Genomic DNA, 72,089 nt, shown 5'->3' with positions numbered 1-72,089 from the left:
ATCAACAGACATTTCATTGAATTATATGTGAAGCCTTGACAAGATAGGTCTTGTAGAAAGTGAGTTAGCTGAAATCTTACAATCTCATGATGTTATGATTGGTCTAAGTGTAGTGAAACCTGAAATTGTGAGCTTAATCAGCCTGAACATTTGTACGAAGTAATGAAATTTAGTAATAAATAATTCCAAGAGGACTTGTTAAACTGGAACATTACTATCAAATTATACATACATGTTGACAGCTGTACCAATAAATTTGAGAGCTGTGAATAATCACACATAAAATAATGAAGGTCCTTAAAAGGCCCTGCTGCTCTTATTTGAGGAAACAAAAATTGCCATTTGACTTAGTTTTCTTTCTCCATTAAAAAAGGAGAAAGGAGATGGAATGCTTTTGAGAAATGCTTTTTTTTTTCCAAGAAAATTTTGAAAATAAATGCAGTGTGTCTAAATTAGGTGTAATAAAAATATTCCTGAATAAGTTTATCAAATTATCTGTGCTGTCAAAATTAAGGCTACAGATCTAGCTGACTGCAGAAATTTCTTTGAGGTTTTGCCATCTTAACAAATTGATAATAGTGCTTTGGATTTTAGTTATGAACAGTAATGTAAGAAGATTACTTATTCCCAAAATCTTGATTCTGAATGCAAAATTGAATAAACTCATTATAGTTGCTCCACTGAATTTAACAAATTATGAGCCAATAGATAAATATTATGCTTGAGGAGAGATTATGTTATTTTTGCAATTACCAATAGTTTTTTCCAAAATATAAAGGAAGCAGACAAGCTCTGTTAAATTGCCTTGGATTTAAAAATACCTAGTATGCAACTTCCCATAGAGAACTGCCCGTATAGATGATCACAATTTAGCTAAACCAGAAGTGAATCAAATATATTATGGTAGCTATAGTGTAATAAATGAAATGAGTAAAAAGACTCATCCTAATGTGATTAATTTTAGATGTAATTGTGCAAACTGTAGCCATCACTGAAGATAAACAATATAATCTCCTCAAAAGATCTTTGTAAAAACTCTTTCAAAGTGTGTATGGCACTTTAGCAAATTTTCATTTTCTTATAGTGAATTCAATAAAAAGAAGAGAAAAAAAAACGAGAATGAGTTACCTTTCTTTGATTTTTGTATTTTCTCATATCAAATTATGAAAGATCTAGCATCCATTTGTCAATTGTATCCATCAGCAAAATAAAAGACATCTGACTTGAATTTTCTGAGGAAAAAAAATACTGAAAATATATGTCTTGTTTTTCACTGAAATTCTACACTAAAAACATTGGACTTCAAGCAGTTTTTTCCCCTAATTTTTGTATGTAAATAAAAATGTATCTACGAAAGATACAGATATTGTGATCGTTTGTTTTCTTTGCCTTCTTAACCATCATTTGACTTTATCCTTACATTCGCCCTAGGTGTCCACTCTAGCTGCCCCTTGGTAACCCAGACCTAGGTGGACATCACTAATTGTCCCCAACATTCAATTTTCTCACATGCCTGGCACATGACAGAGAGATTCCCTGGGCTCTGGACCTCCTTTGACAAAAAAAAAAACAACAACAACAAACAAACAAACAAACAACAACAAAAAAACTTTGATAGTGAAAGGCCTGCTTTTTACACTTGTTCTCCACCTGACCAATAGACTGAGAAGGTTGCATCTTCTGGATGGCACAGCTGCAAGACAGTGCAGCCTCCGTCATCTGTATTCTTTGGTGAAAGGAAGTCCTCCACCCATCTGTTTTGTGCATATGACATGAACAAGATACATTTCATGTAAAACCAATTAGACTTTTGGAATTATTTTAGGAATCTTCTCCTCTAAGCAAAACCTAGTCCAATCTAATTAATAAATGCCCCGACACAGGTTATTTTCCACTCCTACACATTTTATCAAAACTATCTTTATCTTAGTTGGTTGTTTCATTAGATTACAAAGGTGTTTAAGAAATACATTTAAGAAATAAGTCAATTTATGTGAAAATATTACTAGATATACTCCACCTTAGAAGTAGGAAAGAAAGCAATGGGAAGGCAGATGTCAGAGTGTTTCAAGGTAATGCTATTCTTACGCAAGGAAATGAATGTTGGTAGAATATCTTCTATCTCAGCCATAGCTCAGCTATACCTCAGCCATAGCTCCATGCTGATTGGCAGGGGAGAATGAATTCAGAGTGAGAGCCTTTCCCCACTTTTTTCCTGTGGTACCAATGGAATACTAGTGCTTTCTGAAAACATAATCCTTTTCCTGCTAGCTTCTATCTGTGTAAACTCACAATCAGTTTCTTCTTAAGTTTTAACTTTAAGATATTCTAAAATTTTTAAAGTATAATTTATTCAAGAAGCAATGTGAAAAAATAACCATAGATCTAGTTCAGGGAGGCAAAACATACAATAACAGAGATATAATATTAACTCCTCAATTATGTAAGAAGCAAAAATATGATATACTTCCTCCAATTCAGTTTTATTTTTCATGACAGATATTTTACATATCCTCGAGAATTAATAAATAACATTTTGTTATATTTGCTTCATGCTATTTTTTTTAAGTAAAGCATTATAGCCTTCTCTATCATTTTTTTCCCCAAAGGTAATCACTTTCACAAATTTTGTATGTGGTGATCCCTTTTATGGGATCATGGTAATTAAAAATACTTTTCTTCTTCTGTTGACTGTCTATATCCTTTGCTCATTTTACTATCTGGCTGTGTTTTAATCACATACAAGAGTTGTACAATCGTATTTTAATCCAATTCCTTGTGACATGTGTGTCAATGTTTTTCGTTGTGTGTGCCTTGTCCCTAAACTTCGTTTTAGTTTTGATCTGGATCTGGCCAAATTAACTCATCCATTCTTTTATGACTCTTAATTGTATAAAATCTTAAGACTACAAATATTTTTATTTTTGTTTTTATATGCAAGTTTCTCTCTCTTTCTTTCTTTCTTTCTTTCTTTCTTTCTTTCTTTCTTTCTTTCTTTCTTTCTTTCTTTCTTTCTTTCTTGATACTGGAGATTGAACTCTGGGTTCAATCCAGACCACTGAACCACATCCCCAGCCCTATTTTGTATTTTATTTAGAGATGGGTCTCACTGAGTAGTGCTTAATACCTGGCTTTGAACTTGAGATCTTCCTATCTCAGCCTCCTGAGCTGCTCCTGCATGTAGCTCTACATGTACCACTACACCTGGCTTTATATATGTTTCAATCTCCTTGAAATATAAATATGTATAACATATATATGTATATGTATGCATATATGTATAGATACTCACATACACCTATTTGAGTCTGATATTATTATTATTATTGTCATTTAATATGAAAAGCTTTTTTCTTTTTGGTGCTGGAGATAGAACCCAGGGCCATGCGCATAGTAGGCAAGTTCTCTACTACTCAGCTACATCTCCAGCCCAGAAGCCATTTCATGAACAGTTTGGTGATAATATATTTTCAAAGTCTCTTCTATCATTTAACAAATTCACTTATATTGTGTATTTTTGTTTATGAGATTCTAATTAATTCCCATGAATCAATTTGTCATTTTATAGTCTAAAATATTATATTAATGACCATGGTCTAAAATTTAAAAACATTCATTTCTAGTGGAGCAAAATCTGTTTGTTTCTTATTCTTTGCTCAGAAATGTTTTTCAGGTCTTAGAGCTTTGTGCTCCTATATGGAATTAAGAGTCAGTTTGTCAAGGTATATGAAAAATCCTATTTTGCTTTTGATTGGAATGGCTTTGAATTTATGGGTGCCCATGGCATTTTGACTTGTCCACATAATGCTAATATATTTGAATAAAGAATCAGTACTACTCTGGCCTTTAAAGCTAAGCAAGTAAAAGCAGGAATGCATCACTTCCAAATCTAATGGGACTCTCAAGAAACGTGAACCTGTGTTGAAGGTACTTTAGCAAGAAGAGCAGGTGGTGTTTAAAAATGGAAAAGAATTTGGAGAGGATTCAATTTTAAAAAACAGAAATAGAGAATGAGCAAAAAAATGTAACCATGGCAGAGAATGAAATGACATTTTATCAGGTATGTGGATGGGGGAAGCGGGTGGTTGGAAAGAAATCACACAGAGTGCTAGTTGTATTGTTTGACTCTTCAATGTCCTGAAATTGGAAACTTTTTGAGTGTGTTTCAAAGTGGTAACCCATTCCCGCAAATAACAAATAAATTAGTTTCAAAAACTGTTGCCAAGTTCAAGCTCTAGAATCTGCCAGTTTAAATGGTCTGTGCCAATGCATTCTTGTACACCCCACTTCCCTCTGCCAACTTCATTGCTGATTGGAAACTGATGGATGGCATTGTTCTGTTCCACTGCAGCACTTTATAAATAACATAATGCAGTATCTACAGCACAATGGCAATCCCTATTTTTTTTCAGGACTTGAACGTGCTGGAAACAAATGATTTCCCTAATAGCAATCCTTTGAATAGATATGGGGTGCTGGATCTATCTCTCATAAAAGAGTCAACATGGGATTAAAACAAGATATATATATAATTTAGGTTGAGTTTGAACATTTTAAATGTAAAGCAAATTTACTGTTTAAATGTACTTGCACTACCATAAGTGGGAAAAAATCCTAAATAAAATAAATTGATGCCAGGAGAAATGTCAAGCACACTGTACATATTTGTTAGATACACATTACTGTTTGGAATTAAACAATATTAGTATTTTATGTCCCCAGCGTTTCTCTCTATTATTATTTCTGAAGAGTATTTATAGCTTTATCACAGACTTGTTTAAAAAAGACGCCATGTCAAAATTGACAACATTTTGGTGAGGAAAAGCTTAGTGACTGTTTTAGTCAGCTTTTGCACTGCTGTAACCAAATACCTGATAAGAACAATTTAAAGGAGAGGAAGTTTATTTTTGCTCACAGTTTTAGAGTTCAGTTCTTGGTCAGCCGACTCTATAGGTGTGGGTCCATTATGGTGGAAGGGCATGGCAAAAGAAAGCAGCTCAGGACATGACAGTCAGAAAGCACTCACCAGGGACAAAATATAAACCCCAAAGCCATGGCCCCAGTGACCTACTTCTTCCAGCCACACCCCACTTGCATACAGCTACCAGCCAGTTAATGCATGCCAGTGGACTAATCCACTGATTAGGTTACAGCTCTCATAATCTAATCATTTCATCTCTCCATCTTGCATTGTTTCACATATGAGCTCTTGGTGGACACCTCATATCTAAACCATAACAGTGACCAGAAATTTTACAAAACTACAAAAGTTACCAAAATGTCAGGATTATCTTCTTACAAGGATACAATCATGACTAAACTTGATGATATTATATGTTAAGTTCACTATTTACATCAACTGATTAAGGATTCTTTAATAAGAGTGCCCAGTGGCCAGGTAGATCAAAAAAGACTCACAAGTCCATTCCATCCACTTTACAATAATAGAGTACAGGAATTATAGATTTTGGTTATTAATAGAGCTGCCAGGGGTCACTCTATCATATCACCAAATTCTGCCATTTTACTGATGAGAACACTAAGTACAAATTCTTTAATACAAAGGTCTTATGCTGTTGATGTTATGATACTATCTCCCTCTCCTGTCATGTGATAATACCACCTTCCTCTACACACGGAAACCCCAAAATTCCAGCCTATAGAATGTCTCAAGATGTTGACTCTGTCACTTTCTTCCTTATAGGCATTTGTGTCCCTTCATTTTAGAAAGCCATTTTTGCCAACATTTAATCCACGCTGATAACCTTGTGTGTTTTCATAGATTTAAAAAATGACATTTATTGCATGCTTACTATATGCCAAACACTGATCTAAGCACATGATACGATTTAACTCATTAAATCATCCCATGGACCTGATATAATACATGTTGTTATCATTCCCATTTGATAGATGGAAAAACTGCTATGCTGAAATATTGAATCATTTTTTTTTCCCAAGAAGCCTATAACAGTTTGAAGTACAGACAATGTAACTCCAGAACAGGATATCGAAAGTTCCATGTTACACTGTCACCAAAGGATTCAGCTATACCTTCCCTGGCTCTTGCAACTCTTTTCCCACCCAGAGAGTCCTGTCTGAGCATCTAGTAGATAGTCGTTGTGATCACCATGTTGCACAGTGAACATTAATAGATTTCATAATTGACTTCCCCCCGTGAGCTTCTTAAAGCAATAAACTGCTTTATATATGGTTAAGAATTTGGACCTGGGATTGGACACATCTAGGATTTCAAGTCAAGGTCTGTCATATAGTAACAATGTGACCTTGGCACATTATGTAGGCTGTGGAGCTCAGCTTTTCTCTTCTGTAAACTGGGGATAGTTGATTCATCATTATATAATACTAGAAGGATTAAGTGTCTGAATTGCTCAATGTAAATTAGCTGTTATAAATATTATTATCTTTATCCTCTAAGGTTAGTACTGTCCTAGTGATATGCATGTTTGTTGCATAAATAAGGCTGGGAGGGGAACAGATGAAGCAGATTGTACTCTGAATTGACCAACTAGTGGCATGTTTTTATCACGAATTCCGAAGTTTAACCTTGAATATAGAGAAGGATCCCTCTTTTAACTGTGTTAACTTGTAGCTTAGGGTACTCTAGATAATTCTCTGTCATTTTAGTTAACACATCAAATCAGGTTGCCTAGGATTTTATTTAGAGCACAGAGAATGGATGCTTTTTATGCGCTGGTATTTTCTGAACTGAAGGAAGGATGGACATACAGAGAATTGAGTCCTTTAAATAGCTCTTGAAGCAGAAGGAAGGAGTTATTGTAGAGTGGCGATTTGAGCCATTGAGTGGCTATGTGACCTTCAAGGTTTTATTCTAGATTTGCCCTTGAAAAAAGGAAAACAAAACTACAAAACTTTTGGTTCCCTTCATCCCTTGCCCCAAGTGTGTATGCGCATATGTCTGTGTGTGCAGAGTGACCCACGATTGTCTTTGTCAATAAGGATTGGAAGAACTAGCTGAGCAGTACAGTGGGAGATAGGTGTTATAGTGTCTGAAGTTGCTGCCTTTAAACATGTAACCTTACAGTTATAGAACTCAAACCTAGGTAAACAAACCAAAAATAAAATAAACATGAAGCAAGCAATCACAAAAGGAATGACCTCCTCTCAAAAGAATGAAGTACTTCTGGAGGAAATCCATTATAGATCCAGTGTCAAGGCAAGAGACTCAGCAATATACCAGCGTCTGTGTCCCTGTGCATGCAGAAGCTGTGATGAGTGCAACAGTGCAATCAGATACCCAGATAAATGAGGAACCCCCAGTGGAGATTTCTGAGAATATTAGTGGAGGTCCCATCAGTCAAGAGAAGATTTTGTTACGCACAATACAATGTTGACAAGTGGCAGGGAGACTATTGTAAAATTGCTACCATTGGTCATTCGCCACATATCAGCCAGAAAAATCTTTTAAAACAATAAGACAGTCTGTGATGCCTTTGTTTAAACACCTTCAATGAATTTCCATTGCACTGACTACAATAGAAAGTTATTACCTTGACCTACGAGGTCCCCTGGACACAGGCTCTGCTTCCCTTTGCATCGCCATCCATTTTCTTCTCTCAACTGTGCTGCCAGATGCCGGGGTCTCTGAAGCTCCCTCTAAGCAGCCAGAATCTTAACACCTCAGGGTTGTCACGAATGCTGCTCTTGGATAGGGCTTGTCCTCCAGATTTATGCATGAATGTTTCCTTCTCATCTTCAAAGTCTCCTCTTCAATGTTGTCTCAGAGAGACCCCTACACATCTCATTCTTTTTAATTTTTTAAAATTTACATAATCATACATATTTGTGAGGTTCAGTGTGATGACTTACTCTATATAATGAACAAATTAGGAAGATTAACAATACCATGATCTCATACATTCATGATTTCTTTGTGGTAAGAGTGTTCAAAATCTGTCCTCTGCCTACTTTGGAGTATACAATGCATCTTTGTTAACCTCAGTCACCTAGTGTGCAAGTAGAACACTAGCTTTAGCACTTACTTGGATCTACTTGGAACTTTGTACCACTGACCAATCTCTCCCCACCTTCCAGGCAACCTTCTGTCCCCCAATCTCTGGTAACTACTTTTCTTCTCTCTGTTCCCATGTGAGCAACCATTTGAGGTTCTATGTATGAGTTAGGCTGTCTTATTCTTTATCATGATCCCTATTGATATCTTCATAAAGCTCTTTGTGACTTGAATTATGGGTTTTGTTTATACTTGCTTGTGTGTGGTTTTAGACTAAGATCTAAGAGGGATCCTAATCTGCCTTTTTTATATTGTGATGTAGTCAGCACTTATTGTCCAGAACACAGTGGGTGGGTAGGTTAAAGGAAGAATGAGTGAATGAATGAATTAATAATTCTGCTCTCTCTAATAGAGATCTGTTAGAAGAATCAGTTACCAGTTATATGGATTGGAGCTCCATGCTAATAGTTTCATATATGTATGAAGGTCATCAATTGATGACTCAATTAATGGTGAATATGAAGTCATTTTAGAGGAAAAACTTCAAGTGACAATGTGTCCGAATCGTGGTAAAGGTGAGAACTAATTAAATATTTATTGTGCATTTATTATGTGCAAGCAACTCTATGGAGGGTACAAAAATCAAGGAAGGTGTGATCTCTTTTGAACACAAATCTAATTTAGGGCATATGAGGGGTTCATAAGCAGGTAAGTGTAGTGTGAATGTGGCAGGCAGATTAGATTAGCACGGTATCTGAAGTTCCATTTTGCTACAGTGTGCTGTAAGTACAGTGGGGGAACATAGACACAACTTGACTTTTTAAAAATAGCATTTTGAACTCCATCATTTTATACTTTTTCTAATTTACTTTCTAACTTAATGAGTGAATGGCAAATATGCGAGCCCCAGGTTAGATTTCTAACGGATACAGACCTAAGCAATGGGTTGTGTATATTCTTAGGTCTGTATGCCATTAGAAATCTAACATGGGACTGGCATATCTATCTGTTTACCATCTGCTCATTAAATCAGAAAATATTTTTGACCTCCTAAAAAGCATCAGGCACTATGCACACTGTCTTAGGCACTGGGAATATTGCTGTGAACAGAGAGATGACTTCTCTCTTCTTACAATGCTGTTACATCCATGAGAAAGACAGATGCTTAATAAGAAAGACAATGTCCCAGTTTGATAAGTATTGTGATAGAAAGAGAGTGGTGAGATAACAGTCCCTCGGAGTGGTGGGGTCACTGTAGTCGACTGATAAGAGGCTCCCTGAGAAAAGTGAGGTCTGTCCTGAGAGCTGAGGGATGTGCACACGGTGTCCATAGCAGAGCACATGAAGGCGTCCTGTTCAGAGAGTGGCACAGTGGAGGCTGGAGGTACAACATGCAAGGGTGTGCATGCAAAAACTGAGGCAGGCTGTGAGGCTGAGCCTAATCAGGATGCAAGTGAGAGGGGGATCAAGCAGCTATGTCATGTGGATCTGTGGGTTATGCAAAGGAGTTAAGGTTTTATTCCAAGAAAAAACAAAACAAAGAGAAGTTGTTGAAGAGTTGTAAGCATAAGATGACAGGAACTGGTTTATATTTTTAAAAAGTTATTTTAAAAGTATAGGAAAGGGGGTCATTCTATAGTTTAAATGTGTTTCCCCAAATTTATGTGTTGAAACTCAGTCCCCTTCATGGTGGCATTAAGGGGTGGGGCCTTCTGCTGTGTGATTAAATGGTGAGGACCTTGCCCTGGTGGATGTGGGTGGGTTAGTGCCTTGTAAGATGGCTAGAGGGAACCAGTAGGCTCTCTATTGCTCTTCCACCCCATGAGAACACCTAGATGACACTGTGTTTGGGGAAAGGGCCTTCACCTGACACTGAACTTGCCAATGCCTTGATCGACCTACCTTTCAGAACTTAGAACTAAAAGAAATAAATTTTTGTCCTTTATAAATTACTGAATCTCAGGTATTCTGTTATGGCAAATAGACCAAGATAGGGTATGAAGAGAGCATGAATAAAATCCTCACAGCACAACTATTAGGCACTACTTTTCATTTATAGGGTACCATTAAGCCGAAGCATACGAAGTACCAGCCATGTGCCAAGCACTGTGCCAAGCAGAACACTGGGGCTGTTGGACTTTGTTACCAGCCTTACTGGGTTTCCGACAGGGACAGAACTGCCATATTTTTCAAAATTGATTCCTTCATTCATTTTCAATTTCCTTTTCATGATTAGTTAAATCGAAAGCAAATGTTTGGGGTCCTTTTAACCTGCTCACCTCACACCCTCTTTCTCTTTCTGAACAGATCTGTAATTTCCCAAAGTAGTACGTGGCTGTGGCATACAGTACTTATCCCGAAGAAGCAGGTTCTGCTGGGGGTTCATGCGTGAGTCCATTTTTCTTATCTTTCTCAAATGGCCGAAGTTAACTGATTTGAAAGGGCCTCATTTTAAATTACATTCATTCAGTGAAAACAGAAATTAACACTTAGAGACATCTATATGCTAATGATTGTAGCTCAGGGAATTCACTTCTAACCTTTTCAAAAGGCGCTGGTAAAGAGCCATTTCACTTGAAAGCAACTTAGTAAAACTGGTAGATTAATTAAATACCATAAAATTTCTTTAAAATCTTTATTTCATTTATCATTTATGCCAGTATTTTTTCTTTTTAATGTGAACTACCTTGGTTCAGATGGCTCTTTCTAGGACACATTATTTAGCAGGTTATCTGACATGAATAATACAGAATCCAAAGTGGTAATGTAAGGCCAGGAGTTTGGAAGATAGTGGAAGAACAAAAGACAAACAAAGGAAATCTGTTCATTAAGGCCATTGCTGGTTCATGAAGCAGCTCTATGCAGATGTTTTTAGAGAATGCCCTTTCTTACATCAGGGAAGCTTTGGGCAAGGGTAAAAGTCCAGGGGTGGTAAATGGAGTTGGGGTACAAAAACCCAGGCATCCCTTCAGCCCCAAGCCCTTGTTCCATGAACGAATTGTACAGCTGCACATGCCATCTTTTAGTGGCTCCGTATCTTATCTTACTTATCTGTATTTACTTATCTCCACTTATTTTTATTCACAATTTCATGGGTCTTTACATTTTACTACCAGGGAAAAGCAAGTTTTCTCAGTGTGCTCAGGCCTTGAAGAATACAACTCTGCTAAGCATTTTGGAGTAGGATGCATTCTGGTGAGCCGAGCCGTATGAAGGGGAGATCATGCACTCGAGCAGGCAAGCCCCTTTAGGGGATAGATTCATGAAGTCAGAAAAATCTCATATTATTTTCAAACCCAGTATAGTGCTCCTGTCTTCTGAATAATCAAGGAAGAACAACACATTTGGGGGCATGGAGTTTTGTAATCAGACCTGCTTGTGACTCCTGGTTCTGTCTGATACTTGCTAGTTGTGTGATTTCAAGTGTGGTCTTAATCTCTTAGGTCCCTCTGTTTACTCTTCTGTAAAATGGGTGCAAGAATGCTTGCTGGGAGAAAATGCATTAGAAAATGTATTAGAGTGTTTGGTAAAATTCGAGGTACAGAGTAAATGCTCAGTAGAGGACAGTGCTTAAAGTGGGGAGGGACAAATTAAAGAAACAAATACCAGAAACAATTGCTGTTATATGAAGCTTGATTCTAGAATCCGACTCACAAATGAAGTTGAAATAAGAACAACAATTACCTATGTAATGCCTTTGCTAAATATTCTTTATTCAGGCTTTCCTCATACTTTACTTTTCCTTAACCTATGCCCTCTCCTTGACCTATGCTCTCTATCATCAAAGGGAATCACATAAATAAATGAGCCCATGGTATAGTTAGTCTAATCATTTCTCCTCTGTTTTTTACAAGCTCTAAAACTGGATGCTTTGACATATGTCTGTACCCATGAAATCTTTACCACAATCAGATTAATGAATTTATCCATCACCCCTAAATGTTTTCTCCTCCTCTTTCTCCTGCCCACTTCCTCTCGGCACCTCAACTCCCATTATACCTTCTTACCCCTAGACAAACCCCTGATCTGCTTTCTGTCACTCTAGAGGAGTTTCCATTCCTCAGCATTTTATATAAGTAGAACTGTCCAGTATCTATTCTTTCATTTGCTGGTACTTTGATCTGCTTTCTTTTATACTGCTTTCTTTCATGTAGCATAATTATTTGGAGGTTTCTTTTTAAGGTAAACATTTTGACCCCATGAGGTATCCTATCTACTGGATGCATCCATTTTGTTAGGTGGTATCCATGACTTATTTCTTTTTCTTGCTGTGAAAGTTATTGTATAAACACAGCAGTATTTATCATTCCATTTACCTGTTGTTGGCTGTTTTGATTGTTTCAAGTTGTTGCAAATAAATTTTCTCTAAGCATTCAAACACAAGCCTTAGTACAGACAGGTGCTTTCATTTCTTTGGGGGAAATACATAAGAGTGGAGGGCTGGATCATATGGTACAGGTTTAATTTGTTGAATGATTGCTAAATTGCTACTCAAGGAGCTTGTGCCTCACCTTTCTCTTCTTCATCATGTGAGAGTTCCACTTGCTCCATATGCCCCAGGACACTGGGCGTGGTTGATTATTTTAATTTTGGTTATTTTTAAGAGTGACATAGTGGTATCTCCCTATGATTTTATTTTTAATTTCTCTAATGATTCCTGTGTGCTTCTTCCTCCTCTTCATATCCTCTTTAGTGAAGTACTTATTCAAATACTTAGCCTCCTCCCTTTGAGTTCATTGTTTTATCATCACTGATTTTTTAGGGTTTTTTTATGTTTTTATTAAAAATCTTTTATTGAGAACATGATTTTTCAATAGTTTCACCTTTCTGTGGCTGTTTTCTGAGGAGAAGTTCTTAATTTTGGTGAACTATAATTTACCAATTTTTTTTTTGTGGATCTCTTTCTAACTGAAGATTACAAAATTTTCTCCTGTGTTTCCTTTGAGAAGTTTTATAGATTTTGGTTTTACATTTAGATTTATGAGTCACTTTGAATAAACTTTTTCATGTGGTGAAAGGCATAAATGAATATTTATATTTTTGCAGTAGGTATATTCAATTGCTTTAGTGCCATTTGTTGAAAATCCAGTTCTTTCTCTACTACTGAGTTTTCTTAACATCATTTTAAAAAATCAATGCTCATTTATGGGTGGACCTATTTTCAGATTCTTCTCCACTCTACTCCTTTATTCTATTTGTGAACTTTAAGGCTGTGATATATTTTGAAAACTTTTAACTCTTGAGGCATCTTGTTGATTGTCTTTCCATCTATCTCCTCCTCTTTCCATGTTGCTCAACAGGGAAACTCAGTTTAATTTTCCTCTTTCAGTGAAAGTTAGACAAAATGAATTTATCTAGTGATAACAATTACTCTAAAAATCTCTTCCTGCCTTTAAAAAATTTTTTTAAGTTATCAATGGGCTTTATTTATTTACATGTGTTGCTGAGAATCAAACCTAGTGCCTCACACATGCCAGGCAAGCCCTCTGCCACTGAGCCACAACCCCAGGCCCTCTTCCTGCCCTTTGCCAGTTCTGTTCCCAGTTTCCATTTTATTTGATTTATGCTTCTTTTGAGAGGAGGGGGAGGTGCCCCTGAAACATTGTGATACACTATTTTTTATTGCAGATAAACATATACAAGTCAGCATAAATCATCAAATTACTCATGTGGGGTGAGAAGCAATGGTGGAAAGATTATGGAAAGAACAGAAATGAACACTAAAACCCCTCTAAAGATTTCTTGCTAATAAGTATGTCAATTTCTAAATTATACTCATTTGTTCTCTGTCCTTTGCTTTTTTTTATACACAGAGGGAAAATGTTCACTTTCACTTTAGACATGGCATCAGGGGATCTCAAAAGCAGAGCAGGCCAGAAATCCCAGGGAAAGAGGCAGTTGAGCCTGCTTGAGAACAGGGCTTTCTCAGGTAGGATATCACTTGTAAATCCAGCTGTCAAACTATGAGGGACGTAGCTTCAGAAGAGGAAAGAGCCAGCCTGAGGGAGGAGTGGGAGAGTGGATATGTAGCAAACTACAAGGCAGGGAGGGCAGTTATCTGCCCTTTAATAGGTCCAAGCTGATTGGCGGGCTCCTTGTTGATGCTAATGAGGCTATTTTTATACTGATAGCTATATTATTTCCAGCAATTGTCATGGTTACATGGACAAAAGGAGAAGGCAATGGTAAACTTTCTGAATAAAGGAGATGGCATGAAATTGGAATCATTTAATCATTTATTCTAACAACAAAAACAGGTCCTTTCTAAGATGAGTTAATGAACTCTGGTTTACCCCTGAGGCTATACTCCTCCACTGACATCAGTCTCCTCGTCTGTTAAAATGAGGGGGTTGGACTAAATGATCTCTAAGGTCTCTTTTAGCACTGAAAATTCTATGATTCTATGATTACTCAATTTTTTTTCTTAGTTACCAAAGGTTTTGCAATTGCCAAACGTAGAAAGGAAGCAAAGGAAACTTAACTTGGAAAGTTAGAAATTTTACTGACATTGTACGTAAGCTTGATTTTGAAAGAGAAATGAAATGTAGATGTAGATATTAGAATTAAAGAAATTGATTTCTAATATAGTTTGAACTACTTATAGTAACCTGCCCATGTAGTGGCACATTGAGGCAGTTGGTGGGGGCATGAAAGTATTTTTAAAGAATGCCTCTGGCTCTGGTTAGAGGTGAAATTTTATGTCCATGATAGGCTAGTTCTTTGCTCAAAGAGAATAACCTGACATCTGTGCTAACTCCAGTCCTTGTCCAAAGTGGTTTTCAAGTACAATTTGGCAGGAACCAATCAGGCTAATATGGTGGATGTGGGTCTCATTTGCCATTTGTCAAAGCTATGCCTGACCATATCAGGATCCTCATCTCTAGACTTGAGCAGACCCCATTGAGACACTGAAAGCATGAATCAGAATTTTGACGGGAATCCACGAGCAGATTTTTAAGGCTGTTACATATCTAGGTTATAAATGGGCAGGATTTTCGATTATGTATCTTTATATCATAAACCCTATGGAGAATTATTATATTACTGGTATCAACTGCTTGAAAATATTAGCTCATTAGTCCCCTATTTTCATTCATAAAATCAACTAAATTTCTTCCAGTCAATACTTACCATTTTAGGAAATAGGATAAAACCCCTGAGATTATAGATAGATACGTTTAGCCTTAGTATAAAGAAGCTTCTGTAACCCTATATTCAAGAGACTTAAAACTTAGTCGGACAGATAAGACCTAGTTAGCAATACATGAACAGTGTTGGTAGGGGCCCAGGGAATAAAAAATGTACATATATTAGATGTATACTGCGTACCAGATGCTCAGTATGCACTACACTGTGAGGAAGGGTCCACCATTTCTTTTCCATAGATTAAAACCCTGTGTCTCAGAGGGTTAAAAATAAAAAAAGCAAAAGCCATGATTGCACACTTTATAATCTTTTGTTCTGGAGTGTGAATCCCAGTTGGTCTGATACTACAGCCTGTCCAATTTCCTCAACATCAGGAATGGAAAAGAGACTTCATCCCAAGTGCCAATGCTGAGTCACTGATGGAGCTATGCTTTAGTCAGCTTTTTTTTTTTTTTGCTGCTGTGACTAAAAGACTTGACAAGAATAATTTTAGGTGGAAAAGTTCATTTGGGGGCTCACAGTTTCAGAGATCTCAGTCCATAGATGGCTGACTGCATTTCTCAGGGCTCAATGTGGGGTGAACATTATGGCAGAAGAATGCGGTGGAGGAAAGCATCTCAAGACATCTCACCAGGAATCAGAGAGAGAGCTCTGTTCAATAAGGACAAAATATATACCCCAAAGACCCAGCCCCAGTGTCCCACCTCCTCCAGCCACACTGTATCTGCCTTTAGTTATCACTCAATTATTCCCTATCAGGGTATTAATTCAATGATTGGGTTAAGGCTTTCATAACCCAAACATTTTACCTCTAAACCTTCTCGTATTGTCTCACATATGAGCTTTTGGAGGGCACCTCGCGTCATAGCAAGCTAATAAGAGAGTTGATTGAGAAAATTTCTCAGTGCTCATCTGGTATCAGAGGGAAGCACCTTGGACTACTTATGATGTGACATGGATTCTATAATTTCTTATCCTCCCCTAGCATCTGCTGACTATGTGAGTGACACATGACTCAGTTATTGGAGAAATGAAAAAGGAAGGAAAACTCAGTCGAGTCTGCAGTGTCTAGGGAAAATTTCTTCAGAAAAAACTGCCAGATGAGTCATCCTCAACTGGGTGGGTTAGAATTTGGGCAAGTGGACAGAAAGCAAAGCAGTCATCCAAAAAGAGTTCTAGAAGTAGAGGCAACAAAAGAGCAGACTTTTAAGGCAAAGATGGTGCAAGTTTTATGAGGCTGAGACACTTGCCTTCACGCCTGTGTTAACCATGGGGCGATGGAATACGAGTGGATCATTTAAAACGGTTCAAAGCCCTTTCGCATTTACAACGCTTGAACAATCTTCCTGTGTTTCATTAGTTGCCAATAAGTTATCTCTTTGTTTCTGCGTTTGGTTTTTATGGATTCTATTGTTGTAATGATGAGAGCACAGGGAAACCATGTAATGACAGGGAGAAGCACTCGCTGGGGGAAAGAAAAAACACTTTGAAGCTGTGGGGCTCCCAGGCTGCATCTGGGCACAATGCCAGCTTTGCTGCAGCTGAAGAACTTGCCACAGAAACAGCTGGCAATGACTACAGTTCACCTGTAATAAAGACAACAGATTCAGACCACTCAGCACACTAATCAATGATTTAATAATTGTGTCAATGAAACAGATTATTCAATTGGCTTCAGGGCACTCAAGCACCCCCCCCCCTGCAGTTATATACTGCCTTTGAGAATGGCCTGCCTTCGAGAATGGCCTGCCTTCTTCAACAGACTCACACATCTCCCTTCAGTACTTTCATTTTAAGACTCTCTTGGTTACAACTTTTATACCAAAATATATTGGAACATGATATGCCCCTAAGACCAGTGTTTATTGACATTTATGGAAGTGCTAGGAAATTCCAGTGAGCGAATAGAGCCTTTCCCCACTCGGTCTGTCTAGGTTTGTAGAATCTGTCCTTGATGGCCTCATTGTCCCACTGGGGGTCGTGAAACATCTTTTGTCCAAAGGAGCTGCTGCTTCCTGGGAGTCATCACAGTCTGGTATGACTGAAGGGGTTTTGCCAGATAGCCTCTCTACTAGGGTCTACTGCATTTTGCATTTTCACAACCATTTCCTTTGTTTTTTTACAAAATCACAACCGGTTTTAAACCCAGCCACGGTTTTATTTAATCATAAGTAGAGGTTTTTTTTTTTTTTTTTAATTGAGGATCTAGGGCAACTTTCCTCTCTACCTACTAGTGGTCAAATGAACAGATGCAATAGAGAATAGAGACATTCGTTCTTGGCTCTGCACAGTAGGCTGCCAAATATCCTCCTGCTCTCTCGGCCATCCCCATGCTTATTTCCCTCAGTACATGGCAGTGGGAGGCGTGTGTGAGTTTGTCAAGAGGGTGAAATGACTGTGAAGAATCCTAGCACTTCTCATGGTCATTTTGCTGCCACATCTTCCTCAGGAGTTTTACATAGTGCTTCTTTGTCCACCTTACCTTCTTAATCTCACAACCAATGATTCAACTGAATATCTTTTAATGGTCACATATTAGTTAAACCAACTAGATTTTAGGAATCCAAGCATGAATGACATTGAGTCAGCTAGAGTCAGGTCTTCCCACGTGGTGAGCTGGTCATGGAATTTGATTTTTCTAAGAGAAAAAAAAATAGAAATATTCATGATTGCATAATCTGCTCTTACAACTCATTGGTAGGCATACAGGATTTCAAACAGGGACTCACGGGGGTTAAAAAAAACAGAGCCTTCTTCTCACTGTCAGGGGAAGCTTACTTTATTTATTTTTTTTAATAGAGGATTTGTTCTGCATTCCTTTCCAGAAACTAGGCTCCAGGTACTTCTTAAGAATCCCAAGCTCCTGCCTGGTATCAGACTGCCTGATGCGGAGCGTTGGTGATTTTTCTCTTTAGAGTTTAGGCATTCTTTTTTTTGTCATTTGTTTTTCATCTGTGGACTCTGGTGCTCACTTGGAGACAATCAGAAAAGTTCCTTTCAGCATTCTCATATGTAGCATGGACCTAGGCCAATTTTCCTTATATGGAATTATTATTTGCTTATGTTGCATTATTTCTAAAACTCCCTCTACTCTCACTTTCCTTATTCCTGATTTATTGGGTCCCCATAAATTAAAGGCTTGATCTGAGAGGAGATTGTGGTTGTGCTATGGGTTTATGCATTTTAATGGGTTTGATTAGGGGCTAAAAAAAAAAAAAGATTCAATGCACAAAGGAATGAGTCAATAACGGTAGGATTTCAGGCAGTGTGACAGGTATTGAGGGATATACTTTTGACCAGAGGCCCTGCCTGACTCCATTCAGATTTCATGGAATAAATGGGTGTCTATTCCATAAGCAAATGGACAAAATATTTTTTCCTTTTTTTCCCTTCATAATTTTGAGACAAACCATGTGGTAGAAAGCAGATAATGGCTGGTAGTATCCATTATGTATAGCGGCCAATTTTATTAAGGATCTAGGAATTTCCTCCATTGGTGGCATACTTAGAAAGTACTATTGGCATCCTGTCCCTCTGTGTTACCAGTGAATGACATGTCAATGTCTTGATGCCTGATCTTAATGATTCACAATCTGCCATTTCTAGAGCCCTGAGATGGCTTTCATCTATGTTGACACATGGAAAATAGCAAAGAGCATTAGTGAATTCCAAATATGAATATGAGAACAGATAGCATATAAACACACACACACACACACACACACACACACACACACACACATACATATAAAGGTTACTTCATCAAGCCAAATTAATGAAACCTAGCACAGATGGTGAAAGCAACATTTCATTCATCCATCTAAGAAGCCATGGTGACTTTCTTTTCTCATCACCATCTAAGAAAATCTTTAATTATTTAAGTGTTGTCTATTAATATTTATATAATGTTTTCTATTGTATAATTTGTGAAACATTCTTTCAAGGACAGAATGAGGTGATAAATATGTAAATATTTTGAAGATGATAAATTGGAAATTGGTAGATCTATTTCATCATAATTATGACTATGACTATTTCCATGTTATTATTTACTTTTAAGTTTTCAATTACAACTTTCTAGGAAGTAGGGCAGATATTAGTTGAATTTCCGTTGTGAGAACCAAAATGGCACAATCATGGATAAGACACAGAACAATGCAGAGCAGCAGAAATAGTGATTCAGAAGCCAAGGAACTTGAATTTTATTCTCAGTTCTCCTGGTAACAAACCCTATGCTCTAGAAAAACCATTTAATCATACTTAGTGTTTGAATCTTCATCTATAAAATGAGGAGGCAAATTATTCAATGTTGCATCCAGATTAAATTTTCAGATACTTGTGGAATTTAAAAAAAAAATATGAAGTCACTCAACAGAAAAAGTTTCTACTACAAAATCTTTCCTTCAACATAAAAATCAGCTTTGGTGTAGGCCACATAGCATGTAACGTTGTAATAATTTGGGAAACAAGTACTTTCTAAAAATTGTTTTAATGCCAACAGATTGTTATCAGTTGTATTGGTGCCAGGATATTATAATGAGTGGTAAGAACTTGAAAAACAATAAGCATAAACAAAAACAAAAGCTTGAGGGAAAATACTTCACTTTCACTTAATTTTTTTAAACTCATTTGTTTGACCACGAAGAAGTAGTAAAATTTTTTTCTTTATAAAAATGTTTTTTTTCTTCCTTTTCTCCCTTTTCTTTCTTCTTTTCTTCCTTCATGAACCATGCAGAAAAATAAAGAAAATCAAATCAATGTAGTCACTAATTGAGAGTGGGTGTGGTATAAACCATTTCTATCAGTTGTTGGCAACTTCCTGAGAACGCTTCTCCTTTGTTCTCTTCATATGTGGAAGAGGAAAGAGAAGAGACACAAAGACAATGCAGTGGAAAATGCATTTCCAGCAGTCCCCTTCTAGGAAGCCATAACATTTCCATATAATGTGCCCACATAATGGACCCAAACTCTGTCATCTTCTTTATCTTCCTCTGACATGGTGATAATCAGCAAATAGCTTAAAACTCTAGGATTTCTCCATTATAAATCTGCTGTGATAAAACTAACTGGATTAAATTACTGTTAGTAAAAAACAGATTGATACAACTCTTGGAGGTCTTATCATATGGTGATATTTGAACAGTAATCTGAAGACAATGAGGAAGCAAACCTCTATTTTCAGATCAGCATGGAGGCTAAAGAAAGAGTATGTGCAGAACCCTTGAAGCTTTTCTTGAGACAGTGAGGTGTTTGGTTAGGAATAGCAAGAGGGCCAGCATGCCTAGTATAAATACAGGAGAGGAAAAGTGGTAAAGGATGATATGATGATGAAGAGGTACAGGAGATTTCCTAGGCTGCTGTGGCCATTGTAATAAAAATGGGGAGTCATTAGAGGGTTTGGACAGAAGAATGATTTTGAGCCATGTGATGTCACAAGAGGATATTTGTGAGGATAAATAGGGAGTGTGGTTAAGAGACAATAGAACAAACCAGGGGATGGAGGATGATACTTTGGAACAAACTGCTAGTGATAAAGATGGTGAGAAACGGTCTGGATCTATTTTTTTTTTTTTTTGGTACTGAGGATTGAACTCAGGGGCACTTGATCACTGAGCCACATCCCCAGCCCTATCTTGCATTTTATTTAGAGGCAAGTTTTCACTGAGTTGCTTAGCGCCTTGCTTTTGTGAGGCTGGCTTTGAACTCTCAATCCTCCTGTCTCAGCCTCTCTAGACGCTGGGATTACAGGCATGCATTGGATCTATTTTGGTGGAAGATTTGATACACTTTGTTAATGGAGTGGACAAGGGGAATGAGAGATAAAGAGAAATATAGGGTGATACAGAGGATATAGCCAGAAACTAAAACTATGGAATTGCCATGAACTGGGATGGGGATTTATTTGCAGAGATAAGTTTTTAATGCTGATATGAGAAGGAAATGTTTTATAAATTTCTAAATGTTTTAAAATTCCTGATTGAGTAATTATTTTCATTCATCAATGCTTAAATTTAAGAAATAAAATTGAGAAATAGATAAAAATCCAGGGTGAAGCCATCCCCTTGGTTTCATTTATTATTCAGGTAGTACATACTATAATCTCTTACACTTTAAAAGCACTCCGATAGGTGCCCAGAGTGGTAGGAAAATGCTCAATTGTGAATTATGCTATCGGTACACATATGATAGTGTTACCTGGTAATTTAGAACAGCTAAGGTGCCATGATGTTGGGGTATAGGAAAGAGATTAGGAGGGGGTGATGTGTGATATGGCTATAAAAAATGGAATGACATTTTATATCCCAAGATTAATAGTGGTATTACCAAAGCCAGAAAGTCCATGGGGGAGGGAAGGAATTTTCTTTTTTGTTAATGACTTTGTGAAATTGTTTAAATAATCTGAAAGAATGATCTAGACTAGCCTTTCTCAAACCATTATGTTCAGTGATGCAATGACTTCACTGAATGGCGATAGCTATTTACCATCCTTGGGAGTACTGAGAAAATAATTCCATGGTGAGAAAGGCTGATCCAGTCTGTAAGGGTCCTAATGCAAGGTTATATTTGTATGTATCCTAAATTCAAGGTTATATTTAATTAGAATAGTCGAGCTCAGCTTCTTGTCAAACCTTCGTATCTAACTCTGTAAGCAAATAAGATGGCTGGTAGATGGGTGGTAGGCCTGATGCCTGTTAAGTTCGACATCAGGTGAGAGACTGTAGGTAAGTGAAAATAGCAAAAGAAATAAAAGGAATTGCTTTTACTCTTGAGGGTTTCATAATCTAATTGGGAAGACAAACACAAGGACAAAAACATGAGAGCAGCTTCACAGCATGATCTAAATACTGCCCAGTGATATTCTAGTCTTTGAATGTGGACAAAGGGTAGGGAGATGATTTGCATTCAAGAATAATCAGGGTTGGCTGGGTTGAATCAGAGAGGACATCCTTGAAGGCCTGGATCTTAAAACAATATTGGCAATTCATTGACAAGTCAATTTTTAAAAATTGACATTCAAAGCAGGGAGTTTACGAGCTAAACAATTGAGACTCTGTGGGAATGCTGATACTCAAATGTCATTCCTGATTTCCAGAATACCTGTTCATGAACAAAAATCTTTGCTTCACTCAAATTTGTATTTCTTAGGTATGCTGGATTTTCCTTTCCTAAAGGCTGACATCTGTCTAATACTTAGGCTGTGAAAATGCCTTTTTGGATAGGTTCTTTTCATTGACAGTTCTAAAAGATCCTTTTGGAAATCACTGCCTGCTGCTGTTACAAAATGGAACTCTAATATGGTGAAACTTCAAAGGAAACACCAGATTCCACACCGGCAATCCCCTATCCCCAAGGTGTGGGGAAACTGACTGGCAAAACTTTGTCTCTGGGGATGTAGACTTTGGAAGGGTTTGAGTTATCACTCTTTTGACTTAGCAGGGGTCAAACCTTGGAGCTCTGTGTGCAAAAACCTAGAGATTCCCTATACACATTTTAGACAATGGGCATTGTACTGGATTGTTCCAGTGCCCACTTTGTGTGGTATGTTTCAGAAATCAACAATTTGCAACGGTAAACATCTGAGGTGAAATGTCAAAGGGTGAGCGCTGTCTCATGAGGAGAGGGAATGGCTGTGTGCCTTCTGAGGGCACGTTGAGGGAGGCTGGGAGAAAGTGACAGTGCCCTGTGATACCTGAGCCCGGCACACTGAAATATCACATAAGTGATGCATAGCATTTAATGAGTCGGGACTGAAAACTTTAATTAGCTTGTAGGGCTTTTTATTATTTTATTTTTTGTTCATTATATTTTCTGCTCAGTCTCTGTGGATGTTCTGCATTTTCATCATCAAATGACTGCCTGGCTATTTTTGTCAAACAAGAAGCCTGAAACCATCAAGTCTGAGTGTGGAGACAGTCTGCCCGCTCTGTCAACAGGATGAAAGTGAGTCTCGGGCTTTTTTAATTACAAGGATAACATGTTCGCTCATCTAATAATGAAGATGGTTAGCAATTTTAAATTTTAATAATCAATTACTGAAAGTAATTCTCCATTAAACCACAAGAGAGCCATTAAATCTCAAAAGATGGAACATGCTGTATGTAACAGTAGCAAATTTTCTATTTTTAAATATCATTAGGGAATATCTGATTGTTTCATTTCTCTGCATTTCTTCTACCTTTTTCCTCATGCAGACCATCTCATTTTCTGCAGGAAGACAGCACATGATCTTATAAATAATAAAAGAAAACCCTTGCAAGACTTGATCCAGGGGTGTGAAATATGTGCTAAGAATGTAATTTATTTCAGTCTGGCATATTTTGACTGAATAAAAAGGAAGGTGACTAATTAATATTATACTATGCTGTGGGCAAGGCGGCACAGTGGGCTAATCCACGCTCCTTTCACCTCTGGAGACCTGTATCCAAGCCTTAGAGGAGCCACAACTGCGGAGCAGGGTGTGGGGGAGGGGAGACAGAGGAGTTGGGTGTCTTTTCCTGGCTGTGAAGACCCCTGTCCACATTCTAGAGCAACCCTGAATGTCAGCCTCTGCTCTGGGCAAATGATGGCTTGTCAGTTACAGCAATTTGACAGACTTGTATGTCTGAGGGGGAAGCTCTGACAGACCTCCCTGCAGCCCCTCATTGGCTCACTTTTATCCCACCAAATACTTGGAAATACATGGAATAAGAGGGTTGGTGTGTGTGTGTGTGTGTGTGTGTGTGTGTGTGTGTGTGTATGCATGCACATAAACAGGAGCATGTTGGAGTGACTAGAAAGAAGTGAATGATTTTGAGTCAAATCAGTTTATCTCCTTGGAAGAAGCTGATTCCACTTCTTAGGTATCCATGTCTCAAAGAGTAGAAAGGCACTGTGATTTCTTTCTAAGGTGTTTGATTGGCTTTCACATAAAGGAAAGGGTATCATCTAGAGAGTGGTACTGCACTCAGTGTCCAGTAGCTTGCTATGTGGTCTGTAGGATACAGGGAACTTGACTGCTTCCAGCACTCTAAGTAACATGGCCAGAGATGAGGTTCTTATTGTCTTATCTTTGATTGTTTTTGTGATGGGGAACATGCCTGAGTTTCTGCGTTGTGTTGACATTTCCAATGAGCAGGTCCCTGCTTCCCTCAGCAGGGATGAAAGCAGACTCTATGCCAAGCCAGGCAGAGTTAGGTGAGGTGAAATTGGAGGTAAGAGTACGTAAGGGAAATTCCATGGTATGGATAATTAAGATGCAGGAAATTTCAAGTATCTTGATGTCGTAGGGTTCCTATTTCTCTCTTATTCTGCTACTTGGAATTTAATCATCGTTTGAATCTTTACCAGGGAGAAGCTGGCTTGGTGGAGATAAGGAATGTGTACTGAACCTTGTATATATTGATCTTTGTGGGCACATCTGAGGAATGACTCAATGAAGGAGATTAAAAAGAAATTATTTGTTAAAGTTCAGGTTTTGATGTGGGTTTCAATTATCTGGTTATGAAGACTAGTCCATGATCTACCTATCTACAAATGCTATGTGTAAGTGGGTCTGTGTGTGAAAGTGATGCGTTTCAGCTCAGATAGACCCATCACCTCTGGATTATATTGGTACATTTAAAGAGTCAGAAATCTTCTGTCAATAACATCTGTGGCTGCTGTTGGGAAGGAAATCCTGATTCGTGGGTTTGGTTCTAATTGATATCCTAGTGCATTCTTGTATGTTCTTTCCCATCCCGTTTTCAATAGAAAGAAACCTCAAAAGGGCACATAATAGGAAGTATTGCTTGCTCTATTTCAAATCTATGCTTAGAGACAAATTTTAGCTCCTGTTGCTGTAGTTTAGCAAAGCTGCTGTTCTGGGGACATGTGTGTTACTTCCGTAATTGGTATAAAAGTAAAGTGACCCAGGGCATGGGGAACCTAGGTACACGTTGACTGCTAGTTTTGTTAGGCTGTTTTGAATTGGTCCCTGGAGAGCATTCAGGTCACTGGGCAACATGAACTGGGCTCTTGGCTATCTGGTTTGGAGGTCAGATTGTATATTTCCTCCTCCAGGAATCTTTACTACTTTGCAGTGGTTTTCCTAATATCTGATACTGCAGAGGCATCTGGAGGGAAAGGACAATGCCACATCCTCTTTATTTCCCTAGTAGTGTGGGGCTTATTTCCTACAGGTGAAAAAGGTGGTCCATGGCTTCACCAAAGAGGATTCCATTCCACAGAGAAGATGGAAAGCCAGCAGAGGCCACTCCAGGGAATCCTCTACTGCTTGGCGAGAAGCAGGTAACAAGTAGGGCAAAACCTTAGGGAGGCCTCATCCACACCCAGGGAGGAATGGAGAGACAATCAGATAACCTTTCTAGAAAGTTCATAGTTAGGACCATAGAAAGTTAGGAGAAACAAGAAAGCTCTAGCTATAAATTCCCAGCTTGCTGGTAAGAATTTGAATGGGTCATGAAGATCAGGTATGTAGATTACAGCCCTAACTACACCAAAAGCATATAGGTTTTGAAGTTGAACTGTGTTTTGCTGGAATTTCAGCTCTACTGCTTATTGCCACTGAACCTTTTGCAGCCTGTGTACTCTTTAAGATTCACGTTCTTTCATCTGTTAAATGAAGATGAAAATAGGGCAGAGTTTGTCACTCTCTACACTGCTGACATGTTGGATTGGATTTCTTTGTTGTGGGGGCTGTCAAGTACATTGAAGGATGCTTAGCAGCATCCCTGAACTACGCCTCTTATATGCCAATAGCACCACCATTCCCCAAAGTTCTGACAACCAGAATGGTTTCAGACATTTTGGTGAATGTCCCTGGAAGCAAAATGGTGCTAGAAGAAAACCGCTACAAAAATGTTTTAGTAGGAATACTGAGGTCTACATAAAGAATTCAGCATTGTATCTGGCATGCAATTATCAATAGATAATTAGATATTATTTTTGTCCATTGGTAAAAATCTGAGTGGTATTTTTATTATATATTAAATAAGGTAGATATGAGAAGATTGCAATAACTCTCTCAGGTATGTGTGAATATTCTTAGTTCAGAGTTTCAACTGGCTCTGCTATTTTTGCTTTGAACAGGGGGAAGCAGGTTAAAAAAAGACATTGTTTTTTTGTGTTATCATTCTTAGTTCATGCACAGTATGCAGATACACTCACAGTTCACCTGGTAGAGGTTTGCATGATAGCAGCTGCATGATTAATTGATTAAACACTGCAGTGTTGATAGCATATTCTGGAAGAACAATTACAAGCTCCCCGATGTAATAGATGTCTTGATGTTGCTTAGCTGTCCACGATATTCTTATTTAGAAAGACATTCGTGACATTTATATGTGGGCTTCCATTAAAAAATCCTCTAAACTTGCTTCTTCACCATAGAATTACTTACTTGTTTTGTTGGCATAATCTAAATAAGAAGGATGGTGTTCATTTCTGTTTATTATGTACATTAATGTCTTTATCTTGTTTGGTATTACTTGATAGCACATACAACCATATAATCATTCAAAATGCAATTCTGGCTTCTCCTTGAATTCAGCGATTAAAAACAAACCACACAACATGATCTGATGAGTTTGGCTTCACATCAAACTCCCACTAGTTCTTCGGTAAAGGCAAACTGCAGGCTACTAATAACAATAGGCATGACTAACCAAGGTAATTTTTTCCTGCATTAATCTTAAAGTCTTTAAGAGTCAACAAGGTTTTATTTCTATGGCTCCAGATTGAACTGTTGAATTTTGCAGAAAGCATTAAAAGTTACACAAGGGAGATTAAATTGAAACAAAAGACACATCTGTCATTAAGGTAATATTAAAGAGAATGGAGGAAAATGTATAGTTTAAGCTCTAAAAATGTAAAAAAAAATGTGTGTGTACAAATCTCTCTCTGTCTCTGTCTCTCTCTCTGTGTGTGTGTGTGTGTGTGTGTGTGTGTGTGTGTGTTTTAAAGATTTTGGCTAAGAAAAGATACCTTTCAACTTGCACTGGAAATATTTGGGTTTGATTATCTCATTGAATATGTTTATGTTTAGAGTGAAATTAGGAGAGCAACTTATGAAACATCTATCTGATAGGTATGTTAGGCAAGCACTTTGGGCAAATGGTATTAAAAATATCATTGGGGCATAATGTATTAGATTTTTTTCCCCCAAAATGTAAAGTGATTTGAAGAACCAAATAAAAACAAAGTTGTTTAAATCTAAATCTAAATCTGTATCATATGATCTTCAAGCCACTGGCAGTTGCTATTCACCAACTTTTCCACTCTTACTTCCTCTATAAGTTTGTTAGTTTCAAATATAAATTTTCATGCCTTCTTCCTTATTATGGTTTGGATGTGAAGGGTCCCCCAAAAGCTCATGTGTGAGAATGTAAGAAGGTTTGGCGGAGAAATGATTGGGTCATAGCCTTCACCTGATTAGTGAATCAATCCATAATGGGGTTAACTAAGTAATAACTGGAGGCAGATGGGATGTGGCTGGAGGAAGTGGTTCATTCGGGGCGTGGTTACAGGATATATGTTTTGCATCTGGAGCGTAGAGTCTCTCTCTCTGCCTTCTGATCTTCATATGAGCTGCTTCTCTATACTACATTCTTCCACCATGTTGTTCAGCTTCAACTTGAGTCCAAAGAAATGGAGCCAGCCTTCTTTGGACTAAGACCTCTGAAACCATGAGCCCCTAAATAAATATTTTCTCCTTTACAATTGTGGTTATCAGTTCCTTTAGTGACAGCAGCAAAAAAGCTGACCAAAACTTTCCCTTTTCTCTTCAGACATTCATGTTTATCACTTTTTTGATGTTCTAGATGAAAACCCATCCTTCCAATCCTCTTTCTTTGTCATGCCTATGCATGTTGCTCAGTCTTTATTTCATGTTCTCTGCTTTCATAGGTGAATACTTTATTAGATTATTTGTACTGGTTTATAAATCGCTTATGAATTTCATGCTGAAAGCATGTGTTTTGTATTATTTGAATGTTAATAATTATATATAAAATTTAACAGCAGTTTTTTTTTTTTTATAAGCCATGCAAGTAGATTGTTGTACCATGGAAAGAATAGACTGTATTCGACTTTTATTTTTCTCAAAGTACCTACCAAGGTGTTTTGACTGTATAGAAGTATGTATTGGATGAATTAATGCATATTATATTTAACTATTTTAAAGTTAAGTTTTATGAAGGATTTTTCACTTAAATGGTTAAAATTATATGATGAATTTGCATAACAACCAATAACACCACCAAAAATATCACTTCTGTAGAATGGTGGCCTTCTACAATCTAGTTTAATTTTCATTTAGTAGGTACACAATGTGAATGGATAAATTATGAATTTGGCATAATCTCAGTGATCAAGCCAGAAGAATATTTGATATTTACCCCTTCCCTGCATTTGTGGTACCCCTCCCTCATTGGTTAGATATTGTCAATAAAACACACTAATCTAATACAAATATTGTGGTAAATGGTTACCCTTGATTTTCAAAGAGGGTCAATATATAGCATGTTGGAGTTAAGCTCATGTTTTGGAGGTTTGCAAATCAGCATAAGAGTCTGACTTTATTATTCCTTAACTGGGAGAATTCAGATTAGTAACAAACCCCAGTTTTGTTTATTTTTTAATTGAGATTAATAATTGTATCTGTGTCAAAGCACTTAACTCATTTGACATATTTTCTATGGCATATAAAAATTGCTAGTAAATGTTATCTATAATTGCTAGCATTCTTGAGCCTTTAAAGGAATTCTAGTTAATTTAATGTATAACTTTACCAAATTTATATTATCCAAATTTATATTAATTCATATATACCAATGATTGAACCCAGGGGCATTTAACCACTGAGCCACATTCCCAGGCCATTTTTGTATATTATTTAGAGACAGTGTCTCACTAAATTGATCAGAACCTTGCTGTTGCTGAGGCTGGCTTTGAACTCACAATTCTCCTACCTCAGCCTTCCACGCCAACAAGATTTCAGGCATGGGCCACCATTCCCAACTTAATCCATTTAATTTATTGTACACTGTAAAGAAATGTATGTATATCCATTTATTCTACCTTGTCAAATCCCCCCCCACCCCCACCATGGCCCTGACACCAGTTTCTTTTAATCACATTTTTTTTTCTAAATAGAGAAGAAAATTCTTTTGAGTTTGCAGTTTGGATAATTTTGATGTCATAGATATTTTTGTTTTCATTTCCAGGAAAGCTCTAATGATCCTCACTTTGAACATAGCTCTCAACATCCTTAAAAATTACTTATGATTTTAGTCATACACCTCCTAAAATAACTTTTGTTCTTTCAGAAAGTGAAATGGTGAAAAATAATACTGAGGGGAAACTGTTTATTTTATTCTTATGTAACACAATGCCATTTTCATAGCTATTTCTTCTTAAATCATAAACATAAAATTCACATGTAGGCCAAATTGGAGATTTCTTTAATTAGTTCTTGTTTTTATTTTAACTTATAATCCTTTTATTTTCAGAAGACTGGAGAAAAATAAATTTATGGAAATGAGTTACATAAAATTAATATTTTAAAACATATTCTATTAGCTCAAATCAAGCTAGTATAAGAGCCTTTCCTTGGTCATAAGCAGTCTTGAAGTATGGCTGTGCTAGGGCAAACTCCAAGTACCTACTCTAAATTAATTAATCTCCCAAAGGAAAATGCATTATGCTTATAATTGAAGTTATCATTTCTAATACCACCATTAATGCTGATTGAATCTTAAATTTGTGTTGGGATCATTTATTTGAAGACACTATATCTCTTAAAAATTCATGTCAAGTACAGCCTATAAAGGTTAATCTATAGTCTTGAAGCTATTTCTTAGGCTTTGGCAACTTGGAGAAGGTCAGATTACGAATCTATGCAAAAATAAAAGCCTATATTTTATGGACTGAGAAAGATACCTATTTTATAGAAAGATAGGGATTGACAATTTAGCTTAAGGGTTTTATTTTTTAAATATAAAAGAGTTGATAGCTCTGTTAATGGTATCACTCTTTTAAAAAAACACCTCATTTTGCTAAATCAGAATTTTCATTTTAAAGCATTTCTTCTACTCTACCTATAGTGAATTCTTGGAGTAAGTAAACTCCTCTGATCAATCCATTTCTTTGTGGTCTCCTCCTGGTCTCTTTCACATCTTTTCTTGCATAGAAATTTGGCATCACCATCTACATATTTGCTCTGTTTAGAAACCTCTGGGAAGGGTTCCTCTTGATGCCGCCTTTTTCCTCCATTAGCTATATCCAGTCAATCTTCAGTTTCTGTTTTCTCATAAATAGCTGCTGAAGGAATAGAAATCATACAGATCTCTCTATTCTCCCTCTAGTGGAAACAACAGCTGCATAACCATTAAGAGTAAACCATGTGAAATTGGCACTTATGTCAGACAGAAAATCCGTACTGATGATCTATTTAATCCTATCTAAAATATTTTACTCTATTTTTAAAAATTCATTTGTTTAATATCCAATCAGAGAAATCATCCCCAAATAATATTTTTCTAAACCAGAGATCAGTTCCAAATTCCTTTTTGTAACCTACAAGGTCCTGAATGATCTGGTCTGCAGTGATTTCTTCAGTACCTGTTTTTGAAACTTTCTACTCTTATAATATTGCTTGTCTTTTCTCTGGCCTTTGTACATATTGTTTCTTCTACAAGGACTTTTTTCCATTGCTTATTTTTCTTTATTTATTTTTAAACTTTTCTTGTAGTGCTAGGGATTGAACTCAGAGAGGTGTGCATGCTAGGCAAGTATACATACCTTCATTGCTTTTTTTGACTGGCTAAATCAATTTCATCTTTTAAAAAATATTTTATTTAATTTATTTTTATGGGTGCTAAAGATCGAACACAGTGCCTCATACAAGTGAGGCAAGCAGTCTTACCACTGAGCTACAGCCCCAGCCCCCCAGTTCATCTTGTATTTCAAGATAATCAACACTTTCTCTAACCTCCCACCACCACCCACCCCAGGTCAGAGATAGGAATTCTCTTAGGCACTTCTGTAGCATGTTTAGTTTAATATCATGCTTGCTCTTTTCTCTCTATTCAGTATGCACCATGAGAGCAAGGACCATGTCTTTTTGGCTGAAACTTGGGCTTCCAGTGCCAAGGCATGGAACATGCTCACAACATTCTTGAGTGAGTTACTTCATCTCTTAACTTAGTCTAAGTTTCCACATATCAAATATGAGGATAATCTCCATAGAGGGGTAGTAAAAGGCTACTCTTTTTTTAAGTTTTAGTTAATTAATTAGTTAATTAATCTACTATCACTTGGTACCAGGGATTGAACCCAGGGACACTTAACCACTGAGTCACATCCCCAGCCCTTTTTATTTTTTGAGACAAATTTGTTTCATTAAGTTATTTAGGGCCTCATTAAATTGTAGAGGCTGATTTGAATGTGAGATTCTCCTGACTCAGCCTCCTGAGTCTCTAAGATTACAATCATGTGCCACCACACCCAGCAGGCTATTTTTATTTTAGACAATTATTGTATTCCCTTCATCATACACTCCCCCAGTATTTGTTTCCTTTCACTTGAGAGTTTTATTATGTCACTGATAGAGAAAAGGTTTGATGAATGATATCCATAGGACAGAAGAGAAGGAGAAATGAAATGGTGTCACTTATGCAACCTTGGAGGGTTGCATAAGCTCATATTTCATTTCTGGGACTAGAATTTGGTGACTACAGAGAGGCAATAGTGGTCGAACGCTTCAGCATAGACTGTCCCTGGGTAATAAAGGAAAACAGAGTTGGGAAGGAGAGCCTTCTGCCCTTTGCACAGCACCCAGAATTTTGTGACTCTCAGAGGATTGGGACCTTGAGTTTGCTAGGCTCAGGTTATAGGAATTTATTGTGAGGCTATACCTGGGAGTTTGGAAGGCAGCATTTATCTCATGGGAATATAAAAGAAGTATTCATAACAAGCTAGTCTTTGCACAGACCAGAACTAGATTCAGGGATATTGATGGAACTTTGGTTTTTAGATCTTCATTTCCATCTTCTCCTGTTAATGGCACTCTAAGACATTCTTTGGGGTTTTATTTATTTATTTTGGTCTTCTCCATTCTCCCTCCTCTTGAAGGCAACAAGCTTTCCTATTTTTTACTTTGTGTTTTCTTTTTTCTATGTCAAAGCTATTATGCATTAAAAGCATCTATTAGAGCTGAAGCTATCTTTATTATACCTTGGAAGACAAAATTAAGTAAGAAGCCAACTCATAATTATCATTTGACTTTGATATTAATTTCTAATCCTATGCCTCTGAAAGGCTTACCATACTTTCTCTTGTTCATTCAGTTCATTCATTTACAAATATTTGTTATGAACCTCCTATATTTCAGGTGCTTTTCTTTGTATCAATAATACTGCCTAGATACCATACACACAAAAATCTCTGTCCTCCAGATGCATGCATTCTAGCAACATTCAAACCGCTGTTGTTAGTATTTGAAATAGAAAAGAGCCTGGGACTGGGATGGAATTCAAGTAGTTACCAATGTGATATCACTTTGAGATCCAAATTTGTTTCTTCCTATATGTAATCTGATATTGTGATATCATTTTGAAAGTGATCAGCAAGGTAATGGATGAGAATATGAAAGTCTATTTTGAGGTTTTCTTGAGACTGTCTCAGCATTCATTCTGCCCATTGATTGTTCATAGCCTTTTTGCATAACTGCGAGTATACTATATATTTATTCCTTAGGCCTTTTTCTGCATCAGGCTACTTGCTCCTGTGTCCCACACTCAGACAAGACCACTCTGTTTTCTTAGGTAATGGATGGTTTATCTGAAAATTGAATTGATGGACTGAAGAGTATTTATGAGTTAATATATATCGTGTCTAGGTAATATATTTGCATTTCAACAGTGGACATCCTAACCAACCCGTACCCCCTAAAAAGCACCCATGTTGATAATGTCAAACATGTTTTTCAGGCTAATGGAGAAAAATTTTGGTCAACAGGTAGATTCATAATTGCTTCTGAATTTCCACCATCTATGTAGCCATTTGGGAAATACTCTCTTAAAACTCCAACCAAAAGAGAAATGAGCCAGAATTATTATGTGTTTTAGGCCAACTGTTGCATATGCCCTGCACCCTCTTTAAAAAGAAAATGTTGTTAATCTAAAAATATTGTGAGATTATTTCCAAATTAGGCTCATTAACAACTTAAAATGCAGTGTAGTATGAGTGTCTCTTGTGTTTAACATTATAAAGAAGGAGTCTTGGGTAAGACCTCTAAGCAGGACAGGAACCGTCATAAGTAAATAGCTGTTTAAGTACGGAGACACAATCCAATTACATTGCTGCATTATTTATCTTCAGGCTGTAATGCTCTTCCCTTTAGCAATGCTTGATTTTAAATATCAGTACATTTATTGCCTTGGACCCCAAGACTCACCACTCTGGGAGTTATTGGTTGCTAAAAGGGCAGAGACTACTTTAGAAACAATAGTAGTCTTAAATCTTCATGTTTCCCAGCTGACATTCTCCTGTCATAGTCCTCTTTAAAAGGGTTTGGGGTTCTCCTTTCATTACATATGCATAACTTCCATTAGTGTTAATCACATGCTCCATTTTAGAGCTGTTTTGGCCCCTCCGGTTAAATGGGCGTTTAAGCAGTTTTTAATGCATTATATGTACTTATTTTTTAAATGAGTATTATATGCCCAATTGACTGGAATGAATACAAAGTCCATCAGGTGAATACAGATTTATAATTGTTTTTAAAGCATGTATTATTTACTCAACCAACCGTGACAGCCCTTTGGAGTCATTCCAGCTGGGAGGGAAACACATGTATATGTCAATACCAAATAAACCTTCATGAAATCTTTTAGTGAGGTTCTCTCAGCTCAGCTTAAAGCTTATCTGACTAATAATTTCCTTTTAACCTCTCTCTTTTCACAAACAAATTCTCAAAATCTTGTTCACTATTTTCAGTGTGTATTCTCATCATTTGTAAACCAGATGAAAGTGACCCAATCCCTCATTCAATTCAAATAAATGCAACAAATTCAGCAAGATATATTGTATATACAGATAATTAGGCTCTGTTATGGAAGTAGAAAGTATATGTACACTTCTTTCAAGTCAGATATAATTGAGCTAAAGAATGATTTTTATTAAAAATTATCCATAGTATCTAACAATTAATAAATCTGGGCAGATTCAAAAGAAATTAAGCATACTCCTCTCCTCTTTCCAAACAATTAGATTCCACTCTGCTCCTATAGAATTAAGCATTTTAGGTGTCTTCTCTGGGTTTATAGAGTTATCTTACAATTGTTTCCCAGGCCTTTAACTTATTTTCTAATTTGAAGTATTTTCACTATTTACAATAAAAATGCATTGACCATATATTAGGACACTGGAATTAATTTTCGTTAGCTTTTAAAGCTCAAGGGAAATATATCATGCAGTTTTAAACAATGCATTCAGACCCTATGCCAAATGAAAGATGCCTGTTCTAGACCACAGCATAAACCATATCTTGTGGTAGAGTTGGAATCCATATTAGCTTTGAGATGAAAATATATTACTCTTTGTCAGAAAACTGTAGCATATAGAACTTTTTTGGGGGGCGGGCAGGGTACCAGGGATTGAACTTGGGGACACTCAACCACTAAGCTACATCCACAGCCCTATTTTGATTTTGTTTAGAGACAGGGTTTCACTGAGTAGTGCTTAGAGCCTTGCTTTTGCTGAGGCTGGCTTTGAACTCGTGACCCTCCTGCTTCAGCCTCCCAAGGCTCTGGGATTACAGGCGTGCACTACCATGCCCGGCAGAAAACTGTAGCATATAGAACTTTAATTTATGATTGAATGAAATTTGAGTGTCAAAATTTCAAAAATACTTTATAAAGGCCCTGATTATATTTAGTAATTAAAAAAATGAATACACTAGGAAGACAATATTCATTTTTATACAGTACCTATGTGACAATTGCTTCTGTGCTGGTGACCCTGGTAGCAGAAACTGGTGAAGTTTGCAACTACAAACCTGTTAGACTCAGCTGAGGTCGAAAGTTCTTGCTAGCATAGTCTTTCCATGTGACAGGACTTGGAGCCCAGGTGTGATGCTGCCTGCTGCTGTTTTCCAGTGGTTTCCAAGGGGGGAGGGTGGCATTATGATTCACAGATGTTCTTATGAGTCTACATGAAGAGAAAATCAGTTATATCAATATGGTTGAGAAACTAGATAGTGATGGGTGGGATGCAATCTCTTTATTTGAAAGAAAAGCATAAATCCACTTTCATAAAATGCATTCTTGAGAATTTATGATGAAGTAAGCTTACTTTATATCATAAAAAAACTCCACATTGAAAATCTTTTATCTGTTGTCATGTGAGTGTCTGTGCCGATGCTGGAATCCAGGGCCTTGATGCTAAAGCACATGCTCTACTGTTTATTGAAATTCTTAATAATAGATAAATTGTCAGCTTTTGACTGTATTTATGTCTGTGACTTAATGCTATCCCATGTGTGATAGCAAAAGCTGTTTAACTTAGTCCTGCTACATATTTTATACCATTCTTTATCTTTGGGATTTTCCTGTTATTCAGGTTTATTATTCAAGTCTGTCCCTCCTTCATTAACACCTACATTTCTCTTTCTGTCTCATTCTGTCCTTCCATAAATACTGATTACACATTTGCCACATGTTCCTCTCTGAATTAAACTTTGAATGAAATACAGTTCAAATCTTTCAAACCTTCATCATTTATAAGGACTGTTACATATAACATATAATAATCCAACAATCTAATAAGGGAATAAACATTGTTAACCAAAAATGCCAGCAGGACAATGTTAGCTGAGAGTCATTGGTGGCTGCAACTTTAAAAATTGTGTTTGACGTGACATATCTACATGTGTGTTAACCTTTAGCAGGCTACCTTTTAAGCAAGAATCTTTCTTAAATTGAGGAAAAGCACTTCCTTGAAAGAATCAAAATGATTCTATTAAAAATTATTGGAGAGTTCCCCAATGCCCTTCTGAGTGAATACCTTAGTTAAATATATGTATTTTACAGAATAAAAAGATAGAGTTAATAAATTCCATACAATAAAATTATTATATATATAAAAGTAATAGCTTGACCTCAAGATGGAAAGTACTCTCAGTGTCCTTACAAAACCTAACCAACCAAAGCATAATTTACCAAGGAATAAAAATTTGCATGATACTGTAAAAGGATTGCAAAAAATATTTGCATGCCATTTCCTCCCACTTTATTTCAATGACTTTTAAAATTATGAGAATATAGGAAAAGCATCTTAAGAGAAGAGCATACATCATTTTTACTAACATTCCATATCATCAGTGTATTTTGTTTTTAAGCTAGCATATTTTCTTTACTATTTTATAAGCAACTTTCTTCCACTTCTGTTGTCTTGTGCCATAGTGCAATGTCCTTTGTCAATGGGACACATTATCTTACACGTATAGGTCCCCACAGCAAAATCATGTAGATTACTTGACCTGGAGCATTAATTGCTACACTTAAATAACTCTATAAACTATCAGAGAGGTGAGTTGCAATGTGACATCAAACATGTTGTTTTTCTTATTTCTTTCTTTCTGTTGTTTGCTTGTATTTTAAAATTGTTTTCTATTCCTTGGTTATTTTTCACTTGAAAAACAATATTACTGAAAGCTTTCATTAGCAATAAATTACCTCCATATTTAGTAATCTCTAAAAATACCAAAGCATTTCATTAGTTAGAATGATCTCTACATTTTTCTGAACTTTATATTAGAAAGGCAACAAATGAATAGCTTTCTTCACAGGCTTCCTATGCTACTATTATATTGAAAATAATGAAGTAAATAAAAAGCATCAACATTCAAAAAGTGCTTTGGTTGCATTCTAGAAAAAGAATTTAGACAAAATTGTGGCTTTTAATGTTTATTGATATTAACACTGTCTCATTCTGTCCTCTTTTGTTCCTTGTTACACAAAAGGGGGCTTCATTGAGAACCTGCATAGGACCTAACCAACTAAAAGTATGCTTTACAAAAGAATAAAATAAAAAAATGTGAATAATATATGATTGCAAAAATATTTCCACTGCACTTTCTTCCTACTTCCTTTAAAATGCAGGTGTTGTGGTGTACATGTTTCTATATTATTTTTTGAAAGCACAGATCTTTTAAAGATTTTATTCTCCTCTGAAACATTTCTAAATGCTTGTGTGTTACAATATTCAAAGCCTACCAACCTGATTCAAAGAAAAAGAAATCTGTTTGGTACAGCAGATATATGCTCACAAAGTCACTATTTGAGAATCAGAAACACATTTCAGTTTTCAGAAAAGAGGAAAATGCATTTTAAGGAGCTCAAGTATTCTGCCTCTCGCTCTCTCTTTCTCAGAACCCCCTGAAATCGACACTGCAGCTGAGCGGATTTCATGTTAGAAAGCTGTCCTAAATACACACTGACAGAAGGACCTTGTGAAGGGATGCAGAGCTGTCTGCTCTCTCACACATGCCACCACATGCTCACTCAGGTTCTGCATTGTTTAAGAATACTGTGCAAGAGGCCCTTAATCTTATTCTTGAAATACCATGTAGTTAAGACGAATGCAGATTCATGCACATACAGGTATTTCCTGATAGTTTTATGTGTATTAGAAATATAGAATCACTCTTGGCATCTTTGTTGGTTAAATAAACATTCTGGTGAGTATTATGATTGATCCAGGCCCCAAAACCTGAGTTTAAAATACGAATGGGGGTGCTTTAACTGGGTAGGGTTGGTTTGGCAGGTGCTGTCTTAATTTCCTTGCATGGTAAAATGAAGTGCTGAGAAGAATCCAGTGATATAAAGAAATAGAATTCCTACATATCTTTATTGGATGTGACACAATATAATCAAAGAATGCACATAATTAAGTGCTGTAGCTCAAAGCATCTTTGAAGTAGGGATTCTGCTGATTTTTTTTATTTTATGTGATTGCTTACAGATTAGTTCTCTATTTGCTCCTAAAGAATATACTTAAACACTCAATCAATGAATAACCTACAGCAGTTTGTTGTAGATTCAATAATGGGGAATGGTGCATTGTACCAGGATAGTCAGATATACCCATAGGGAGTGTCAGTGGTCAAAATGCTTCCATTGCCAGAAGGTAGTCTGAAAATGGTCTAGAAATTCAATACAGCATTGACCCTACATTGTATACATGATCCACAGTCAGTTTCTCAAGCATACTTGAAGTTTTAAAAAGAGCCATTAAAAAAAGCCAGGAATTTTTTTTAAAAAACCTATTTTTAAATAAGATTTTTTTGTGTGTGAAATAATTTTTAATGTATTAGTTCAAATGAGTTAAACAGCAAAATCTAATCATGTTGTTGGAGGTTAAATGCATTTAAAATTACTGTATTTAAAAAATAATTTCTAATATTTAAAGTTGCATAATATTTCTATTTGTGTGCGTATAGTTAAATGCTCATCTACTTCACTCTCCTAAAATCTGATTAATGAACAACAAATAACCATCTATAAACACACACTTTGTGATGTCTGTCTTATTTCTATTACATTGTTTTTTTTTCCTTATTGTATTATTGGATTAAGAGCAAGTTAAGTGGCAAGATTTCTAAGTAAACAGATTAAAGCCATTTACCAAGTGTCACACAAGTATGTTTGCTTTCTACTACATTATGAGAATTGCCAGTATATTTTCATCTAAACACATATCAACTTTATACTCTTTAATTATTAGGTGGTTTTATTTGTTTAGGTATTCCAGATTGCTTGAAGATGACAACTTTGCTAGCCTAAAATTGGAATGAGATTAAAAATTAGATTTCCTACCAACAGAAAAAAATAACACAAAATGGAATATTCTTAGTGTGGCAATATAAAAATTTCTTGTCATCCTCATTTACAGAGTTTTTTTTTTATTCACAGTTTTAATGCATTAAAAGATGCGCATTTAAATGGCACCTGATTAGATAAATTTTAGCACCTAATTTGCATATTTTAGGTTTCTAATTTTCAAAATTTTAAGGGTAGCTTCATTGGTATTTTAAGGACAACAAGTATACTTAAACATACTATAGTAAATATTATACATACATATGTATAAAGATACTTTCAATGTTTTATAGATAGATGTATATATGAGACAAATTCATTGAATGTTAGAAGCTGATTCTAAAATTTAAGTTTGGTATTTATGCTAATTTGGTCAAATTATGTGGACGAATATATAAACAAACATGATATGCTGTGATGTTGAGAATAAAATGCTCTGATAAGCTTTGCACAGCATCTGGTTGATATTTTGATGCAATTTGTTTTTTTTTATATTTAAACAATACTTGATGATAATGTGAATGTTAATTTTTTTTTCCATATTGGTTGACATGCTTACTTTTTAAAGATATAAGCTACTACTTTTGGTAAGTTGTATTAAATCTCATGATTTATTATTTAATAATTTATTAAGATCTTCACAAAATCTGCATAAGAAAATGCTGTCTATCTAACTATAAGTGTAGAAATAGTGGTTTTACACAGTTAATTAATTCACACTGAATTAATTTTAAAGATTAATTGGTTGTTCTGTTGGACTTTCTTCAATGTTAAGATAAAGACTATACTATTCTATAAAACAACTTAGTTGATTTAATCTTATGAAAGATGTGAATGTTTGCAGTGAAAAATGTTAATGCTTGCATATTGTGAACATGTCTGTGTGGAACATATGCAAAGTGCCTGGAAGTGGGATCATTAGATGGGGAACAAATGCTAACTCTCTCTTTCTATTCCACATTCTATATTATAAAGATTCTAAGTTTTTGTGCCTTTCTATGAGAGAAGACTACATTTTCTAAATTAGGCGAACCAGCTGGGGAATTACAGGTACCTTGAAAATAACACAGGCTATAGAAAGGAAATTTGCATAAGAACTGAGCTCAAGAGGATTTAAGGACTAGGGGTACTGGCTCACAATCATAACCTGATAGTAATGGTCCTGAAGCTGGGTTTTTAGTTTGAAACTACATAGGTTCCAAGAGGACAAAGTTGTGACTTTGGCTTGCTCATAGTTGTTTTTCTAGCTCCAAGCACATAATAGGTGCCCTGTAAATATTGGCTACTTGAATGGACAAAGAGATATAATTTTCTTTTATTTCCATCTTCTAATTTATTTGAAACTTGATTTAATGATCTTGTGATTAAAAACATAGAACTTTCTATTTCAAATATAAATATTTGAATAAATTTTCTGAGTACTGTTTTTTTTTTCTGTGATTGAAGCTAAATATTCTAAATATTCAGACTCCTCATGTCAAGGAATCGCTTATCTGCATTTCTTATTCTCTACATATCCTTGCTGAGTGGTATTATACCTAGCACAATATTCCTTCTTCAACTGTAGAATCTGTGGGAGCTCAATGATGTGAATTTATGAATCTTCATTTTTTTAAAAATAACTTTATATATTTCTAAGCAAAAACCTTTATCATGATGTTTGGGAGGAACCTCTGAAAGGACTTTTCATATGCCTAGAAATTAGTGCATGCTCTATCTTCACTGATGCAAATATTTACTAAAAAGAATGGAAAAGAAAATAACCTTTCTTCATTTTTGTTCCCCTTTTCTGAAACCTAAAAGCATTTTGTTTTCCAGAGCTCTATAAAAGTTCAGCACATAAAAGGTTAGGAGCCTGACTTTTTTCTGTCGTGTATATCTTTGAAAAATTGGTTTATGAAGAGTCATACATCATGTAGCCAGACATATGGGAATAGTTAAAGATTAAGGTAAATAGACAAATTGAACTGCTTTAAATCATTTTCCTGGTTTCAGTTTTATGAAAGAGCTTATGAACAAAAGCTGACATTAAGCAATCACAATGGGCTCCTCTATATGTTTTGGACAGTGGTAAAGACTTTAGTGTCAGAGAGTGTTGCATCACCAATAGCTACATCAATTTGATTGGTGTCCAGATTTCAAAAATGTTACCTTGTCAAACCATAACCTTTTCCAAGTCTTTCATTTGTCATTGTTTTGTAGATTATATCATTTATTTTACATTACCTGTATCAGAAAGCATGGATCATGGATTATAAGATTTTTTATTACATACTGGTTGTTTTTATTTTTTTTAATAAAATTAATACCATAGGCATTTGTGTTCAAAAGAGACTAATCAAATATTTTGGAAGGAAGTTTGATTTCATGTAACAAACATTACTGTCACTTTACCAAAGGAGACCTTTGGTTCTTTTTTTTTTTTTTTTTTGCTTTGGAAAAAGATATTTCAGAACCATTAGGAGAACATTTTTAATAAATTGAGTAAATATACTGAACTTTTCAGGGTATCTAATACACTAATATCCTGTGGAGAGAAGCTAGCTGCTGAACTTTAAGGTAGGTCCTAGGAATTTGCACAGTGGCATGGTGACAAGCCCCTACTCTTATGAAAACTGCTATGGGATCTTTAATGTCCACACAGGAGAGGAAGGATTTGCGATTTTGTGGTCTCATTTGAAAGACCCCTACATAGTAAACTGCATGGAACTCAATTTATCTACCTCAGAAAGGAGAGAGAAGGCTTTGTAGCGCCTGTACCTATAAATCTAAGAAATTCTGTGAATATATGCCTTCATATTCATGCAGCACCAATCTCCTTAAAAATAATAAAAATAACAAAGTCTATGATCATCAGGTTGATGTCGATAAAAATCCATTAACTTTTCATCATTATCACAGCTGTCATATCAAAGTACAAATGTTCGTGGGGCGAGCTCACCTGCCCTGGTCGCTGTGCAGAGGTAGATGAAGATCTTTTACATACCTCTTTGTGGGTTTGCCTTTTTTAGAGTATGTGCTTGATTTCGGTACCACAGATGGTAAAAGTGTCATTTAAGAAGACTATAAATATTTGCGCACAGATAGGTGAGCCCAACTTATAAGACATCCAGCTAACAGCCTTTTCCACAGTCTGAGTAATGTGAGTGATGGAAATTAAAAAAAAAAAAAAAAGAAACTTCTAGGAAATGTTGACCAAGTATTTTCTTGATCATGATATTATTCTACATGAGCTAGCACTTGCATTTATGCCTCTCCTAGAGACTGATCTTTTATAAATGCATAATGTTTTCTTATCATTTGAAATACTCTAATTGTTACTAGAAATATGTATTAGAAATAATCTAGTGAAATTTGCTGAAACTCCTCAGGATATAAATGTATGAACTATTTCTCCTTAAGAAATTGGGGTATAAAGGAGGAAAACACCATCAAGTATATTTTGATGAAATTCTAGCATTTTTGCGGATTGGAAATCTCTGTGGAATTGGTACCTCCAGCAATTTTATCCTCAGTCTTTCCTTATTTTCTCTCCAAGCACAAAACTATTTTGGTTTGACACTTTTGATTCAGTTAAAAGCTGAGATTTCTATTGTTTTTTAGATCAGGTTAGCTAAATTGCTTTTTTTAAAATCTGAATACAGTATGTTCCTGCATCAAAATATTATTATAAATTCATGATTTCTTATTCCTTCATTTTTTTACACAATTAGCCCATCAACTCAGAAATACATATACATCCTTTAATATTGAATATACATCTTCCCTGCATCTGTACTTTTGGACAATGAAATTCTATTTCAAAATGCCTCCATACCCAGTATTTTGTACATCTCCTTTAATTTTTCTCCAGGGGGACCATTTTAGGCTTGATGTACTCAAGCCTGTAATGGGATTTATTTGTGAAATGGAGGGAGTTAAAACAAGAAAAACTTATTGATTTAATAATTTGATGGTCTCCGTTTTTACTCACCATTATAATTTTTTCTTATTCTAGCATATTAGATTTATTAAAAGTTGTGATTCAAAGATAAAGTTCTTTTCCCACTGTTCCTGGAAACAATGTAAATTCAATGTTTCATTGTACATTTTGGCATCAAGTGTGAAATAACCTTTATCTTTAAGGTGTTGTCATTAGTTAAGCTTTGCTCAGTTCTTCAAGCAATTTAAACAATTAAAATATATCCCGAAATATCCATAAAACTTGACAATGTATAACTAAAGTAATACCCTAATAGTGTTAATGCACTATTAGAACTTAAAAAAAAAAATCTTGAATCATTTAAAATTTCTCCAGTATGCTTGATCACAGAATTATATTAAAACATTTTTAAGTTTAAGAGCACTTTTTAGGTCACTTGTGATGATAGATAAGCTTTTTAAAGTTTCTTAATATTGGCCATAAAGCAAGTGACAATGAGCTTGAACTGCGTACAAATGACTTTTTCCCACTTTCTACAGGATGCTTCAAATCTATGAGCGCTAGAGGGTGCTCTTGGAACTGATACTAACTAGGAGAAAACTAAACTTGCTCTTTTAAATCAATACTATCAAGATCCAAAAGTGTTCCGAATGAAATACTATATTGTTATTAGTTTTTGACATTGGGCTCTGTGATTGTCTTTTGCGTAACTTCCAAAATAAATCACAAAAACAGTAATTCAAGCTGAGAGCTCCACACTGAACAATTATTTGTTATTGAAATCAAGATTCTCCTCCTCCTCTACCCTTTTCAGTACTTTCCCTCTCTTTCTTCTGGAGATATAGGTTGGTGATACATTGTTGTTAATGGTAAGGAAAACGGGCTTGTCAGGCAATTAACGTTTTCATTGCAATTTAAAGGCAAACAGCCACAAAAGGTTGTTTCTTAAAACAAATGTGTCTAGAGACTGCGGTCCACCTTTCCCCTAGTGTTTGTGAGACACTGTGAGCATGCTAGTATGCTTGCACGTGAGTATACACCATGCTTAAGTTGAAAAATATTGTTTTATATGAAAATTGAAGAATCCCCTCCCTTCCCCCGACCTCCCGTGGTTATTTATAAAGGCGTCAGTGGTAGTTGCCTTTCTTAGACCTTCCCTGCAGGCATGATCAGACTCAAGCAGGCAGCTATTTCCCTTTAATTTTCCACAGCAAGCCAGTAATGCTTATGATTATTGTGAAGTCAGGAAAAGTTTAGTTTCATCAAGTGACATGTAGTGATACAATTAGTTACTTAAGCACTTCTCATAAAATGTTCCACCGTGGAACCTAGTTTGTCAGATGCAGCTAAATATTAGCATCTCATATGAAACAAGAGTAAAGCGGCCTCGTGGAAAGCACAGCTGACAGCTCTCAACATGAGCAGAATGATCACTCTCAATTGTAATCGATTCTGTAAGTACTGAACACAAACCCCCAGGCAATTCAAGAAAATAGGATGATGAAGGACTGCAAACTAATATGTTACACATCTTCATTGATTAGACATTGATTAACCATTATTTTCCTGAATGACAAACAGCTAGTGGTAAAGTAACTGAGGCTTGTGATTTATTTACATCTTAGACAGAGATGACTTCTTTATTCAGCTGATTGTGAGCTAATGCTAAACCAGGAGGCAGCAACAGTTTGAGAATCCAGACTGGTGTTTGCTTTTTCTTTCTTCTTTTTTAATAAATCCTCTCTGGCAGACTTCCTAGATTTCTGGCATGTTTCTATTAGAGACAGATTTAACTAGATTTAAAAATGATCAGTCAACTTCCAAAATACGGAACATGTACCTGTGGCATAACTACACTTAAAGGGAAGATCATTTTATGGACTTGGTATTTACAAGCATATTGATCAGTGTTTATTGAACTTTTAATTTAATTCTCTCTCCTCTTCAGTGCCTTATTGGCAATTATACACAATTTTAGAATGAGCTGAATAGGAGTTTGTGTCTGCGGCTTATGTAAGCATACTGTTTTAGAAATATGTGAAAAATGAATCATGGGAGGAAGAAAATGTATAATTTAATATTTGGTTCATATATAGTAGAATATTATGCACAATATCAGATTCATGTAGTGAAATCTTACAGAAGTATAGTAAAATTTCTTAAATCTATTTCAAAACATCTCCAATAATAAGCCCAATGTAAAAATTCTATGTTGGATTTTCAGGTAATTTTTTCTCTATTGCAATGAGAAAAAGAAAAAAAAAAGACAGTTACTGAAGTAAACTGGATTATTACTACATAAAACCAAATTACAATGAGACTAGCATCCTTTTCTTTCTAGAGTATTCTATGCATTTTGAAGATTTGTGGGAAACATTATTTATAAGCAGAAATAATTAAGTTGTTCTGGCATTCTTCATAATAATAGTCATGAAGACTTCTGATGTTCCAGAAAGCTTAATAATTTGCTTCTCCATTGGAATTTGATTGTAAATTAGCACTAATTAATGTTCACTTAAGTGTTACAGATGTGTGATATATCTAGTTAGTTACCAAATGAGTAACTGTAGAAAATTTGTTCTGTGAAAGTATATGAATTAAGATTAATGATTAGAGTGTCATTTTTAAAAATAAGAGAAATTCATTATCATTTCCAGTGTTGCAAGTCAATTTTAACATGTACATAATTTAGGGAAAAAGAAATTAGTAACCTTATCATTTAAATTAATACAGAGATGCATTCAATACCAGTCTTATTAGTTATTGAATTATTAGAGACATAATTGTAAAATTTCATTGTCTTTTGCCCTCTAATGCAATCCCAACTCTAGGTTAATAAATCAAATCTGTTCTTTATGAATATTGACAGCTTTATCATAATAAATATATTAATATACTTTTCCCAAAATAATTTTTGTTTGTCTCACCTAAGATACTGGGCCTTTGTGTATGTACATATTGACTCAAGGCTTTTAGTTAAAGATCTGCTGTACACTTTGGGATTTTAACTATGGGGCACAGAGAAATATGCGAAATTCATTTCTAAATTTCAAATTTTGACTATTGAAAAGCTAGTCTTTGTTTAAGAAATCTGGCTGCACTCTAAAGGAAACACATGTTATTCTTTAATAGAGGAAGAATATCTAGTGAAAATATACAGGTCTGCAACATTTATAAAAGAAACTAAGCATAACCTTGACTCACTGAATTGCCCTTAATTTAAAGTACATCAGTGGACACATGCTAATTATAAGTTGCCTCCTTAGTTTTATTTTTGAGGGCTGATAAAAGTTTCCCCTTTGCTTTATATGGTGCTCAGAACTTAGGAAAGGGAGTGTTGATTGGCTAGTGAAGCATGAAGAAAGAACAAATGGAAAACCGTCCAACATCCATATATCCCAGGGGAGCTGAAACTCCAGAAAGAAGTCTAATAGTGTGCTGTTTCCTTGTCCGTCTGTGTGCAGGTGAGAGCGCCACGGCAGGGGTCTGTGTGTAAATTTAAAAACCAGAAGCCTGGAGTGTTATAGAAGCAACAATGATGTGATATTTCCACTGCAGCTCCCTTTTGGGGAAATAAAAGCACCTCCTTTGGTGTTGGCTCAGTGTGTGTGTGTGTGTGTGTGTGTGTGTGTGTGTGTGTGCGCGCGCGCGCGTGTGCGCGTGCTCATACACGTGCACGTGCATTTCTGTGGAGCTGAGTATGCTCCACTTTCTTCAAGCATATTTAATATCTTTACATTTTTAAATGAAAATGTAGCTGTCAATTTTAAACTAATTTGGATGGACAGCAATAAAATGCAAACCTCACTTCAAATTAGAATTTTCAGTGAGGATTTCTAATGGAAAGTAATTGCTGACAATAGGAAATGACAAATTACTAATTACTTAGTTCAATTAGACTTTTGTGCCTTTGGTCCTAAGTGGCAAGCATACAGCAAATCTTGCACTTTTATAACAATTAATGACACTAAAACTATTTAAACTGCCAACAGATGTGAGTAAGAAGACATGAATTGAAACTTACTTAATTTACATACTATCCCTATTTTGTATCAAGTAAATGGTGTTTAATTTTTATGCTACAATTAAATATTACTGGTACAGTGCAATTTTCACAGAACTTCATAGGGTAAAATATAACTATTCAAAAGCTGGTCAGTGTTAATGCTTCCTTTTCTCTTATCACAGCAGTATTTCTCTTTAGAAGATTCTTAGAGTATGAATTTCTATCTATACTATAGATATAACTGCAGTTGTACATCAGTGTTAATTGAATAGCTGTACTTCTGCTTTTTGTTTTTTCTTCTTTATTGTCTATTCTGTTCATCTTTAATTTCCTAATGATCTATTCAGCATCCATATATTTTCTGCTTCCCTTCTTTCCCATAAGGCTAATTCAGGTGTGGTTGTGTAAAAGATTTTTTACAAGTTCAGCTCAATTTACTGTGTCTGCACTGATATCTTCTGGTTATAACATACGGAGAACTTAATTTGGTATTCCCAATGCTATCATTTTTGGTTATTTTGATTTTTCAAATATAGAATTTTTAAAAATGTTTCCAGTTATAATTAGAAAGATTTTTGTTTTCTCTGTGGGTCAGCAGGTGAATAGACTACTGCAGATGCCTGTAGATTAAAAAAATGAGAAAGGCAAGCGATCCAATTAGGTTTGTAATGATCAATTTCCCTATTAAGACTTTAAATATATTTATTCTCTTTTCAAAGCATGTAAAAAACCTGTTCGTCTGTGAAAGGAAAATAAAAATTCTGATCAGTTCTGATCAGTACTGAGGCAAATTCACCTGGTACCTTGTGCTTACAGAGTAAGGGAAATGTTTTTAGGTAACTAATCCAGCCATAAAAAGAAACACAAAAGGATGTCATAGAAAAACAAAATACAAAATAACAGTGGTACAATTAAAGACTTTCAAAGCAATACATATCTAAGCAAAGAATTGCGTCAAAGGTAAAAAACTTAAACTGGCTATTATTGTCCACTAGGAGTTTCTTTAGCATAAGATTCTGCACGTGTCACTAGGAATTCAGGCATCAGGAACTTCATTACTTTTCTCAGTGTTTTGAAGAAGACTGCAAACATCCCATTAATTTCAAATTAAATGTATTTTCTTTATACTTAGTACTAACTGTTTAAGAAAGCATGTGTTTTGTCCCATATTGCTACTAAGAGTTAATGGTAATTGGGTGAACAGAAATATTTTTATTCAACTGCCCAGTAAGCAAAAGGGAAAATGTAAATATGTCTTGTTTTATCATATGAATGCAGGCATGGGGCAATTGAGTGGCCCTAAGACTTAAGAAGAAACAGATTACTAGTGCTTTCTCCCGGGCTTTTACTTGATTTTTGCTTTTCTTTCCCCCTTCACATCTGAGCAATTAAGCTGTTGTTTAGAAACAACATAGGAAACTAGATCCAAATAACCAAGGGTAGTTTTTGGACAAACCTCTGTTGTTTCACCATAGCTGTAGTTTTCTTTTCTCGTGAGCTCTGTGAACTTTAAGGGCTAGAAATATAACAGAGAGCGTACTAGATAATAGAGGAAAAAGGAAAAGCTTAGGCAGGGGGTAGGAGGCCTGGGCAGGGACAGGAAAGAAAGACTTTCACAAATCACAAGAAAAATGGCACTGGCATTGTGCCTAAAAAAAGATAACGTGGAAAAGAGGCAGTAGCAGCGATGGACTTAGCAAGTATATTTAGAGCAAGAATGATAGGAAGAAAGAAGTGGCCTAATTAGAAGAGAGGGAAAGGAAAAGAAAGGGAGGGGGACAGAGACAGACAGAGGGAGAGGGAGAAGGAGAGGGAGAAAAAGAGGGAGAGGGAGCAGGAGCAAGTGCCCAGGAAATGTCAGGGAAGAAAATAAAACAAAAATCAGAAAGCAAAGGACCCAGGGAAATTAGCAAAACACCACTTGAATCTAAGGATACATCTTGACTGGAGTCACAGTGTACCATGAGAACAGGATCTTTTGGATGATTTAAACATCCAAGGAATGAATAATTCCCTTCTTGTTTTCTATCATTAAGACAAAAACAGCAGAGAGTGTTACTTTGTTAATCTAGATTCATTTTTTTTTTCTTTTTGGTGGTTATATAAGGAATTGAAAGGTGTATACTATCTTCAGGAAATACATTAAAATGCCATAGACCTACTTCCATAAGATTTGTTTTGTGTATTTTGTCTGACCTGTGTTTTGTACTCAATGAAATTTTGAGGTTTTTAGGCTCTAAGAATTTTGAACACAATCACTTTTTATATAGGCAAGCATGTTAAATTAGTCCAAAGGTTTTGAAAGAATTGTGGGGCATATATTTTCTTAGTATGGTTTTTTTCTTTTTTTTAACTTAATTTTTAAATTTGTTTTAGTCAGTTACACATGACAGTAGAATGCATTTATGCACTTTGATATATCATACATTCTTGGATATAACTTCTCATTTTTCTGAGTGTACATGTTGCAGAATCATATTGGTCATATAGTCACATATACATATACAGTAATAATGTCTGTTTATTTTTACTATCTTTTCTATCCCCACATCCCATCCCCTCCCCTCCTATCACTGCCCTCTACCTAATCTAAGGTAACGCTATTCTTCTCTAGTGCCCACCTCACCTTATTATGAATTAGCATCCACATATTAGAGAAAACATTTGGCTTTTAGTTTTGTGAGATTGGCTTATTTCGTATGATATTCTCCAACTCTATTCATTTACTGACAAATGCAATATATACACATATAGGGTTGGGTGTGTAGCTTAGTGGTAGTGTATTTGTTTAGCATATGTGAGCTCTAGGTTCAATCTCTAGCACTGGAAAAAATTACACATTACATACTACACAGGCTTAATGAAGGAAACTTTGTTGAATTCCATTTTCTTTATGAAAACCTTATTTAGATGATCATGCTCCCTATTTTGTTGATTACATTTCTGCTAAGGAATCAGAAGTTGATTCTGGTCATGGACGTCTTCTTTCTTGACATACAGAAGTATTGGAAGATTGTTGTCATTTCCTTCCTTCTTCCTTCTGTCTGGATGTACAAGAGACTATAAAATGACTGGCATAGGTTTAGTTGGATTGATTGCCCATTGAATAGATTAGATAAAGGTCTATCAACAACTAAAAAAATATTTTAAAAAAGTTAAGCACTTATTACAGCTCTTAAATATCGTAGTAAAAAATTGCCCATCATGAGGCAACTTTTTAACTTACATCCATTTCTTTATTTCTCTTAGGGGCTGAAGGCTAACACAGCAAAGTTAAGATACTTAACAAATAGCTAGCAGTTTTGTTTATGGACAGACTGATGTCTACCTTCTACAGATTGATTTTTCTTTACTTGGGTTTTATGTAGAGGGGGAAAATCTGAGAGACATCATGTATATGTCTCAGGCAATCACATGAAGATACCTTGTAGTAAAATGTGATTTCTACTCCAATTCCACATGTCCTTACAAAGTTATTGTGTCCAATTCAAATTTTATCTACTAATTTCCTCAAATAATTGTCTATATTCTTGGCAGATTTGGATTTACTGATGATAATGTATATAGTTATCAGGTTCACAATTTTTATTTCCATTCCATTCATACTGTGAGGGTAAAAAAAATGTTGCTATTGTGATAGAAATATCTCAGTAGAAAAATGTATGAATTTATCTTAAGCAAAACAAATGGAATTTGAAATCATAAGACATATACTTTTATGGAATATTTTCACAGTTTCTGCAATTTCCTGAACTCCAGAAGTTAGTCCTCAGATAAAACTTATAGTGTTAGCAACTTATAGTTATGGCTTTATTTTCTTTTTGCAGTTTTTGCTAATAATTAGTGAAGTATAGGTAGTAACTTGTCTTATTTTACATTAGAAGAAATAAGTCATTGTAATTTTGCGTAATAAAAAAGCAGAAAATAACTAGTCAATAAATTAAGTGCACTATTTTGGCTTTAAGTGATTTTAAGTTATGTCAGATTCCTTTGAAATCAGGAATAGATTGATCTTCTGACAGATGAGAATTTATATTTGAAGGCATCCTATTGGAGATGAGTAGAAAGTGAGGGAGATTGTTGGAAAAAATATATTAATGGAGTACTGTGATTCAAGAACAGATTATTATATTCATTCTAGGAGTCTAGTCTGGGCTTTTGGGTAACTAGTAAATTTAAAAATTCTTAGTTAAAATACATATAATATATTTTCTTTATTTAGTTTAAGAAAAAATAAAATGGAACTTTTCTTTCTTAAATAAGTTGAGGGAAATCTTGGGGGAAAATTAAAAAAAAAAAAAACTTACCCATCCATCAATTGAGCTCCAAAAATTAGACATCAAACTTTTAAATGGAATTCAGGATTAAAATGAGGAAAAAATTCTACTTCTAAATCTTTCATGACATTCTATATGATCTTGGACAAGACATTTAATCCTTTGTGTGCTAGAATACTCAGCATAGAATGAAGACAGCAGCATCTACATTTGATACTTTTTTTTAAGGACAAAGTTGATAAAAATAACCACTTTGTAAAATATGGTGTATGATGAAGTATCAATAAAATCATTATTTTTATGTTTTAAGAGTCACTAAGGTATTTCAAAATAGAATTAAAACTCTTAAAGCATTAACACTATTATGATTGAATGCACTTTTTCTAAAGTATTGCACTCAGTATTTAAATGATGCTTCTAAATTCAATCATTTTATGTCATTTTAAAATTACATAGAAAGATCAAAAGCATTTCAATTTCAATTGTGAAAAGAGGGAAGAAAAGAAGAAAAATTGGGGAATAAGAACTAAAAGACAATATTAATAGTAATAAACATTTTAGAAATGCAAAATATTGTTTGAAAGCTAAACTTAATATTGTAAAAAGTAACATGTGACATGAAAATAGATTGAGACCTTTAAATTTAAAATATAGTCTGCCTGGAATGGTAGCACATGCTGTGATCCCAGTGGCTTAGGAAGCTGAGACAGGAGAATCTGGAATTCAAAGCCAGCCTCAGCAATGGTGAGGTGCTAAGCAACTCAGTGAGACCCTGTCTCTAAATAAAAGACAAAATAGGGATATGGGTGTGGTTCAGTGGTTGAGTGCACCTGAGTTCAATCCCTGGTACCTAAATAAATAAATAAATAAATAAATAAATAAACAAATAAACTATATTTTGACTATAAAGTCATTTAGGCTATTTGAGCAAATGTATTCAGTATAGATTTACATTTAACTTTGTGTTTAATCTTTAAGTTGGATCCAAATTGTACTAAATCAGGATAGTATAGAAAGCTAAAAATCTCAGAGTTCCATAAATTTAAAAACAGAAAAATTGGAGAATGAGGTACTAGAATTCTACAGATTCTGCAGGAGAACTTTCCCAGTATAATTCCCTTTGTGATCTGAGAATCTTTTACCCAGATCCCTGACCACTGGCCATTCAAGCTCCTCTTGATGGGAGGATCCACATTGATGGGAGGCTCACTATCTCATAAGGCAGTGTTTGGGGCACAATATTTCATATCTACTTTTCATAGTTGGATAATGAATATCTACTATTGTCAATTTTGCCATATACTAAAGCTCTTGGAAAATTACTTCACTCTAGCTTTTTTTAAATCATAAATTTAATTACATTTGAATAATAGTTATATACTATGAATACAGGGATTTGAAAGGCAGCATATTATGAACATGGATCTTAGCATGTAGGAACATATAGCTCATTAAGAGACAGCTCAAGACCAATAATTACAATATAGCATACTAAGGGCAACAGCTAGAGTCTGAACATATTACAGAGGCATGCAAGCAACAAGAGGATTTTGTCCATTTAATAACCTGAGAGATTTCATGGAGCAATTGAAACCTATGATGAGTAGTGAGAAGAAAGAGACTGTAGGTCAGAAAAAAAAATGCATATACAAAGTCACTGAGTCCAAATAAACTGTGTGTGGAAAACTGCAAGAGAAGTCAAATAAAGTTTTCTCCTTTATTTTTTGTGATAGGTTTTTGAAAACAGCTTTATTGTGGTATTTTTTATATACGAAAATGTACATATTTAATGTGTATCATGTGATGAGTTTGAACTGAGCACCTCAATCAAGGCAATAAACATCACATCTCAAATTGTCCATGTGCTCTACCTTCTTGTGCTCATATGTGGCAAGAATATTTAATATAAGATCTACCCCCTTAAAAATTTAAGTGCATTACACAGTATTAACTTACGGTAAGATGTTGTACAGCAGATCTGTAGACCTTATTCATCTTGCATAACTGAAACTGTACATCCATTGAACAGCACCTCCCCATTCCCTCTACCCCCAAACCCTGGCAACCACCATTCTATTCTCTGCTTCTGTAAGTCACATTTGTGGATTCTTGTAGTGTTTTCCTGTGACTAAATTATTTCACTTAGAATATTCTTATCCAAGTTCACCCATGATTTTTGCATCTAAATGTAATCCATCCCTGTTTGTTGAACTCCTCATTGAATGACTGACTATTGTAAATGAATGTTGAGTACTATTTCCATGTCCCAGTTGCTATTCTAAGTACTGAGCACAGAGAAATGAACTAATCTTCCCTTATTAGGCTCACATTCTAGTGGGGGCAATAAGCATAGTAAATAAATGAGATATGGAATGTAAACAAATAAATGTTAGGGAATGTAATGAGAGATAGCACTGTGAGGGAAGAGGAAAGGTGTTAGAATTTTAGATAGGATAGCCATGTATGGTTACCATGTAAAGGGAACAGTATAGTGCTAATTGACTTTTGGGGGGATAAGTCTTGAGGGTAAAGCCTCTCTGGTTTGTTCAAGAAGCAAGACAGGGATAGGGTAGATGAAGTGATATTAAAAAAAAAGGAGATTAGGATGGGATCAGAGGAAAAAGATTGCCTTTATACATCTCTGCAAAGGATGTGAGCTCTTACCATGGGGAGTTCCTGGAGGAAGTTAAGTAGAGGATTGACATAGTGTGACTTACATTAAAGCAGGATCATTTTGGATGTTCTTTTGAAAATAAACAAAAGTTGACCATGAGCCAAAGGAAGGACCAGGTTCTCTGGGGATAGGGAGAGGAGTTTGAGATTTCGGTGGCTTGGATTAGGATGTAACAGTGCAAGTAGTAAAGATCAGCTATCTTTTCTATATTTTTTAAGGAAAAATAGGAAGCATCAGCTGAAGGATAGAATGCAGAATATGAGAGAAGTCATGGATGACTTAACAGTTTCCATTCTCCTGAATGGGGAAGACTAGAATCAAGGCAAGCAGGAGATACCAGCAGCTTCTAAGTTTGAGAGGTCAAGTGAATATTCAGGAAAAACATGTTGACATATGAATCTAGAGTTCTGGCAAGAAGTATGAGCCAGAAAGATAGATAGCTTTGGGAGTCAGCAGCATATAGTTGATGCTATTAAAAAAAATCATAAAACTAGATGAATGATCAAGAGAATGAATGAAGATATAAATAGAAAAAAATCTAAGGACTGATCTCTGGGGCACTTCAGCATTTAGAAGTTAGAGAAGAGGTGAAACTGGCCAAGAAGTCTAGGAAAGACTGGTTATAGAGAGCAGTGGAAATGTGGTGAAATGGTTTCCTGAAAGCCCCAAGAATAATGGGGTCAAAATGGACACGGAACCCAAAAGATGCAAGTGCTGCCACTAGACCAAGATGAGAAGTGATGATTGTCATCAGAGTTAACAACAGGAAAGTGATTGGTGGTTACTATGGTTTGAATGTTTGGGTCCCCTAGAAATTGATAGGATGGCATTCTAATTCCCAAGACGGTGCTATTAGGAAGTTGAGCCTTATAGAAGTCATTAGTCACGACAGCAGAGCCCACATAGTTGATACACTATATAGACCTTAGGGAGCTAGCTCAACCCTCTCCACTATGTGACAATACAGCAGGGAGGCACTTTTCCATAAAGCAGGAAGTAGGCCCTTAGCAGACATTGAATCCACTGTGATGTTGATCTTGGACTTCTCAGCCTGTAGAACTGTAAGAATTAAATTTCCGTTCTTTATAAGATATGCAGCCTATTATATTTTGTCACAGCAGCTATATGAACTAAGACAGTGATCTTGATAAGAGGAGGTTGGTTGAGTGACTGGAAGGAAGACACCTAGTTACAATGAGTTACAGAGATAATGGAAGAAGAAAACTGGGAGCAATGAATTTAAATAGGGTTTTTCTTTTTCCTTGTGAGATTTGGTATGAAAGAAAGGAGAGAGATGAGGATGTTAACGAGAGGAAAATGAGTCCATTTTTTAAATAGGAGAAATTTATGTAAATAGAAATTATCAATTAAAAAAGAAAGAAAGAAAGAAAAACATTCAGGAGGGAGAAGGGGAAATTACTTGTGCAACATTCTTGAGTAGGCAATAGGGGACAGGCTAAAGTAAACATGTAGGTTGAGGGGTTGGCCAAGTTAGAAATGAATTTTTCATCTTTTCTCAAATTCATATATGTCTTGAGAGAAAAGTATCATATTTCTCTTTTGTTCTGGACTATTTTTTCAAGGATGTTTGCACAGCAAGTTAGATAGGTTTTCTTACTGTTCAGTATAATAAAGATAATGTCTCCCTCTGGATACAGGTCAAGAGAAGTTGTTCTCATCCCATTATAAAATATTCAGGTTCCCTAAACTCAAAATTCCTTTCCTGTAATGCAACCCACTGCATATACAGATGTTGCTTATTTTCAATACAAAGCCCTGTGGAAATTGAGGCCAAGGGAACTTTATTAGTCATGGTATCAAAGAAACAGAATCGATAAATTTATTTATTTATTATAACAAATTGGTTCACACAATGATGGAGGCCAAATAGTGCAAGATCTGCAGTTGACAAGTTAGAGACCTAAGAAAGTTGATGGTGTAGTTGTAGACCCAGGTTGAAGATAGTAAATGGGGAGAAAAAGAGAATTCCTTTTGACTCAGACTTTTATTCTATTCAGGCATTCAACAGATTAGGCAAGACTCACCTACATTGGGGAGGGCAATCTGCTTTCATCAGTCTGCAACTGAAATTACCATATTTACCATAAATACCCCAAAATAATTTTAGACAAATATGTGGGGCCCCTATGGCCTGATTAGGATGACACATCAAAAGAAAATGCATGTACAGTAGGTACTGCAATTTCTTTTTTTAAAGAAAATTTGTTCTTTTTAGTTATACATGATAGTAAAATGTATTTTGACAAATATACATGGGGTATAAGTTCCCATTTTTGTGGTTGTATATGATGTGGAGTTATACTGGTCATGTAACCATTATGAACATAGGAATGTTATGTCCAATTCATTCTACTCTCTCTTTCATTTCCATTCCCCTTCCTACCACCCCTTCATCCGTCCAATCTGGTGAACCTCCATTCCTGCCCCTGCCCCCTGCTGCTATTGTGAGTTATTATCTGCATATCAGAGAGAACATTAGGCCTTTGGTTTTTTGGGGATTGGCTTATTTCACTTAGTATGATAGTCTCCAGTTCCATTCATTTACTAGCAAATGCTATCATTTCATTCTTCTTTATGGCTAAGAAATATTCCATTCTGTATATGTGCTACATTTTTTCTTTATCCATTTATCTATTGAAGGGCACCTAGATTGGTTCCATAGTTAGCTATTGTGAGTTGAGCGGCTAAAAACATTGATGTGACCACATTGCTATAGTATGCTGATTTTAAGTCTTTTGTGTAAATGTGGATGAGTGGGAAAACTGGGTCATATAGTGGTTCCATTCCAAGTTTTCTGAGGAATCTCCATACTGCTTTCCAGAGTGTTTGCACCAATTTGCAGTCCTACCAGCAATGAATGAATGAGGTACTGAAATTTCTAAGAGTACTAAACTGTGTTTTGTATAGAAACCAAAACTCTCATGGCTTTTGGTAAGCTAACTTTTCAGGCTCAAAGTAAAATAAATAATTAAACTTAAATATATTAAAATTAAAACAATAAATTCAATAAAAATAATAAAATAAAATAAAAATAATTATAATAAATAAATAAACTTCATAATTCTTGACAGGTAACATCTAGGATCTGGGCAATTTTCTATGTTAACAGAGGGTCAGTAGGATTTATGATCACAGATGTGAATAGTTGTGATAACTCCAGTTATCTCAATTCAATTGGAGGCAAATTTATTAAAACATAGCAGGGATGGAAGAAAACCTATTGATGACTGGAAAGGACAAAAATGTCTAAAACTCTTATTAAAGAGAGTGAGAATGTGAACAAACAAGAATTTGTACGAATATTGTGATCTTTTGTGGTACTAAAGCATATGTGTTCATGAATTTAAAGTGATACTGGATATGTGATTGAGACTAGCTCAGTTGTAGCCTTGTTAAGATTCAATCATAGATATAGGTGTAGAGGGTGGAAGTTCAGTGGAGAAAGCCGGCAAGAGCCAAGGGAGCTAAGGGCCTAGTAAGAGTGATTGTAATGACTGAGCTGTGAAATTTAAACTGGCTAAATAGGGTAGTGAAGGCATCACTTGGGGGTCAGTGAAGGGTGGTAGAATCAATGGATTGTAGACCTCATTCTCAGGGTAATCGAAGAAATTTGGGCTGTGGTCTAGAGGAAGTGAGCCGGAAAGATTATTCTGGTTATCTATCATACAAGCTATTCTTCCTGGCATGTGTCATCTAAAGTCTGCTATTTTATTCACATCTTGATTTTTTTTTGAGTGTCTTGCTCAAAACAATAGGGTAATATTTAATCTACTTTCTAAATATAAGAATGATATTGAAAAGATAAATGAAGTCATTTGTGTGCTTTTTTTAATTTTTTTTTTTTTTTTTTTAGAAAAGTCATGTTGGTTTCTAATGATTACTACACTCTTTGTATCATGTTCACATTCCTTTTCAAATGTCCCCAAAACATCTCTTTTATCATGTTCCTGGTTATTGATATTAGTTTCCTTGAACTAGCATTTAGAAAATGTTTTTGATGTGCCTTTCATAAAGTAAATATTTTCATGAATTTGTATACTAACGTTTTAATTATATATGTTACATTATGGATCCAGAATATCCCTCAGTGGAAGGATTGATCCCCAATGCAGAAGCGTTCAGAGGCAGGGCCTTTGAGAAAGTTATTAGATCATGAGGCCTCTAACCTCACAAAAGGCTTAACCCATTGATGAAATTATAATTTGGCATTATTGGGAACTGATGATGGAAACTGTAGGAAGTGGGGCCTGGTTGGAGGAAGTAAGCCACAAGACACATGTCCTTGTTTTTCTTTTTTTGTTGTTTGTTTTTTTAAGGTAACATTTATTTATTTATTTATTTTTCCATGCAGTGCTAAAGATCAAACCCAGTGCTTCACACATGCTAGGCAAGAGCTTCCAGGCTTCCCTGAGGTAAACAGCTCTGATACACCCTTTTGTCTTGATGTTCTGCCTTACCTCAAACCCACAGTAATGGCACCAAGTGACCATGGACTGAAATCTTTGATATTGTGAGACAAAATAAATCATTCCTTCTCTGAGTTGATTTTATCAGTTATTTTGTCACAGTGATGAAAAGCTAAAACAAATATGTAAATGATGGCCTGTATTAAAATATAAATATAATAAAATATATGGTATATAATTATAAATCTTTGCCAATTATAGAAATAGAAAAAGAATGAGGAAAAGGTGAATGTAATATTAATTATTTTCTTTTTTGTTTTAGTAGAAAACTTTCTCATTAGATTTTAAAATTATATTTTAGTCAATATCAATACTATTGATGTACATGACTATATTAGATCTCATGGAAGTATTATTGATTTTTAACTCATAAGTGTCTGATAAAAATGAAGAAGAATCAAGATCTTAGCACTATCAGTTTCTAACTATTCAGTTATACTTATGTTAAGAGAATTGCCTGCCATTTGTGAACTACTTTGTAAAAATCTTTTAAGATTTCTTCCTCATTTTTGGTGTGTGTTTTATTAAAACTAGACAATGTGATCTGTGGAGATGCTTAACTAGTGTGCTTAAATTACAATAGTTCAAATTAGAGCAAGGTCACCTGTCTTATTGAACTCCCACAGTTTCATCAGGTTATCTCAAGAAGCTATACAGCACATATGAGGTCTTGCATTTGGGTTCAAAAAGGAATTTCATGCCAATTTGCACATTAAATATCAGTATAAGCTTTATATATTTATTATATACAAGTGAGAATTTAAAGAGAAATTGTAGTATTTAACTTCCAACCCTAGTGAATTATCTCATTTCCCCCCAACTCTAACGTCTATTATCTTATTCAGTCAAATTCATGGGAAAATCAATGTTTCTTTTTCATTGTTCTAGTTTCCAATCTATCATAGAAACTAACATGTATTCTATGCTTATTAATATTTGGTGAATGAATAAATCCATATTGTCCCCTGATTTAAAAATCAGGAAACTGTTTGCAGTATTTGACTACATTTTGTCTTCTATGATTTCTCACAGCAGTTATAAAATTCATCTTTCTGAAATAGAATATATCTAGATTCAATCCCATACAGAAATTTTCCATATTGGAAAATATATGACCATCCCCCATTTTCAAATGGTCTCTTTCTATCTGCAATGGCTGGCTGCCCTTCTGTTGTTTTCTGTTTGACTATTCTAAAATGTTTTCCTTGTAAAGTTTTTATAGCAATGTATATTCAGGGCACATATGAAATAATTTGATAAATATCTGTTTACCTATCATGATTCCAAGGATCAAGTTCAGATACTTTTCCCTTAATGACGTCCCACATCCTCATCCCCAACTTGAAGGATCTCTAGAGCTCTCTGAGAAATGGGCAACCATGCAATGACAACTTTCTTGCTGGCACTACTTTTCCATCACAGAAAAGGAATTTAGTTTACATACAGCACATCTTCTGAAATTCTTCAAGGTCCTGGAGTAATTTCATTCCTTGGTACATGTCTCCCATGGTACTCATTTGGTAAAGATGTAAAGCATTCCTTGGAATTATTTCTTCACTCATGTTACTGTGCTTCTCACCTCAATTTCCTTCAATACTTACAGACATCTATAGTCCACCATTAATTAAAAGAATTTGTCTTAGATAATTTTGAAAACTGTTATTCAGTTTTAAAAAATAGTAGAGGGAATAGGAAATTTAAAAACAAGGATGTGTTGACTCTAGCGTTTCCCTCTTCATAATGCTATTGCATTTTCCCCCTAGTTTTTCTACTGTTATGAAAGTGATTCTTAGGCTGGGGATATAGCTCAGTTGGTAGAGTGCTTGCTTCACATGCACAAGGTCCTAGGTTCAATCCCCAGCACCACAAAAAAAAAAAAAAAAAAAAAAAGATTCTTACCTTCTTCATTATTCCTTTGCCATCACTGTTCAGACCCATAGAGAAGTGTTGGTTCTGTCATGTATGTTACTGTACCCACACCCCAATGACAAGTAGGGGCTTTCTTTCAGTATGCGTAGCACATGTGTAGCAGTATCTTTCCTTTACATGTTCATTATGTTTAGAGGAAAAAATAAATTTCCCATTGCATTGTCAGAATGTGGAAACTCTTTAAATCTGACAAAAATACAACTTAGATTTCAGAAGGAGTTTATATTTCAACACTCGCAGTCATCTGACAGTTATATGATGAGGGAGGACTTGGAGACAGGCTCTTTGAACAGATTCATTTGACCATTCCTATGGTTCATGTTCACATATGATCATCCAGGCCTCTGGAAGTGTGATTTGTTTATAAAGTTCTTAAACAAGTTTTTACTCCTAAGAAAGCATACTACTTTTAGCAGATTGTGACATATATTTGTTGAGAAGATGCACATTTCTTCTTGGAATAATGAAGATGATTTTTTAAAAACTTGTAGTTTGATTTTAGTTTATTGAGGTAGTAGGGTTGTAAAAACCAAATGCCAAAGTAATTAATAATGGTAACAGAAGCATAGTCAAGATTAATTTCTTTCAAAAATAAAATTTAGTGTTTTGTTTTTGATTTCAAAACTCACACATACTAACTAGAATAATTGTGAAATAAAGAAAAAAAATTGCTGCTACTACCAGATAGCCTTGAAAGAATATTCTGTGTTTTGAGAAGTTTATATAACACAGGGAAGTCTAAAATATAATTTTTGGCACCTTTTCCAATATCTTTGGGTGATAATTATTTGTGTTTTTTAGGTTTTGGATCAATTTTAATGATTTTTAAAAATCTTGGAAACCCATGATTTTACTGACAATTTTATATTATTATTTATTGCTGAAACTGTTGCTAACCTATTTTTGATTTTTATTTGAAATATTTTTTTTCTATTTGCAAGTTCATTTTTTTGTGTATAAAATCTTTATATCTTTCCTTTTAAAAATTTATTCCTTTCTGCCTTTAATTTATGACTTTCTTGTTTGTTAAATTAATTTTGTTTCTCAATCCCCCATTCCAATCTACTGAATTAAAATGCCAAGTTCATTGAATTTTATTCTTCCTTATTAAACAACGAAAGCATTTTAGGAGTATTAGTTTCCTCAAACCACAGCCTGGATTGGATCCTTTGTGTTTCCTTGTATGGCTTTTCTCATGCTGTTATATTGTACATAGACTATAATAGCTTTTGTACCTTCTTCTGTTATCTGGATTGGATTTCCATAAGGAACCTGGAGCAGAAATACTCCCTCATCACTGAGGTGCTATTGTCTTAGGAGCTCTGCCATGGCTTAATGAAATGGTCAGAATTGGTGCACTATCTCCTTCTGAGGTGGCCCCAACACTTTCCAAAATGGTGTTTGCATGTTTCCTCACATCATGGCAAACAGACAATGATAATATGTGTGCATCCCTATAGGGTCAACAGTTGAAGTTGCTTCCTGCTGAAATGGCTAGTTTAGGAGCACTGGTGCCCAAGGTCTATTCAGCTGCCCCTGAAACTACAAGAGATCAGCATCCCTGATACACCTGTAACATACACTTGGAAGGACAGTGGGAATTTCTACTTTGAGAGACTGTCAAAACCACTTTTATCATATTTCATGCAATTGTTTATTTTCCTCAGGCAATATCTAAAGTCCAAAACTCTACATTTTTAATATTAAGATATTGTATCTTAATATTGAAGAACCAATAAAATAAGAATTTAGGACTAGTATTAAAACTCTTGTTGGGTTAAAAAGATAAAACTACATATTCTTGAAATGAGAAAAAACCTGCAAAAATATTTAACTTACATATAGTAAGAGTCTTCCTTTTAGTGTAGAGTTTTATGAGACTTGATGACTACATAGAGCCATGTAAGCATCACTACAATCAAAAGGTAAAACAATTTCATCAATATAAGAAATGCCCAAGAATGCCCCTGTAGCCTACTCCATTATCATCCCTGGGCCATAAGTCATTACTGGTTTATTTTCTATAGGTTATCATTTTGCATATTTTATAACTTCATGTAGGTGAATTTCTGCATTGTGCATTGTTTCAAGTCTGCATTCTTCCACTTAACATAAGACATTTTAATTTACATGTTGCTGCATGTTTCAGAACTTTGTTTCTTCCTCTTTGAAGATAAGTAGTGTTCCATTGCATGAATGTATCCCATCTAATAGTTGAAAGACATTTGAGATGTTTGATAATTAAATCTGTTGTAATGATTTCTATACAGTGTTCTGAGTGAACATAGTTAGAATTTCTCTCAGATAAATGCAAAACATACACTGCTACCTAATTGACAATAATTTATGTACATCCATGAATATTCCATATTCTATTACAAATTCATTCTGGACTGCCACAATAGCACAGAAATCTTACTATGATCTTCTAAAAAGTTAACTTTCCAACTCTTCAGGCTTCTCAATTTCTCCAGATTAAATTTAATGTGAAGACCTTTGTTTCATTCTCCATCTAAAAAATAGAAGCCAACCAACGCAAAATCTGCCATCTCCCCCCACAGTCCCAAACCTTGCACCCCTTTCCTCCTGGTTTTTGTCCTGCTAGAAAAGAAACATTTCTTGCATCTGTCTCCTCAAAGGGGTAATTGCTAGGCTGTTTTTATTTATTCACTGTTTATTTACACCCATCTACTTACAATTCATTTCCATCCTCAGTGCCCATGGAGACTACTTTCCTGTAAGTTACAAATGACCTTCATAATGCTAAACTCAATGGATTTTTATTCTGTCATTATCTTACTCTAATCTCTTGCATATTTGTCAGCATTTACCACTTCCTTTTGTTTCATTTTAAAGCCATTGATTGTTGTGGCTAGAATATTTAATTCAGTCAAATTTAATTATTTCAAGGCATTTGGAGAAGTGTTATAAAGCAATTTCTTTGTTTTGTTTTGTTTTGGTACTGAGGATTGAACCCAGGGGTGCTTTAGCTCTGAGCAGCATCTATAATCCATTTATTTAAAAATTTATTTTTATTTTTTTATTTTGAGACTGGTCTCTGTAGTTGTGAAACTGGCCTACACCCTGTGATCCCCGTCTCAGCCTCCTGAGTTGCTGGAATTACAGGCTGGGTCACTGCTTCCAGCAGTGCAGCCTTTTCATTCTCTGTTTGACTCTATTATTATATTCTCCCCCCCTACGCCCAAATATTTAGTTTTCAAAACTTTCAGACATACAGATAAGTTTCAAAAATAGTGAAAAGAATGCTCATATATCATGTAGTTTTTTTTCAATAGTTAAAATGATATTTGATTTCTCTCTATACATGTCTCTATGTAAGGGTATTTATCTACTTTTCTATAGACACAAACAAAATATTTTTTTTGTATTATGTGTGTATGGATATCCAACTCTTCCATTTCCATTGTTAAAAAACCCTTTCTTCATTGAATTACCTTATTAAGTTTGCTAAAATTCAATTGATAATATTAATGTGAGTATATTTCTAGACTGTGTATTTATTCCATCATCCTATGTATCTCTTAATGCTGACACCAGTCTTTATTATCATAGTTTAGCAACCTATGTTAATTTCAATTCACATACTGTACATTTTCCAAACTTGCTCCTTTTAAAATTCAACTTTCTATTTTAATGCAGTTTTACACCTACAGAAGTATTGAGAACATGGCAGAGGTTCCCATATAATCCATATTCAGGGTTTCTTCATTATGAGCATCTGGTACATTGTCACAATTAGTACTACACTGTTGATACATTATCATTAAATGCTGTCTATACATCATTCATATTCCTTAGTTTTCCCTTTATGCCATTTTTTCCTGTTACAGATTTTATCCAGCAAACAACAGAACATTTAGTAGGCATGTCTTCTCAGACTCCTCTTGGCTATAAATGACAGTTTCTCAGATTTTCCTCTTTTCAATGACCTTGACAGTTTTGAAGAGTACTCATCAGGTCTTTTATAGAATATATCTTGGCTTGGATTTTGTCTGATGTTTTTCTCATGATCAGATTGAAGGAATGTATTTTCAGGAGGAAGACAGAGAAGTAAAGTGCCTTTTTCATGACATCAAGGTTATATGATGGGTGTGTGCTATGCATACCTTGATGTTTATGAAGGGTATGTACTATCAATGTGATTTACCACATGATTGATGTTTACCTTGATTACCTGATTTGTGTTAGGGACCACCTCCTTAAGGAAGTATTATATAAATTATATGGAATTTATCTACACAGGATATTCTCTTGTCTATTTATGAAATCTTTTATATCTTTTATATCAATAAACAAAAATGTATTTATTTATAGATATGTTGTTTATACACTGGTTAATAATGAAATGCTAATTTGTTTATTTTGTTGCTCCAGGTTTGGCCAATGGGACTTCTATTCCCATTGACTATTCCATCATAGTAAGATACTTTAGTTTGCTTTTTTGGCGGGAGGAGTTTTACTACAGCGTGCTCCAAATTCATCATGTATATTTACTGCTCAGTTCTAAAATATGGCATTTCTCTCAGAATCCTAGAATTTCATTGGAGAATCTTATTATAAATTGCTGTCTGAGTCCTAAGCATGTTTGTTACTCTAGTAATATTATTGCTTCTAGGCCCTCTTAGCCAATTGAACAGAGACATGAATATGTATATACATATCTATAAACATTTCTATACCTTCTGTCTCTTTATTAAGTTAAACCTAAACCAACTCCAATCCATTTCCACATGATTCATTCTAACCTCCTTCCTTTACTCTCTATAATCTCTCATTTCAACAATGAGAAAACTGACTTAACGCTGTCTGCCATCCACTTACTAATGTGTTCACTTTCTGTATTTATGCAAAGTAATTCTAGAATTGTAAGCTTATACCTTCAGGGAAGCAGTTTTGTCAACTAAAGTATAGTGCTTATGCATAGTTCCTTCTGCCATTAGTCTTACAGATTCTATCATTTCCCAAGTTACTAAGGTAAGCTCACCCTCTACCCCCAATCCCTTCAGTGAATTGGCTTCAGACACCTATAATACAGTTACATTGTTTTGTCACATTTGTATTGTATCCTGGAGCCCTGTGACTTCTGTTTTTTAATAAGTGACTATGTTAAGCTTCTCTCTTGTTGCTATAAAGTTCTCTTGGTTTTGAAAGATGCATTGTATCATGTATCCACTATAATCTTACCATACAGATTAAGTTCATGACCTACAAAATCCCCTGGCATCACTCATTAAACCCTCCCTCTCCAACCCTTGGTAGAGTAACCATAGTTTTGTCTTTACCAGATGTCATATGTTGGAACAATACAATGTAGAAGTTTTTCGGTTGATCTTTTCTTCCCTTAACAACATACAAGTGGGCTGGGGATGTGGCTCAAGCGGTAGCGTGCTCGCCTGGCTTGTATGCGGCCCGGGTTCGATCCTCAGCACCACATACCAACAAAGATGTTGTGTCCGCGGAGAACTAAAAAATAAATATTAAAAATTCTCTCTCTCTCTCTCTCTCTCTCTCTCTCTCTCTCTCTCCTCTCTCACTCTCTCTTTAAAAAAAAAAAAAAACATACAAGTAAGATTCACCCATGTCTTCCAATGGTTGAAGGGCTCATTCCTTTTTTTTTTTTTTTAAATCACTAGATGATTGTATTGGTCTGTTTGGGCTGCTATAACAAAATACCTTAAAATGGGAGGCTTATGAACCACATAAATTTATTTCTCATGTTCTAGAAACTGAAAAGTTCAGAACAGGACACTAGCAGATCTAATGCAAGTTCCTGCCTCCTAGACGACCATCTTTTTGCCACAAACTCACATGGTGAAAGGGGCAAGTAGCTCTCTCAGGCCTTTTCTTAAGGCATTAGTCCCATTCACGATGCTCCCCACCCTTCCTGATCTAATTGCCTCCCCAAAGCCTTACTTTCTAATACAATCAATTCAGCATTAAAATTGAAAAATATGAATTTTGGAAAGACACTCAGACCATAACAATAGTATTGCATAGTATGAATGTATCCAAATAGTTTATCCAGCCCCAGTGAAGCTCCTCTTGGTTGCTTCCAGTTATGTGACTATGAATAAATCCATTACAAATGTTCACATGCATGTTCTTATGTGTACGTGAGTTTTCGGATTCATCAGGTAAACACCTAAGCATGTGATTGCTGGATCATGTAATAAAATTGTGTTTAGCTTTGTATAAAACTGCCAAATTGTCTTCCAAAGTGACTGTAGTATTTTGCATCCTCATTAGCAACACGTAAGAGTTCCTGCAGGTCTGCAGGAATTGGTATTTTTAGAATACTGAATTTTTATAAATTAATTAATTTATTTCATTTGTTCTTTTTAGATATTCATGATAGGAAAATATATTTTGGCATATATACATGGAGTTAGAATGTTGGATTTAAGTCATTTAATAGGTGTTTAGTAGTTTTTATTGTTATTTTAATTTTCATTTTCTTAAATACAAATTATATTAAGCATCCTTTCATATGATTGCTTGCTACCTATATATCCTTTCACATTTTTGTTCATTTTTAATTGGCTTACTTTTTTCTTACTGTTGAACTTTAAGAGACCCTCAAATATTTTGAATATAAATCTGGTATCAGATATGTGTTTTGCAAATATTTCTCCCAGTTTCTGTCTTGTGTTTTTTTTTCTTCTCTCTCCCTTTTGCAGTGCTAGGAATTGAACTCAGAGCTTTGTGTGTACTAGACAAGTGTGGTGCCACTGAACTACAACCCAGCCCCATTTTTGTTCTCTTATCAGTCTGTTTTCAGAGCAGAAGTTTTAATTTTAAGAAGTCTAAGTTATTATTTCTTAATGGATTATGATTTTATATTGTATTTATTTTATGAACTCATCACTAAATGGAAGTCACAAATTTTCTCCAATGTTCTCCTCTAGCAATTTTTTAAAATAGTTTTGTTTGTTTTTTAGTTTTTCATTGATGTCTAAAATCCATTTTTAGGTAACTTTATTGGAAGATATAGCATCTGTGTTATTTTATTTTTATATGGATATTCAATTCTTTCAATGCATTTTGTTGCAAAGTCTATCATATTTTCATTGAATTGTTTTTAAGACTTTATAAAAAAAAATAGATGAGCCAGGCACAGGTGGCGAATGCCTGTATTTCCACCTACTCAGGTGGCTGACACAGGAAGATCATGTGAGCTCAGCAGCTCAGAACTAGCCTAGGCAACATAATGAGACACATTCTCTCAAAGAAAATTAGTTGACTACTTTTGAGAGTCTATTTATAGGATGTATATTCTTTTACCTTAATGTATATATTGTATATGTATATGTAGATTTACTTTAGCTTTATAATAGGTCTTGAAATCAATGAATTAGTTATTACTATTTTTATTCTACAGTATTTTATTGGTAACTCAGGGTCTTTTGATTCTGTATTTAAGGTTTAAAATCAGTTTGTTGATTTCTCCAAAAGAAGTTGCAAAAGAAGATAAAATTTTGAAGAATTGATAATTTAATAATGTTGAGTCTTTTAATCCATGATCATGGAATTTCTTTCAATTTTTAGACATTCCTTGATATAATTCATCAATTTTTTATAGTTTTTACATACAAATCCTATATGTAGTTTTTTTTTTAGATTGTAACTATGTATTGCCTTTTTTGGTGATATTGGACATGTTTTGTGATTTCTTATATTAACTATTTATTGTTGGCTTATAAGAAAGTAATAATTGGCCTGAGATTGACTTTGGATCCTAAGAAGTTGGTTTACTTATTAACCAGCCCCATTTTAATTTTTTTTTGCTGGTTCTTTGGGAGTTTTCGATGTGGAAATTATTTTATTTTTTACTTTGTAAAATGTATAATTTTTTGTTTCTTTTTCTTATTATACTAGCTAGAATTTTCAGTGTGATCTTGAATAGAAATAGTAAGACAGGACATCATTGTCTTGTTCTCAACATTAGAGGGAAAATGTCCAATCTTTTCACTACTAGATACAATATACTTTCTGTAGGCTATTTGTGTACTTTTTTAAAATTTTATTGAGTTGGAGTTTTCTGAGTCCTAAATAGGCCTAGTGTCATTTCTATTGAATTATAATGGTTAAAGCATTAATACAGTCCACTTAATTCAAAGAGAAGGATGATAGGTCCACTCTTATCATGAGAGGTATTTCAAATATGCAGCCATCTTTACCCATCATGGTTTTCCTTGAATTGTAAATAGTTTATATTTGTTCTACATGGAAAATATACTCACTTCTAAATCTCACATTCTCATCCTCTTTCAGTATTATTATGAATTCCAAAATTTCATTCCACTTGAAATGAGGACTGGTATGTATTACACAGCTTTATGTATGGCTTATCTGGAGCTTAACCTGTGATTAAGAGCTAAATTATCTTTTTTTGTCCTCCACAAACAATATACAATGATGATATAGTCATTAAAAAGAGCAGTAGATGTGTTTGTTCAAAAAGGAGGGGAAAAACAGGAAGCATATGGTAATGTATGGCCCATAGAAATTGTGAAATCTAGTCAGGTACATGTGGCCATTTTAATTATTGGAGTCCAGTGCTGTTGAAGGATAAGATTCTCATCTGGGACATTGGATTTATCTTTCCATTCTATAAAACACGGTTTATGTTTGTAGCTGAGTAGTTTTCTCAGCTTTATTTTTATCTACAGAAAATTAGAGATCCAACTGCCTTTTTCATTCTGTAATGTAACTATCATTTTCCAGTCCAACTGGTATAAATCTTTTAAAAGCTTTGTAAACTTTATGTGTATTAATTTACAATTCATTCCAACAGACAACACTACACCCACAAATATCTTCAAAATAGATTCTTCTATACTTAGAGCACTCTGTGAAGTTAAAAAGATGACCTCAAGATTTTTGGAAGCCTACTATTTTAACAAATATATTCTACAGGTTTTGCCTAAGAAGACTTTTTTTTTTTTCTTTTTGTCCTTAGTAGTCTCTTGGTCCAAATGAAAGGAACCATGAAAAAACACCGTTAGTCTTGCTGAGGTCTTAAAAAAGGGTTTTACACTTTCACTCTTGGCTTCACTTTCACCCTCAGACCATGCGTTACTAAGAGGGACCTGCATGTGACCTCTTCTCTGAGTCTATTTCTTACTTTTTAGTTTGGAAAAGATGTCCTGAGATCTTAGTATTTTCTCCCGGAGTTTTTCAGCAGTTTGGCTCTTTAATCTTTCATTTTGTCATAGGAAGTTAGAAAAATTTGAGCCTGCAAATCTTAGCAAGATTTCTGAGATCACAAAGTTTTTTTATGTTTTCCATACTATTGTAAACAATAGTTTTGCTAGCTGCTCTCTCTGTATATAACTCAACTATTCTTTATATTGGCCTTTAATAATGTTTTCCTCATCATCCATAATGTTCCAGTAGTCTCCCTAAGGCCTTTCAAAGGTTCATCAATAGTTCCATCCAGCTCCTGCCCACCATACAACTTGAGTTTCAAATACTCTGTTTTAGAAACTTTTTTTTATAATAGCAACATATTTACAGGTATCATATTTTGTCCTGGTTATCTATTTCTAAAATAACAAATTACCCTAGGACTTAGATGCTTATAACAAAAATGATTTATTATATTTCATGATTTTCTGACTCACTAATTTGATAGGGCTTATATAGCCCATACTTCTCTTTATGATGTTGAACAGTGCCATTTGCTAAGATTCATCTGGTAGATGGGATAGTCTGCAAAGTCAAGATTACTTTACAAACATGCCTGATCCCTAAGCCTTTGATTTGACTCCTGGTCTGGTCTGACTCCTCTGAGGCTTTTGAACCTAACACATTCTCTTAGCACTGAGTTCTTCTAGTAGATGGATTCAACATTGCAGTTCAAAGTTCCCAAAGTATTTCAAGAGACAAAGAATTCAAGAGAGTCTTCTAAGGCCTTGGACTGGAAACTGACTTGGGTATACTTCCAGTATATTCTATTACTCAGTCACAAAACCCAGGCAGATTCAAGTTGAGTGAACATAGAGCCACTTCTTTTTGGGAAGAGTCTCAAAGACTCTTTTTGGTCATTTCTAATTTATCATAACTTTTATTTTCTATTTTTAATCAACTGTAACAAGTTGAATCTTGAAATATGAAATTTTTTGTTGTAGTAACTGTTTATACACTTTTACAAGTCTTGAAACTTGGTTGCCAATTAGTAGTCATTCTGTTAGGAAAAATCTTTTTAAAAACAAAAATACACGTTAGAAATTATCTAGTCCTGTTTCTTGGAAGAACATACCTTTAAAAATGGAGGATCAGAAGCTTCCTGGTCAGTGCCAGTTCTATTATCTATTACTCTTATAAGAACTTTGGTTTCCTCTTTTATAAAGTAGGGATTTATATCCATAGTATTCATATAATTTAGTCTAAATTGCAGCATGTTGGGGAATACTAAAAATAAAATGGGCATGTTTCATTTGTAGTAGTCTAAACTCAAGATATCTCAGTCAAATATCATGTTGTCTTTCTATTTCTCAAGACTTTTATGATGGTCAATATTATGATTTAGATGTGAAATATCCCCCCAAAGCTCATGTGTGAGACAATGTGAGAAAGTTTAGAGGTGAGATGACTGGACTATGAAAGCCTTAATTTAATTAGTGCATTAATCCCCTGGTAGGGATCAATTGGGTTTTAACAGTAGGCAGGTAGGGTGTGCCTGGAGGTAGGTCACTGGGGGTTTGCCTTTGGGGTATATAGTTTGTCTGTGGTAAGGGGAGTCTTTCTCTATGTTTTCTGATGCCATGTCCTGGTTGTCCTAGTCTGCTTTTCTCTGCTATGTCTTTCCTCCATGATGTCCTGACTTAACTCAGGTCCTGTGAAATGGAGCCAGCCATCATCTGGATTGAGATCTCATCTGGACTGAGATCTCTGAACCCCCAAATAAACTTTTCCTTGTCTAAAATTGGTCTTATCATGTCTTTTTGGTTACAGTGGTGAAAAGGCTGACCAAAACAATCAAATATATCAATGAATATTCAAAAATATCAATCAAAATAGGAGTAAGGTAATGATACACATCCAAAACTTTGGGGGATTATTCTTATCATTTATTTAGTATTTCTAAATCTGTTCAAATCATTTTCACAATAATAAATGTCTACTGCTTATCTTTAATTGAAAAATTGTCATAATATATTTTAAGGTAATTCCTTTGATCACCATCCACTTAGGCATGGTAGTCTTTCCTGACCTTTTATAGCAACTCATGTCTTTTTAGTTGAACATTTGTCAGATTAAGTAATATTGGGTCCTTTATGTCCCATGTTTCATCTTATTAATATAGTTTGATATTCATTAAAGTGGCTCCTCAGTGGTTTTAAATTACAAATCTCAAGACAATTTTCAAACTCATCACCCATTAAATAAAGCTATCCTTTTACTTAACTACTAATGAAAATCTTTAGCTTAGCACTTGCAAATTGAAACCATTCTAAAACACTCTAATTCAAAATAGTTTATCATAGACAATAGTCAATATTCATTCTGATTTTCCAGGTCCAGAATATTAGGCTCCACTCTGGCATTATATCTTGTGAATTCTCCCCTCACTCCTGCATTGTTCATCTTGCTGTTTGATTCTGATACAGTAGGATCAGCATATGGGGAGCTGTATTCTTGGTAATCCTGGGGTAATAGAGACATGGAAGAATGACTCTGAAAAAAAATTGAAGCCAACTGCTCTCAAATATAAAAGTGCTCTTCAAAGACAGGAAATTTCTTCTTGGTGGGAAATGGAGGTACTCAGTGATTG

Source organism: Urocitellus parryii, chromosome 1, assembly GCF_045843805.1.
Source record: "Urocitellus parryii isolate mUroPar1 chromosome 1, mUroPar1.hap1, whole genome shotgun sequence".
Taxonomy (NCBI): Eukaryota; Metazoa; Chordata; class Mammalia; order Rodentia; family Sciuridae; genus Urocitellus; species Urocitellus parryii.
The sequence above is the reverse complement of the archived record's forward strand: the minus strand, read 5'-3'. Positions refer to the sequence as shown.